The following is a 72,089-nucleotide window of genomic DNA, read 5'->3' on the forward strand; positions in this document are numbered from 1 at the left end:
GTATATGATTTAGTCATAGTTTTAGTCATCATATGTTAGTGTTCATTTAGTTTCCATGTAGTTTCCATCAGTGGAAAAAGGTAGTCGACGGCATTTTTTGTCTTAGTTTTAGTCAATGAAAACAACACTGGTGTGGTGGGGGAGAGGAGAGTGGGCCTAGTGTCCCATTTGGCCGTGGGAAACAAACAAACACTGAATGAACAAGAATGTTGCATTCATTAGAAAATAAGGTGCGACTCCGAAGATGTCAAAATTGGTATAATCGGCCGTTCAGTGCAGTTTGTAAATGTTGAATGTTAAGCACACAACACAACACAGTAACAAAATGGCAGCAAAATAATAAGTACAAGAAAGAAAACGTATTATAACCACCTCCAATATATTGTAAAATTCTCTCACCACATCCAGAGACTCCATCGCAGCGTGGAGATGAGAGGGGCTGATGAGAGGCAGACGGATGTGCTCCAGCACCTTCAACGACAGACACACAGCACTCATTATAGTTCAACTGAAGAGCTCATTATTCACTCATTATTTTACTAGTTCAAATGGACACTAAGAAGTAACTGACCTCGCCAAAAGGTCAGCCTGCGGTCAGTACATGTGTGTAACCACAAGATGGCAGCATCAGACACCATGTCCTCCTCTGGGTCACTGAGATGGTCACTGGAGAGGATCTCGGTCAGCTCATCCACAGAGACAGAGAGGAACTCCTATTGGTGGAAAAATAATACATGACATGATCTGTCACATTACCCTTTTACATAACCCCTTTTGGTCTTTAGCTATTGAAAAATAGCAGATCTAAGAGCTTGCAGGTCTAATACACTTTAGTAGATTTAGGTTACACTGACTGTAAAGTACATCTTATTACAATAATTTCATTTTAACGTCCTCTGTCTACTCACAAGTACAGTCCAGCGTGGGAGAGCTGCAGAGAGGCCAGAAGCAACACCTGTCCTCCTGACCCTACCTGGACCAATGGGGAGCTGGAACCAGGAGGCCCAGTCCTCTGGTACCATGAGTGTAGTTGTGGTTGTGTAGTTGTGTACTGGTGGGTTAGCGTCACTGCTGCAGGTCAACGTCACACTGCTGCCCTCTGCTGGCTGCACCGTCCGGTGCACTGACCTCCACCAATACATTCACTGGTGCATCTGGATATCAGTGTTGTTTTTGGAAGCAACATTTGATTTTAGTTTTAGTCATAGTCTTTTGAATCACATTTTAGTCACCTGGAATGTCAGTGTTAGTCTAATTTTAGTTGACTAAATGTCAGGCGGTTTTAGTTGACTAAATCTACGATTGATTTAGTTGACTAAAATGTATTTTGGCGGGCCTTGATGCCACTATAGTCCCTTCCTAACATTTTAGTCTAGTTTTTATTTGTTGACGAAATTGTCAGTATATTTAGTCTTAGTATAGCTTAGTTTTAATTTAGTTTCCATTTAGTTTTTGTCAGTGAAAAAAGGCAGTCAACGAACATTTTTCGTCTTAGTTTTAGTCGACGAAAACAACATTGCTGGATATAAACGTCAAGAAGAGTAAAGACAAATAACTTTTGACCACAGTAGATATTGTTATATAAATAAATATTGACATTGGACTGTGACATTTTCTCTTCTTTCTTTCTTTGCTTACAGAGAACATGAATGGAATGAGGTGATGACATCTGGGATCCATGTTTGTTTGTTTGTCCCCCGACAGGTGTACTGTCCAGACTAGTCTGCAGGAGACACATGTCCTTCACCAGCTGAGGACCAGTGGAGGAAACTCTGCTTCCTCCGTCTCTGCTCGCAGGTGTAGATGTCTACTGGAGGGTTGCTTCCTCCGTATCAGGTGTCTACTGGAGGGTTGCCCCTCTTGGAACCCTACATAAAGCTTTTCTGACATTTTGGCGGAAGTAAACATGCTCTCTAAGATCCTATCTGCGGCGTGTGACGGCCTTTTTTTGCTTGAGTTATTCTGAATTCGGGAACTTTAAGTACCTATACATCCCGCTGCGAATATCTCCTGTGGCGCGGAAGCCGTTAAGTATTTTTACTTTGTTTGACCGATTTGGTCGCTTTATTTCTTCTTGTTTGTTTACCGTTTATTGTACCGCCTCCCGGTGTGCGGTTGGCTTGTGCGGCTACGTCCCTGCCTCTGATCTGCTCTGTCATAGCTATAGCGCCACTAGCTAGCCAGAAAGGCGGTACAATGAGGTGTCAATAAACAAGGAAGGAAGAGATTAATCAAAGCGACCAAATCGGTCAAACAAAGATTAAAAATACTTAACGGCTTCCGTGCCACAGGAGATATTCGCAGCGGCATGTATGGGTACTTATACTTCACATATTCAGAAACCCTCACACGAAAAAATGTCGTCAAAGAGCGCAGACAGGCCATAAACACGTTGTTTATGTTTTAGTATGGCTGCGTACCAGGTGGCAGGATACTGATGCAACAGGACCCAATGCACTGGGTCTAACAAATGTCAGAAACTTCAGTAGCATTGGGTTCTGCTTGGAGGGCTAACTGGAGGGTTGCCTCCTTTTTACCATGCAGGTGTATGTGTCTACTGGAGGGTTGTACCAGGTAGACACCTACACCTGGCAGGTGTAGGTGTCTACTGGAGGGTTGCTTCCTCTGCATGAGACGGACGTACATAGCCAAAATTCTCATGTTTGTGTGTTTTTATATCAAAAGTCAATACAAATGTAATTACTTCTTACGAAAACGTGCTGAGTGATACTGTAGAAGCAGTAGAAGGCTATGGACCAGAGCTAGGTGTGTTGCAGCTGTGACGACTAGTGATTTCAGCTGCTGTTACCTTATGTTGGAATCTTGTTTTGGTTCCATACGATGATCAACACACAGTGAGTGAAGGCAGCCTCCTTTTGAGCAGCAGCACGTTGAGTCTTGCAATGGCTTCACTCACGGATAAATACTTTCCCAGTCCTTGTTTTTTGTAACTGCATGCATTCCCTTTTCTTTGCCGTGGTCTGCAGTTTCTCCTCCATGTTTCTCCACAATTTTCGCTAACGCTAAACTTGTGCTGTGTTTGTTGTGTTGTTTTGGTGGGCGTTCACTAAACTAGCGTGCCCGGCTGTTTGATTGACAGCCAAATGAGCCAATCCTATTCCTACGGTATTACGCTGCCTACCCGCACACACACACACACACACACACACACACACACACACACACACACACACACACACACACACACACACACACACACACACACACACACTAATCAGGCCCAGGTGGACCAGGTGTGCATACGCCCCTGGACTGGCAGGCCTTCTACTGGTGTCAGCGCCTCAGAGGTACATTATACTTTACTTTGCCTTTGTATAGGCACAGAAAATATATGCAATGCAGTGCATATTCTTTAGATATGCCCAACCCCAGACCATAAAGAATACAGACTTTGTTACTAAAAATACTGTTTAATTATACTCATAATAAAACGGTGTACATGCACTTTCACTGGGAAGAAAATGGCATACAGTTAGCTTACATTATTTCAACAGCAAACATTATTCAAACACAAATAATGCAAAACTGCAAATGTCAATCGGTGCTCAAAAAAAAAAATCAGTACTCAAAAGTACTTGTGCATAGCCTACTGTGCTCAAAAAAAAATCAGTACTCAAAAGTACTTGTGCATAACCTACTGTACATATCAGTCAAATGTGTAAAAAGGTACAACATGCAATATACCATTTAAAGTGCAAACATCACCCAAATGTATATAAATGTTTATCAACTCTATTCTTGCGTGGGGTTTCCTGGCACAAAATACTTTCAGGTGGAGTCTGTATCCAAAATACAGTACATTGCAACCACTGCTCTGTAGGTCAGAGTTTATGTGACTAGGCTACTCCTTCCTTCTTTCCTTTTTACATGCCCCTCTCTGGTATTATATAATTTACTGGGATAGACTAGTTAAATAACAAAAATAATAGACAAATATGACAAAAAATAGTCGATAAAACTTATTGGGATTTTCATTTTTGATGAGAATCGTGAGAATCAAATATTGCCTTAATCACCATCATCCAATTTCTCTATTCTGCATTTTATCTAACCTTTATATTATTTTCTTCTTATTGAAATTTTAAAAAATGGTTTCTCAGAACAATGTGTTTTCATCTAACATTTATATTATCTTCTTCTTCTTGAAATAAAAACAAAAGGTTTCTCAGAACAATGTGTTGCGGTTGCCGTTGACTTCATGGGCAGACAGAAAGTCCATGAGGAGCTCAGCAGTCTTCCGGGGTCTCTCAATGACGACAGAGTGACCGCAGTCGTCCAAAAGTGTCACCTGACAGTCAGGATGGACCTTCTGCATCACAGACGCTCCCGAGACATCGACCACCTGTGGATGTGGGGCGGATAAAACCGTTCTGCTGTCAGACTATTTTATAAACGGTAATGTACTTTTGTCTTGTTGACTACTGTGTAGCTACTGTCTCTGCAAACGCATTCCTTGTACAGTATGAACTAGGGTTTTATATATTTCCTAAATATTTGCCCTAAATATTATTACAAATACTGCCAGGTTCTGTTTGGCTCATTGCTGGATATAATTTGACTGTTTACTAGTAGTAAACAGTTCAATGACTGGAAGTACTACCTTTAGTGGTACTTTTAGTTTCAGTTTTACAGGGAGCCCAACATATGGTGGATGGATAGTTCAAGGGACTGTCAGTAGACTTACAGTATATGCCTTCCAAGTAGTGGAAGCATACCGTTCGGAATATAGGCCTATTATAGTAGACCCTAGTAGAATGTCGTCCATCTACAGTAGGTCCGTGCAGAAGTACCTTTGTTGACATTCACCCTCATAGCTTATTGGTGATTATGAAATGGGATTAAGAACTGGGTTTAACTGAGAAACACTTTATAGAATTGTTTCCTCCTGAGATCATTTTATATCATCTGCATTTGGTGGTCTGTTTGAGCTGCTGTACTTTCGCTGATGATAACTCTGCACCTCCCGCACATCGGTTTGATAATAACACTTCATGAGAAGTGTGGAATACCAAAAGTTGTCATCGTCATTGTGTGCTTTTCAATTCTGATGAATTGAAAATGGTGGACCGTATTGTAAACAAGTGATATGCTTTACCAGTGTGTCGTTCCAGTTCAGCTTCCCGTAGCTTTGTTTAGTTGGCTCGACAGCAGATTTAAACCGTAAAGATTATGACATTTTGTGATTGTACAAGTCTGCTGCAGACAGTGCTGAGCCAATCTATCAACGCTATGGGAAACAGAACCTGAACAGGAAACTCAGGACTGTCTACAGTTATGCACATACAGAGACTACAGTATATGGACGGGGATTTAACAATGTGCTTTGTTACCTTGTCGTGTTTGCCCCAGATCACCTGGAGGGGAGCTGTGATCAGGTGCAGGTTGTCCTGGAGAGAATGACGAGATCTTTCTCCTACAATCTCCAGAAACGCTAACATGGACACAAAAACACAGAAGTATGCACACAAAGGCGCACACACACACACACACACACACACACACACACACGCGCGCACACACACACAAATTGTAGAATCCCAAGAAAACATAGTATCAGCAGTAGTACAGCATTTAGTATGTAGTAGGCCTAGTAGCAGTAGTAAGTAGCACTCACCTTCTCTGTAGAAGTCATTTAGTATGTAGTGGGCCTAGTAGCAGTAGTAAGTAGCACTCACCTTCTCTGTAGAAGTCATTGTTGGGGATCCGTTCATCAATGAGTCCCTGTAGAATCTGCAAACAGCAACATAATGTAATCCCGCTGCTCTTTAAACAAACAAATAATGTAAACGCAATGCTGTAAATAGGCCTGTCACAATTATTACATTATCAACTAATCACAATTTCCTGAGATAATGCATTTGAGAGTGCATGGTCATTTTGCTAAACATAGAAAAAAAACATTGTAGATCGGCTATATTACGCATTTTTAAACTAGAGGTGCGGGCCGCTATGCAGCCCTCACATCTATAGAGTTCTACGTCTCAATCATGGTGTCGAGGGCTTTGTCAGAGTCTCCGTGTTCCTGTCAGCCATTGCTCAGGGGTATTCTTGAAGGGCGCTATAGCCCCTCCTATAGAGGCTACAGCTGTTGTCCCCACACGTCTCAATATTTGCCATTGACAATGAACGGAGAAATTACGTCAGAAATCCGCTAAATATGACGGAAATTACACATTAAACGCCATTGACATTGAAGGGAAAACGTACGTCATATGTAAATGAGCAAATCGGCTAACCAATCACATGTTGGTGGGGAGCCCTTGGCCAATAAGGGACCACCTTATGTATCTCATGTAGCAATGGCAAATGTCCGCTAACATAAATTGATGTACGATGACAAGAGCGCCCCTCATTTCACACGGGTGTGATTTTTAAAATAGCAGATATTATGCAAGCTCACAGCACGACATCACACCGCAATACCACTGCTATAAGAGACCACCTTAAAGCTTACCAAAAGATAAATAAGTTATTTTAGAGGCGCTATAAAGCGTCGCAGTCCCACTCCCTTTCATGACGACGACAGGCCCAGGAAATAATCCCCTGTTCATTTTCCCCATGGACATTTCAAAAATAATTCATTTAAAGATCTGTGAGCCTCGAACAAAGCCAACTCGGATCGTGACAAGACATGACAACAAGCACAATATTTTGGGACCAAACAAATAATTTACAAAGAAGAAAAACAACAAAAAATATGTAACCTGGCTTTTGTTTGTCGTCATGATTTGTCACGATCCGAGTTGGCTTTGCTGGGCCTGTCGTCGTCTTGAAAGTAGAGTATAGTTGTAGTAACAGCAGTAATATAAATAGAAATAACAGTAATAGAACACAGTAATACCTTCTAGTAATTGAGTTTCATTAGGTGGGATGTATTGTAGTACTAGTAGCGCCAGTGTAAGGTAGTAGTAGTAGTCAAACTCCTTCTCACCAAGTAGTAGTAGTACTAGGAGTACCAGTGAGGTGGTGATACTTATAGTAATAGTGGTAGTACTTGTAGTAATACTGTAGCCTACCTTCCTGTAGAAGGCTTTGTTGGGGATCGGTACGTCAATGATTCCCTGGATAATCTGTAGAAGAAAACGGCAAAATAATGTAATCACACTGCTCACGTAAATACGCTTGCGTTGTCACACCGCGACTTCTCAGAGCAAAAACGCAGGTCTCATTGAAAATGAACTATAAGGCGCGTTGTATCGCTCCCCGTTTGCAAGGCCCATTAAGGTTCAAGGTTGTACTCCCATTCTGACCTGAGATCAGATTCATACGAGGTTTCCACTGGACACACACTGGTCCTGATGAACCCATTCTGACCTGAGATCAGATTCTAGAAATGTCAGTCGCTCTTCGATTTTTCAAAAATAGCAGACCTACAAGCTCGTATCGCGCCACTCGGTGGTGTGATACGAGCTTGTAGATCTGCTATTTTTCAATAGCTAAAGCATAACATGATGCTGACACCAAAATGGGTGCCCGTTCAGAATGGGTTAATTTGTGTACAGGTATATATAAGAGTAAAACGTATTCTTTGCAATGCAGCAGCATAGATAGCGATATTAAAGTATTAAGTGTACCAGTGAGTAGATATAGTACTAGTGGTAGTAGTACTGTATAGTAACACTGTACCTGTCGAGGTATTTTGAAGCGTACGTCACAGCAGAGCGTCAGCATGTCTTCCATCTCTTGTGGTGTGGACGGGATCAGAGGAATATCTTGGACGTCCTGACTGTTCTCTATCTCCTTCATTCTCTTTATGAACACGCTCTCTGTGGGGGCATCCAACCCTGGGACGAAATGCAAGAATCAACATTTGCCTGATGAAGACCCAGCAGGTCGAAAAACATTGCAAATTGTTGCCTCTAAATAAAGTACGTCTCATGGAGCTCTAGAAACTAGTGTGCGGATGTTCTGTCTCTACATATTGGACACTTTGAGGTGTAGTGGAGTAGAAGTAAAAGTATTGGAAATTGGAAATACCTCAAAGTTGCGCTTAACCCAATTTGGGGGCGGGAATCCCTTTTGGTTATACATTATGGTTACGTCATAATTTAGCTATTGAAAAATAGCAGATCTACAAGCTCATAGCGCGCCACTCGGTGGCGCGCTATGAGCTTGTAGATCTGCTATTTTTTTTAAATCGTGAAAATGTGGCACAAATTTGGAATATATAAATGCAGGGCGCTATATAAATGCACCATTTACCATTTTGATTGGATGACACAGGTTGAGTGAATACAGGTGAGCTGTCTGGGGTGTTAAGGCTCATACATAGTCTGGATTTTCGGTGGTGGGGTGACCACCGAACATGACGTCACTGAGCCGCGGTGAAGAGCAAACCACCGCCACCGCTCCAGCCCTTCTCTCTGTTTTTTACTCACCACGGTGGTCAGCTCACCACCGGAGCGGTGGTCACCTCACCACCGAAAATCCAGACTATGAATAGGCCTTTAGTGTAGTACCTGCCGGGCAGATGAGGGTGACTCCTGACAGGTGAGCTGTCTGGGGTGTTAAGTGTGTAGTACCTGCAGGGCAGATGAGGGTGACTCCTGACAGGTGAGCGGGGAAGCGGGCAGCGTAAACCCCCGCTACGTTCCCTCCCATGGACGTACCGACCAGGTGGAATGGACGTCTGTCTAGACTGACGCTCTGTACAAACTACACACAGACAAACACGCGTCTTAACTTCATTCTATTACATTCTATGACCATGAGTGCTATTAAAAAAAACCCCGAAAAGGACCATAACAATATTAGTTATTATTACCTGATGTATACGTTTGACTTGTCCCTCTATGCAGTAATCTTCAGCATTTGTCCTGCTGGTCCCTTCATGTCCAGGCATGTCCAAACACACAACATGCTGGCTCTTTGGTAGGCACTGTACACAAAAACACACCGGTGTTATTAGTATTCCAACTAATCTAGGTTTCGATGTTTACCCGATAACCTAGTTTTCTTTGAAGCACAATTATCTTTGCGCAGAATTTCATGTTATTTCTTTCTATGTTGCCCTTCTGTAACATACTTTGGAGATTATTGCACTTCTGACCATTTAACAAGTCTGCTAAAACAGGGCTGGGCAACTTTGACGATGGAGAGGGCCACTATAGTTCCACTATCAACAAAAACACCCTGAAGACCTTAACAGGAGCCCTCGTACAAGGTTTCTTTGACTATGCATGCACCTCTTGGTACCACAGCACCTCAAAGGCCCTTAAAACAAGGCTCCAGACCTCCCAAAACAAACTGGTCAGGCTCCTACTTGGCCTCACCCCCCGAACCCACCTCACCCCTGCCCACTTTGACAGGCTGGGATGGCTTAGGGTCGACGACAGAGTACAGCATCTTGCAATGGGTCTGGTCCACAAGATTCGATACACCACCAAGATACCCATGTACCTGTCTAAATACTTCCTTAATGTAAACGAAATCCACACCCACAACACCAGAGGGAGTGCAACAAACCATGTACAACACAGATTCGGCACAAACAAGGGACTAAATTATTTTCGCTCCTATGCCACCAAAATGTGGAACGCCCTACCAACAGTCATTAAGACATGTGAATCCCTTGACTCCTTCAAAACCGCTCTCAAAGGGCACCTACGGATGGCTGCAATTCGAAACTGGCCCCCGTAAAATCTGAATCCCCCACACCCCCCCCCCCCCCACCCCTTTTCCCCTCACTGTATATGTATCTTTTCCCTTTTTGCTTCCTATATGATGAATTCCTGTTCTGTTAGAAGTGTCTATTTGTATGTCTCTAAATGTTTTGATGAATTGAACAATGTGGACCCTGTTGTAAACAAGTGTAATGCTTAATTGGGTCGTCCACTCACAGTTAACAGTCTTTGTATTGAGTTTGTGCTTGAAATGTACTGTAATTCTGCAAACTGTTAATAAATATTTCAATCAATCAAAAAGAACAAACACACTCACTCCAGAGGGTCACATACTGTCATACAAAAATAGCAGATCTACAAGCTCAAAACGTGTCGCACTGCGACACGTTTAGATTTTGTAGATCAGCTATTTTTGCTATATTCTAATTGAAATCCTGAATTATTATTTGTTCTATTGAATTGGAATCCTGAAAACATTTAGTTATGTTATCTTTATGAACTAAACACAAATACATTGGACAAAAAAAGACAATAACATTTTAATACTATAGTCATTAAGTTACATTATATATATATACAAAATTGTTGCGATACCTTGACCATATAGAGCCACATGTCTTTGTTCAGTGAGAAGCCATGCAGTAGCAGGACCGAAGGTGTGGCGCCCCCTGGCGTCCCACGGTGGGAATAACAGAACCTGTACTCCCCGCAAGAAAGATAGTCTACTTTCAGACCCAGCCTGTGCCTCGAAAGCCTACGACAGAGGAGAGGAGAGGAGACAAGAAGGTGCTTTTACGATACGATACAACTTTATTGTCAGCTTGCACTGAAATTTGTTTTGCGTCCATGACTTCACCGTAAGAAGATACAGACAAAGACCTACACAATACATTACAAAAGATACATTACGGGACACAAATCACAGAAGCAGACAGGAACAAGAAAAATAGAACATATCCTTACCGATTTGTTTGCATAAATTGTGCATTACATTCACACATATTCATGCAGAAGAAACCATGCAAGGCACGAACCTGCGCATCGGGAGCAATTAGGGTTCAGAGTCTTGCTCAAGGACACTTTGACACTGCCCGGGTTAGAACTGGGAACTTTGCTGTTCCCATCCGGCCGCTCTACCGGCCGCTGACTCTATACCCCTGATTCGCATTCAGTTGTACCCATTCTGACCTGAGATCAGATTCATACGAGTTTTCCACTGGACACACACTGGTCTGATTAAACCCATTCTGACCTGAGATCAGATTCTAAAAAATGTCAGTCGTTCTTCGATTTTTCAAAAATAGCAGACCCTTAAGCTCATATCGCGCCACTCGGTGGCGCGATATGAGCTTGTAGATCTGCTATTTTTCAATAGCTAAAGCATAACATGATGCCAACACCAAAATGGGTGCCCGGTCAGAATGGGTAAAGGGGATATTTCACTTTCAAGAAAACCTTTGGTCATTAAATCGTCTACTCAGTCTTATGTGAACACCCCAGACAGTTTCCAAGTTGCTTCAGTCAGTATTTAGATATTTGATATTCATTTTAGCTGCCCCGCCCCCTTCCTATATACAAACCCATTATAACTATCATACTATAATAAGTACAGTACTTAAGTAAAAGTACTTAATTGCCACCACTGTAACTGGTAATAAACACAGTAGGCTACCTACCAGTTATAAAGCTTGATGACGGCAGCAGGCCAGAACACAAAGGAAATGATGAAAACCAGGATGGGGAGCGCAAGGGTACTTCCTGATAGCATTAACATTGTAGCCAAATCCAAGTCCATCATTCCAGGCTCCTTTAAGGAAAACACAGTGGATATTAAAACAATAATAATTATAGTCACGGGGCAGCCTGTGCCCTAGCCCCTCTCGGGACCTTAACGGCTTCCGCGCCACAGGAGATATTCGCAGCGGCATGTATGGGTACTTATACTTTACATATTCAGAAAGCCTCACAAGGAAAAACGTCGTCACAGAGCGTGGCTAGGGGTTAAACATGTTGTTTATGTTTAAGAATGGCTGTGTACCAGGTGGCATGGTAGTAGTGCAACAGGACCCCATGGACTGGGTCGAACAAAATGTCAGAAACTTCAGTACCATTGGGTTCTGCTTGGAGGGCTACCTGTGCCCCATACACACACGCTTTGATTAAGGACATTGCATGCACACAAACACAACACACAGCTGCATCCAACTATTAATTTAGACCACCAGGCCGTTTGGAAAGCAACTGAAGTGGGTATAGTGGGGCAGACAGGGCCTAACATGATCTAATGCATCTAATGCCATGAATGCATTCACAATTTATTCACAAATGATTCAAATGATTCACAATGATTCACAATGATACAAATGTTTCATAATGGTGTACGTGTACAAATGAAATGATACACAGACTTGCATGGTAAAACATTCAGTTTATTGTAACCCGTGTCTGTTTAGCTCTTTGTTTGTCACCTGTATTTTATGGCCTCTCCAGTGCTGGCACTCTTCTGAATGAATCTGAACTGCTGAACCAGAGCAGGACTCAACCACTCAGTTTAAGAAGGGAAGGGGAAGGTGCCAAGTACTGTTGAGGAGTAGGGGTGTTTCACAATGTGGATGAGCAAAGTATGTCTACTATCTTTTGAAATGAATGAAAATCCAAATTATGTATAGTCTAAAATAGAACATCTATTTGATCGGTTAGTTATTCATATTCATCTGATATCTGTGAGCTTGTAGATGAGCTAATGGGAGTTAATTGGTTCTCTGTTTATGGTAGGATCCTCTCCTATAAAAGGGAAACTGCAGGCATGCAGATCTGACCCACTCATCAGTTGTGCTCGGGCGCCCAGTGAGAGAGAGCTGCCAGGGCCCTTTTAAAATGTCATGGGCATAGCTAGCTAGTTAGCTAGCTAGTTAGCTAGCTAGCTAGTGCAGTTTCTGTTCACAACAATGAGCCAAACACGGGTTACAATAAACGGAATGTTTTTACCCTGCAAGTCTGTGTATCATTGAATAGTTCTCCTGGTGGAACCACTTCCCCTGCTGGACAACATTTGCATTCAGGGCCCGCCGCCGTACCAAAGTGATACTTCAACTGAATTGTCACCCAGCCTATTAGAGCCACACAGTATTTAACAGGAAAGTGTCTGTTAGAGCATACAGTAGTATAGGCCTATCACCAATATCCCTATGTAATAAGGTTGCAACTTTTAAGTAGCTCTGGATAAAAAAAAAAGTCTGCTAAATGCCAAAATAACAAGTCACACTCCCTCAGTACACGTTTTTTATTTTATTTAATAATCTCTCAAGACACATTGAATCTCCGCAAATTCATTCAAAGGAGGGAAAAAAAACGTTTTATTTTTTTGCCGGTGCAATCTGGGCCTGGGGTTCCCCCAGATTGCACCTTTGGTAACACAGAATCTGCCGAAGAGATTTACTTTAGGTAAACATGTATACCTTTGGCAAGACAACAAATCCAGCATGGCCATTCAGAAAAGGTTAACCCATTCTGACCTGAGATCAGATTCATACGAGGTTTCCACTGGACACACACTGGTCTGATTAACCCATTCTGACCTGAGATCAGATTAAAAAAATGTCAGTCGTTCTTCGATTTTTCAAAAATAGCTAAAGCATAACATGATGCTAACACCAAAATGGGTCCCCGTTCAGAATGGGTTAACCCTTCCTCGTCTGGTTCTGACAGACAGGTAGTGTGTGCAGGCTGGGTGGTGTGTGATGATAATCCGGTTGAATTATTGGCTACTGCGGTGGCGGGCCCGGGAGAACAATAACACGACACGAGACAGTATCACGCTAAAGGTTCACAAAGTTTATTACACACAACAGGAACATACAGTATATAGTGCTGGATCATAATGACGTGACAACAAGATATGAGATAGAAACGTGCCATGATAATGACTAATGCAGCAGGGCTGACCTTGCTAGCGCTGAGATATGTCTCTTAATTGTAGCCTATCCATAAAGTAGGCTACAGTACAGGCAGTACACAATGCATATCAAGTTCCAGTACACAGACTAAGATGGACTGATTATAACACCTTCACTGGCCCATTCAGCAAACTTAACCCATTTAGGACTGACACCAGATTCTTCAAATGTCTTCAAAATCCTGACAGTTTTCTGAAAAACCTATGTTTCTGTGTCAGTCGTTCTCAAACATTTCCATGTCAAGGACCCCCAGAATAAAGGATGGTTGCATTAACAATTTGTAATTGGTAAATTGGTAATACATTACAGATGATATAATCACTATTGTCAACAGCATATTGTGGAGGGGTGTTGTCCTTTTTCTTTTTGACTGCTAGTTGTGTATTGTGTTGTGTTTGTTTTTTTTTCCTTTTGTGTAAGTCATGTGTATTTTGTATGCTTTATTGTAAAAGTCATTAAAAAACTTTGATGACAAAAAAAGGACCCCCAGAATTATCTGTATTTGGCCACCGACCCCATCTGAAAATATGTTGTTCCAGGGACACCCCCCCCCCCCCCCCCCCCCAGAAGCAAGGATCTTAGTTAAAAACGTTCGCTCTGAAAGAAATATTCAAAGATTTGCAACACATTTTCACGATTTTTCAAAAACAGCAGACCTACAAGCTCATAGCGTGGCACTCGGTGCCGCGCTATGAGCTTGTAGATCTGCTATCTTTCAATAGCTAAAGCATAACAATGTTTAAAACACCAAAAAAGGTTCCCGTCCAGGCTCTTATCAGACTGATAATAAACTACCGGTATCAGTACACCTCATGGGCAAAACTGAATCCATTCTTACAGGGTCCAGAATTAACCTCTGCAAGGCCAAAGACTTCATGGCCAAAGTGAGTGACAATGTTATCACAAGGAAAGGAAATTGATTACCTACCCGGGTTGTATTTTAGAGGAAAATGTTTCCAGTGGGGAAAAATATATGTCAACAAGTAATCAGGAAAGTCAAAGAACAAGATTTTTTTAGCAGGATCTCCTTGGTGGTCAGTAGAAATACAGTGAGGACACTAGCTGGAGCCAGGGATGTGCTGGGCCCATAATTCAGCCCGGGAAGTGGAGGCTCTCTAGGCGAAACGAAACACAGACGAATCAAGGGCGTGTGAGCGCATTTTAGGTAACTTTAGGCCCTACAGTGACCTAGAATCATTGTCCATGGATGTCATGTTTATACCTGCCACAGAAGACAGTGCTGCATTGTTTTACACAAAAGGTTTTTTTTTTAGTAGCTCAGACAATGTAATACTTCCTAAGGATAATATGAGCATCAAAACAATATTTTAAATACTTTTCATTAGCACATGCATTCCATATTATTCCATAGGGCTGGACCACACATGGACATATATCATCAACGTGCAACAGAAGCAGTAGTTCCTATTGAGTGAAAGATTCTTTATTTATGAAAGAAATACAATATAAATAAATAAATATAATGTTTTAAGGCATATTTGTCTTATTAGCCAGGGATCCTTTTAAAATATTTTTAAAAAAAGCTACAAGGAATTAGCAATAAAGATTTTAAAAATGCATTAATCATTAATAAAATAGGGTCAACAAAACCCATCTTAACAATACAATGACATTAGTTTTGTGAATCTTCACTAGTCTAGTGTAGATTCTGTAACAAACATTAAATGCCATTGAATGGAGAATTTGTGTCGCGAATCGGCTTTCGGTATGTCGGTGGAAACCCTCGGCCAATAACTAAGGTATGTTTCAGGGTCGGTATGAGGTCAATAATTGATTAGAGCTTCACACAGGTGTGACTTTCCTACAAGGAGGGAGGAAAGCTCACACCTCCCAGTTGTCCTGAATGTAGGAAGACAGATGAACCCATTCTGACCTGAGATCAGATTCATACGAGGTTTCCACTGGACAGACACACACTGGTCTGATCAACCCATTCTGACCTGAGATCAGATTCTAAAAATGTCAAGTCGTTCTTCGATTTTTCAAAAATAGCAGACCTACAAGCTCGTAGCGCGCCACTCGGTGGCGCGCTATGAGCTTGTAGATCTGCTATTTTTCAATAGCTAAAGCACGACACGATGCCAACACCAAAATGGGTTCAGTTCAGAATGGGTTAATACCATGACCGAGTGTGACCCTCGTTGTAACCAAGTTGAACGTTTCAACCCGTAGAGGGCACTGCAACACTAGTTTGTGTGGTTCCTCGATAGTCTAGTATTTAAACGCATCACCTCAGATTGAATAGATAGAAATGGTATCTTATGATCATTAGCGAGTACTAATTATATTAAAAGTTTGAATGCTACTTTAATAAACACATTTGGTACATCATATTGCCTGAAACCTTTTTTTTAGTGATACCCCTTACCCTAGACGATGAGGATTAACATTAAAAAAATAAGTCTGATAGTCTGATGAAGAGCAGAGGCTCGAAATCTCACATCCATGGTATAAACTTTAAAGGAATCATTAAATAATTTTGGACCATCATCCAGTGTGCGGACCTTATCTTTCTTCTTTATTATTCTAACCTCGGCACGGCACATGGTTTTCATGCTTTATTGAGCTTTTCTGTAACATAAAAAAAAAAGGCCTTGACATTTCTGGAGAAAACTGGTCGCAAGAAGACAGCTTGAAATAATTGACATGAACTTGATTTTGAGTTTATTTAAAAAGGATATACAAAAAAAACAGATGGAGTAGAAATCTACATCAATGACAAAAGACAAGCAAGCAGAGATTGACAGCCAACATTTTAGCATCCCTCTCACACGGATGATAACAGCTCATTTATGCTTTGTTGAAACCAGTGCTGCTCGCTGAAGCATAAGTTGGTCAGTGGTTCATCGCGGGCGGGCCTTCGAGGACCCCCCCCTGGTACTGCTAGATAGAAAACTAGCAGCACTATAGTTCCCACAGGACTGCGTTAGGTGAATAACACTGAGGGTGAATGGTCAAGTTCAGCTGAGTGCATTTCTAAGCATTCCTATTTACACCTGTACAACAGCTCACAGGTCAGTAGCAGGCGAACAGCTAGGCTACACATACGTTTGTTCTGTCACACTAGGTCAGATTATCGTCGCTTGTAGTCGAAGCAGCAGCATGACGATAAGACACATAGACACATATTGAATGTTGCACCCGGTGGAGATGAAGTCCACTTAAATTGGAGGATTTAAAAAGGACCCTTTATCTGTGGTTAGTTCGTAGCATGTTCTACCACGGAGCTGTGACGCACCATAAACGGGATTGGCATTTCCTTTATGGCGAGTCTAGCTTCATTTGCACTATTTAGGAGAAAGGAATACGGCAACATAAATGGGAGCGTAATGTTTCCGTGGTGCATGGAGGCAGACGTCTGTATTGCCTTGCTACTTGTTCTAAAACACAAACGTCTACATAGGAACAGCTCTACACTCTTTGCTCGTACTGTATTGCTCAGGTCAGAATATAGCTCAGTATTAGTGGAAGTACCCTGGTTGGATATGGGAGGCCCATGACAAAAACCAAGACGGCACCCCCAGGAGAAGACCAAAGTAAAACAAAATAATTGAGAATTTAAAGCATCAAACACATAAATATATACCGCATTATGCATAAAATCAAACATAACTGTAATTGCATGTTAGAGGAACCTTCAAAAAGAATAAAGTGCAACTTTGAGGAATACTGTGATTGGAAAGTCTACCTTGTTTTTTTTGGTGTGGGGCGGGGGCGGGGGGGCATTAGAAAGAAAAGGTAGTTTGGTTTGATTACCTTCATTATTTAAATTGCAGAAACACAAACAAAGAAATGTTAAAAATAAAAAAAGAGAAAACGAACAAAAACTAAAAAAAACTCCCCACAAAAACAATTAATCGTTATTAGAGATGGAGGGCAGCTTGACCCAACAGCCTGGAGGGCAGCCAGTGTGGGTCATCTTGGGCAGAGAGGAGTGCTTTCTTGAGTCCACTTTGCCGCCAATGGTCAGCTCACCATCAGGAGTCAGGACGTGGACGGGGCAGTTTAATAATCACCCAATGATACAATGACTCATCTGTTAGTGGAGGAGAGAGAGAGAGCAAAAACAAAAAAAACCCACTGTAGCAGAGAGAGTATAGGAGATCTGCTCTATATAGAAAGTTCACAGCAGACTCTCCCCTTGAACACCAAACACTCCGTTACCCTCAGTCATTTTGCTGCCCCTTGCCTGCCAATCAAAGGGTTTTTACGTTTCCCCCGGGCGCGTCCTGCCAGGCATCATGTCCAAAGTGCTAAAGGTAGTGGATCAGTGTGCTGGCCCGACACACCCCACAGGCGCACAGATCTATCGCCGGGCCATTGTCCCATAGTGTGTTCTGGACGGCTCTGTGGTGGTGGTGGTGGTGGTGGGGGGGGGGGGGGGGGGCCTCTGGCGGTGGGGGGCCCTCAGGCGGTGAGTTTCAATCGTCCTGCAACAAAGCAGAGTCAGAGGCAGGTCAGCTGTGTGCGCTGTGTGTGCAGGTGGCGACAGCGTTCCACAGCATTAGCCAAGTCCACACACACACACACACACACACACACGCAACCCCAACCCAGCCACAAAAGCAGCAAAGATGACAAACAGAGGCCCATGCACGTTATCACAGCGAGAACAAGGCTCCTGCACTGTGTATGCTGCTCACTCACTCACTCACTCACTCATCGCTGCTGCTGGTCACAAAATATATTCTTATGCCAAGTCAGCACCTTGTATCTGTTGTGGTACAAATGAAGTCCAATGTTGGGCCAATGTCGCAAATGAGAATAATGGATTAATAAGCAAAAAAAAAACAAGATTCGTTGATCCGTTGATGATGCACAAGAATCCACCAATCGGATTCAACTATGTAGGTTCTTGGTCAGGGACACGTGATTTGGAAAGGTACGGGAGCAGTTGCCAAACTCCGCCCCCCTGGGGAACCACACCGGAATCCAAACCGCACTCATTTATGTTACTATACTTAGTTGTTACTTTTTAAACATTAATTGTTACTGACTGTCATGGGTGCAAACGGTGGGTGCGGTTTTGGATGCCAGGGGGGCGGGGTTTGCCAACAGCTGCCGTACCTTTCCCAAATCACACGTGAGGCGTACCGTACCATACAGCACGCTGTGGTCTGTGCACCACTGGGAAAGGCAGGGAATGGGTCTCAATTGAACTGAGCCGCAGAGGCACATGCAAATACATTCTTTGTGTGATGTGAATGAGCCTTCTGGAAGATATAAGAATACTTGAACGCGCGCGCGCGCACACACACACACACACACACACACACACACACACACACACTCTTACGTCTTAGGCCAGATACAAATAAGCATACAAATAAGCATTCAACCACATACTGTATACTCCAAAGTCAACACAAGACACAAACATGTACAGTACACACAAACATGTACAGTACACACAAACGCGCACACACACACACACACATTCTTAGGTCTTAGGCCAGATACAAATAAGCGTTCAACCACATACATCCAAAGTCAACACAAGATAAGACAAACATGTACGGTACACACAAACGCTCGCGCGCACACACACACACACACACACACGTCTCTGTCCGACCATGTGCCATACATGGCGATTTTGCAGATAGACAAACAAAGCTGGGGGCGGGTCCATCTGGGTTAGGAGGTGGGAGGTGTTAAGACAGGTGGGTGACGTCGTGGGCACCGGGCCACCATGCCATGCTGAGCGCTTCCATGCCAAAGCTAACCAAATGTTTAAAACCCCAACCTACCTGCCCACCATCCACAACCAATGGGCTGGCTCTGTCTACCTGTCTGTCTGGAAACCAATCAAGTGAAGACCACAGAGTTACCTCACAGGAACTCAATGGGTGTAAGCACACCTGGGATTCCATGCGCTGCCAACAGCCGCTGTCCGCCTTCCGGGTTTTTAAGACAGCTGGTGGATGGAAATGAAGCTCCACCCACGTCGGCCAGATTCCCAGGAAAAGCTTGCCCACGTGGGTGGAGCTTAATTTCCAGCCACCAGCTGTCTAAAAACCAGGAAGCGACGCCGGGCGGACGGCGGCTTTTGGCCGCGCATGGAAGCTTAGGTGTGCCTGCGCTGAATGAGTGGATGGATGTTTGCTCGTACATATAATCAAGTCTCACGTTTGCGTTACAGTGCAGTGTATGTACAGTAGGTGTGTACAGTATGCGAGTGGTGGGGTAGTAGGGATGCACAATATATTGACAAGAAATGAAATTCACTAAATTTGATAGCCGTTACGTTTGCAGTGTTAAAGGGTCTTTGTATGCGTGTCTTTCCAGGTGCTACTCCCTTCCCTCCTCATTAACCAATGCAGTGAGTAGAGGAATTACTGAATGGTTTGTTAGTGTTAGAACAATGGCAGTGATTTGGTGGATAATTATTAATATCAAATATTAGGCTCATGAGTCTTTTGCATGTTAAATGGTGCATTTATATAGCGCCTTTCTAAAAAAAATAAAAAATAAAACATTCAAAAACATTCACACACGAACTATGCGAGGCACCAACCTGCTTATGGGGAGCAGTTAGAGGTTAAGTGTCTTTGCTCAAGGACGCTTCCAACAGGTCCAACAGCCAGGAGGAGCTTGGGGATCGAACCGGGACCCTTCAGATTCCAAGACAACCACTCTGCCTCCTAAGCCATTGCCGCCCCCGATTGTACATTACAAAAACAGTAACACACAGCTGTTTTTGACCATAATGCCATGGGGATTTTTGCACACAGACAAACACGGCTGTTAATGGAAGTATTTGCATCTCTGTTCCCATCTATCCTCCATATACAGAGCTGCCAACCTGCACACATTTTGTGTACCAACCACGCAATTCTAGGTGTCTATACACCTATAATTGCGTGGTTGGTACACAAAATGTGTGCAGGTTGGCAGCTCTGCATATATACTGTACACTACAGTCCAACATGTTCTACCCTGCTCCTGAACTGCTGCCTGTGACCCCTACCATAAGCCCTCAATGGGGGTTGGGTTTTTGTGCCAATTCCCTTATTTCCATCGAAATAAGTAGTAAAGTGTGCCGCTTGGGGTTCAATTTTTGAACGATGGAAATAAGCGAATTGGCACAACACCCCAATGCCCCATTCAGTTCAATCCAATTCAATTCATTGAGGGCTTATGGTAGGGGAAATGGCCAATAATGCACTTTTGCACAAAATAACACCTCTTTGGTGGGGACGTAACGACTACAAATAAAGGTAAGAAAGCCTTCTAGCATGGAATTCTCCTTTAAAGCTCATTGGACTTGAGTGCCTGCTTGGTGAAATTTAACTTTCAGATATTATTGCCTAGATCATGTCACTGTGAAAATGAATATTGTACCATCAGGTCATCATGATATATTGTGCAGCCCTAATGAGCTCCGATATGACTGCCTAGTCTCTCGCATACGGCCAATCAGGTGAAGAAATCAGTGTTTTTGGCAGAACATTTCTATTTTAGTCGTAGTCTCTTCGATGGTTCATTTAGTTTTAGTCACATTTTAGTCACCTGGAATGTTTTAGTGTTAGTCTAGTTTTAGTCGACTAAATATCATACGATTTTAGTCGACTAAATCTAGTTGATTTAGTCGACTAAAATGTATCTTGGCGGGCCTTGCCCTTGATGCCGTTTCGACTGTTCCGACTGTTTTTTTTTCCACTTGCATGCAACTAATTGTAAAATGACTTATACTGGATCTCTTGTCCACTAGTCCCTTCCTAACATTTTAGTCTAGTCTAGTCATCATAGATTTGTTTTATTTAGTTTCCATTTAGTTTTCGTCAGTGGAAAAAGGTAGTCAAACATTTTTCGTCTTAGTTTTAGTCGACGAAAGGGTTTTATGGAAGATGTTTTTGCACACAATGCTAGTAGTTTCACAACTAAACAACATTCATGCCTGCCCCTCAGCTTCTGTTGAGACATTTCATGAAAATATCATGAAAAGAAAGAAGTGGTCTAATGTTAACATAAGCCAAAGTGGTCTATTCTACAAGCTCTCAATGTGTCACAGACTCATTGAGAGCTTATAGAATAGACTACAGTCACAGACTCATTGAGAGCTTATAGAATAGACTACAGTCACAGACTCATTGAGAGTTTATAGAATAGACTACAGTCACAGACTCATTGAGAGCTTATAGAATAGACTACAGTCACAGACTCATTGAGAGTTTATAGAATAGACTACAGTCACAGACTCATTGAGAGCTTATAGAATAGACTACAGTCACAGACTCATTGAGAGCTTATAGAATAGACTACTGTCAGAGACTCATTGAGAGCTTATAGAATAGACTACAGTCACAGACTCATTGAGAGCTTATAGAATAGACTACAGTCACAGACTCATTGAGAGCTTATAGAATAGACTACAGTCACAGACTCATTGAGAGCTTATAGAATAGACTACAGTCACAGACTCATTGAGAGCTTACAGAATAGACTACTGTCACAGACTCATTGAGAGCTTATAGAATAGATTACTGTCACAGACTCATTGAGAGCTTATAGAATAGATTACTTTGGCTTATTCACTTATGCTTAGATAGAAGAAATGCCTGACATCTCCAGAATCCAAATGACTGAAATCAGTCTTTAACTGTAATCCATATGTGTACCTGTAGAAAGCTGTGACTGAGACCTGTCATAATGTGTGTACCTGTAGAAAGCTGTGACTGAGACCTGTCATAATGTGTGTACCTGTAGAAAGCTGTGACTGAGACCTGTCATAATGTGTGTACCTGTAGAAAGCTGTGACTGTGACCTGTAATAATGTGTGTACCTGTAGAAAGCTGTGACTGAGACCTGTCATAATGTGTGTACCTGTAGAAAGCTGTGACTGTGACCTGTCATAATGTGTGTACCTGTAGAAAGCTGTGACTGTGACCTGTCATAATGTGTGTACCTGTAGAAAGCTGTGACTGAGACCTGTCATAATGTGTGTACCTGTAGAAAGCTGTGACTGAGACCTGTCATAATGTGTGTACCTGTAGAAAGCTGTGACTGTGACCTGTCATAATGTGTGTACCTGTAGAAAGCTGTGACTGAGACCTGTCATAATGTGTGTACCTGTAGAAAGCTGTGACTGAGACCTGTAATAATGTGTGTACCTGTAGAAAGCTGTGACTGTGACCTGTAATAATGTGTGTACCTGTAGAAAGCTGTGACTGTGACCTGTCATAATGTGTGTACCTGTAGAAAGCTGTGACTGTGACCTGTCATAATGTGTGTACCTGTAGAAAGCTGTGACTGAGACCTGTAATAATGTGTGTACCTGTAGAAAGCTGTGACTGAGACCTGTAATAATGTGTGTACCTGTAGAAAGCTGTGACTGAGACCTGTCATAATGTGTGTACCTGTAGAAAGCTGTGACTGTGACCTGTCATAATGTGTGTACCTGTAGAAAGCTGTGACTGTGACCTGTCATAATGTGTGTACCTGTAGAAAGCTGTGACTGAGACCTGTAATAATGTGTGTACCTGTAGAAAGCTGTGACTGAGACCTGTCATAATGTGTGTACCTGTAGAAAGCTGTGACTGAGACCTGTAATAATGTGTGTACCTGTAGAAAGCTGTGACTGAGACCTGTCATAATGTGTGTACCTGTAGAAAGCTGTGACTGTGACCTGTCATAATGTGTGTACCTGTAGAAAGCTGTGACTGTGACCTGTCATAATGTGTGTACCTGTAGAAAGCTGTGACTGAGACCTGTAATAATGTGTGTACCTGTAGAAAGCTGTGACTGAGACCTGTCATAATGTGTGTACCTGTAGAAAGCTGTGACTGAGACCTGTCATAATGTGTGTACCTGTAGAAAGCTGTGACTGAGACCTGTAATAATGTGTGTACCTGTAGAAAGCTGTGACTGAGACCTGTCATAATGTGTGTACCTGTAGAAAGCTGTGACTGAGACCTGTCATAATGTGTGTACCTGTAGAAAGCTGTGACTGAGACCTCCTGCGGGTGCTGGGGGTCCTGGAGGTGGAGGACAGGGTGGAGCCGGCGCTGCTGGCGCGGGAGATGGGCAAGGGCACGGGGGTCACCGGGGGGCTGTCCAGCTGAAAGAGGTTAGAGGTAAATGGTGCATTTATATATAGCGCCTTTCTCCAAGGCGCTTTGCATTCACACACACACACACACACATGCCAATGGCGGCGGAAACCATGCTAGGCACCAAACAGCACATCAGGAGCAATTAGGGGTTCAGTGTCTTGCTCAAGGACACTTCGACACCAACTCTGGGGGAGCCCACAGGGATCGAACTGGCAACCTTGCGAGCCACTCTACCCCTGAGCCACCACCGCCCCATATAGGTAAGCAACATGTTCCACTCGCAGTATGTTCCCCCCCCCCCCACCACACACACACACACACACATATACGGTGATTACTTACTTGAAAAGGGGCAAAGCAAACAAATACAGCTAATTGCTATAAACACATAACCGTTTCAACTGACAATGTCGTGTCAACGAATCACTAAAAAGACATGTCTATATTTGACATTATAAAAATGTTAAAATGAAATTAACCTTTCACGATGGTCGACACAGCTCTGCATGGTCTGATTTCATCATTTGATGTTTGTACGTGCGTGCGTGCGCGTGCAAGCTGCTAGGAAGCTTATCTATGGTCATGCAGAAAGACTCCCCACCACCTACCCACCATGGTCCAGCAATGATTCATTTCTGCATGGAATTGCTGCTATACAGGTGTCTGTATACAAGCTGTGTGTGTGTGTGTGTGTGTGTGTGTGTGTGTGTGTGTGTGTGTGTGTGTGTGTGTGTGTGTGTGTGTGTGTGTGTGCGTTACCTCCACGCTGTCGTGTGTCGGAGAGGAGGAGGTGGAGGAGTTCTCCTGTCTCCTGTAGGATACGTTGGAGGTGGAGGAGCCCAGCTCGATGGTGCGTACGCGCTGGGCGAACTTCAGCGAGCACACCGACTCACTCATGTTACTGACCAGAGGAGATACCTACAGCACAGGAGAGGCGGAGCGAGAACAATCATCCATTTGTGGGGCTAAATGTTTTATCTTCTATATATAGTCTAGCTGTGTAATATACTCTGTATTTACTGTATACTGCTGCTCGGTTTCTCTGCTTATACCAAAATATATTATATACATTTCATGACATCTTTTTATCAGTCAAACGTTTCATGACCATGTGCATATAGACCAGTACTGTGAGACTTTGGAGACCCAATTTACAGCCATTTGACAAACGCAATGTGGAAATTGCATGTCTTGACAGGTGCATAGTGCTGGCATGCACTCTACCACTAGTTTCAGATTTGAGCGAAATCCGTCACCTCAACCAGCCTCATTGGCAGAAGGACATGACTGAGAGATCCCATTCTCTTTCAAATGTGTGCAATACCAGTGAGCTAATGTATCCATCAACAACTAATGTTGATTCCCCCTGTCTGATGAAGAGCCGAGAGGCTCGCAACGTCACTTCCATGGAGTAAAGGAAACATTAACCCCTTTTGGTGTTTTAAGCATTATGTTATGCTTTAGCCGTTGAAAAATAGCAGCTCATAGTGCGGCACTCAGTGCCACACTATGAGCTTGTAGGTCTGCTATTTTTGAAAAATCGTGACAATGTGGCGCAAATTCTTTGAATATATTCTCTTTCAGAGCAAACGTTTTTAACTCAAATCTTTGCTTCTGGGAGGTCGCTGGAACAACATATTTTCAGATGGGTGTCGGCGGGCCAAATACATATATTTTTTCAGGGTCCTTGACATGAAATAGTTTGAAAACCACCGATATAGAAACATGGGTTTTTTTTCAGAAAACGGCCATGATTCAGAAGACATTTTATAGAATCGTCCTCAGGTCTAAATGGGTTAAATAAACGTATAACGCATTTTAGGTGGGAACCCCTTTTGGTGTTAGCATTACGTTACGCTTTAGCCATTTAAAAAATAGCAGATCTACAAGCTCATAGCGCGCCACTCGGTGGCGCGCTATGAGCTTGTAGATCTGCTATTTTTTTTTTAAGTCGAAGAACGACTGACATAAAAACACAGCTTTTTCAGAAAACTGTCATTTTCAAACAGACATTTTTATAGAATCTGATCTCAGGTCAGAATGGGTTAAAGTTTTGGACCATCATCCAGTGTGCGGACCTTATCTTCCTCGTCTTATTAATCAAACCTCTGGTTTTCCCAGTGAGTATATGGAACGTCCCAGTGCTTTACAACATCGTGCTGCTGTTTCTTTGACCTTTGACCCCTCCTCACCTGCACCATCATCAGCGTCTTGCTGTCTCCGCTCAGCGAGTCCTGCAGCAGGTAGGTGAGCCGGGAGTTCCTGAAGGGCACGTGGGAGTGTCTGCTGCGCAGCGCGTGGATCACGTCCCCCAGCGCCGACAGGGACTTGTTGATGCACTGGGCCTCGCGCAGGCGGCTGCCCTCCGCCCCCGACTTGGCGATCCGCTCCGAGCCGGCCAGGTCCACCAGGTTCAGCTTTCCTGCAAAAAAGCGAGCGACACACAAAAAAAACGCACACGTCGGGGGACAATTTTTAGTCTAACCCCCGTTTAACCCCATTTCTGACCTGAGATCAGATTCTAAATCCTCTTCGAAGTCCTGACAGTTTTCTGAAAAAGCTATGTTTCTGTGTCGGCGGTTCTTCGATTTTTCAAAAAATAGCAGACCTACAAGCTCGTAGCGCGCCACTCGGTGGCGCGCTATGAGCTTGTAGATCTGCTGTTTTTCGATAGCTAAAGCACGACGTGATGCTAAAACCAAAATGGGTTCCCGCCGCCAAATGGGTTAACCCATTTAGGCATGAGGTCAAAAAAAAAAAGAAAAAAGTTCGCTCTGAAAGAATATATATTTAAAGATGTGTTGCCGCATTTTTACGATTTTTCTAAAATAGCAGACCTACAAGTTCGTAGCGCGCCACTCGGTGGCGCGCTATGAGCTTGTAGATCTGCTATTTTTCAACAGCTAAAGTATAACATAATGCTTAGTTAAAACACCAAAAAGGGTTCCGGCCAAAATGGGTTAAGGCACCGACGTCGAAATTAAAATGAATACTGAATAATAATACTAATGTTGTTTAAAATATGTTAGAGAAAAATGACAATGTACAAAGGATAGGCATTAATAAGCTTTGAGCTTCGGCCTATGCCTTTTCCATCACCTATAAGAGAGTGTGAATATTTAATGTAATGATTTATGTTACACTGTTGAATTGATCGAAATAAACTAAACTAAAACTAAACTAAACTATCATTAATTCTTCCGCCACCACCAGTGTATTTCGGTGAAAACCCTTATTTTGAAGTCCAAACGGGACCCGAGATCGTCTTTTCTTTCACCCGGAAAATACATTTTGTAACCGCGATCATCGGTTCTTTAGTTATGGGCCGTTTAATAAAGCTTGTTTGGACCAAAAAACGCAATCTGGGAAGATAAATGTCTTTTTGTAAATCTCTTTACATTGAGGTGAAGCAGGCTGTGTTTTCACTTCCGGTTTCTATCTGTCGCCTAGCAACCTAGAGACATTCATAATGAATGAACGAATGAATGCAATCAACAGTATTGTGTTGTCCAGTGGCGTGCACAGATAGACACTAGGGGGTGCTAGAGCACCCCCTGCCCTTTCCCCTCTGGACAGCAATGTGACCTTTTGAAGAAAAAAAAAAGGGCACATTGCACATTTCTTGTACAGTGTACACTGTACAGTACATGGACCATGGTGACATTGATCAATTATTGATAAAAAGCTTCTAATATATTATTTATGCCCCAACATCTATAAATCTCACATATACCTTGGTATGTCTGTCCAGTGGATGAGCTGTACATATACCTTGTGTGCGGTGTCTGTCCAGTGGATGAGCTGTACATATACCTTGTGTCTGTCCAGTGGATGAGCTGTACATATACCTTGTGTCTGTCCAGTGGATGAGCTGTACATATACCTTGTGTCTGTCCAGTGGATGAGTTGTACATATACCTTGTGTCTGTCCAGTGGATGAGCTGTACATATACCTTGTGTCTGTCCAGTGGATGAGTTGTACATATACCTTGTGTCTGTCCAGTGGATGAGTTGTACATATACCTTGTGTGCGGTGTCTGTCCAGTGGATGAGCTGTACATATACCTTGTGTGCCTGTCTGTCCAGTGGATGAGTTGTACATATACCTTGTGTGCCTGTCTGTCCAGTGGATGAGCTGTACATATACCTTGTGTCTGTCCAGTGGATGAGTTGTACATATACCTTGTGTGCAGTGTCTGTCCAGTGGATGAGCTGTACATATACAGTGTGTGCCTGTCTGTCCAGTGGATGAGTTGCACATATACCTTGTGTGCGGTGTCTGTCCAGTGGATGAGCTGTACATATACCTTGTGTGCCTGTCTGTCCAGTGGATGAGCTGTACATATACCTTGTGTGCCTGTCTGTCCAGTGGATGAGCTGTACATATACCTTGTGTGCCTGTCTGTCCAGTGGATGAGTTGTACATATACCTTGTGTCTGTCCAGTGGATGAGCTGTACATATACCTTGTGTGCCTGTCTGTCCAGTGGATGAGCTGTACATATACCTTGTGTGCCTGTCTGTCCAGTGGATGAGCTGTACATATACCTTGTGTGCCTGTCTGTCCAGTGGATGAGTTGTACATATACCTTGTGTCTGTCCAGTGGATGAGCTGTACATATACCTTGTGTGCGGTGTCCAGTGGATGAGTTGAAGCCAGCCACGGTGATGATGAGGAGAGCGTGTGAGCGAGAGCTGTGTTCATTGAGGTTGGTGCAGGCCGTGGCCCTGTTCATGTGACCCAGTTCGAACACCTGCAACAAGAGGTCAGGGCCAAAAGGGCAGGCTTTTGTTCAATGGCTGACCGTTAATGCTCAATTCATCATTACACAAAACAAAAACAGAAACGCGCATTACAAATGCAAACCTATGCAGGCATAAACCTACTTGAGAACAATGAGCCTCATTGGTGGACAATTGGTAATCGGACGCATAGAAACAAATCCCTGCTTGGGCGCATTCCAGCGTTGCGTTGGAACGCAACAGCACTGCTTGGGCACATTCCTCCTTCCCGCTGGTACACGCAGCACTTTTAGCCATTTGTGCTTGTATTAAATGTATTATGGTTCATGTCATTTTACTTTTAGAATTAATTAATTGTACATGAATGTGTCTATTATTTATTATACAGTCTCTTACTATTTCAATTTGACTATTATTTAAGAATTATAGAAAGTCTGACTAATGTAAAAAGAAACAAATTAGCAGTAAGTAATGGTACAAAAATAATAGGATAATAGTAAAAAATCTTTCTGAGGGACAGCACATGAGATGGAAGTATTTACACAAACTACGATAATTCAATACAGCCATGCTCACAATAGATAAACACCATTTGAATAATCTTTCTGTTAAAATGACCTGTAGATGTCAGCTAGAGAGACCGTCCAAGCTGCTACCAACACCGCTTTCCCAGGCAAAGCAAGAAGGCTCTGCACATTTACATTTACTTATATATATTTCGCAGACGCCCTTATATCCATTCTGACCTGAGATCAGATTCATACGAGGTTTCCGCCGGACACACACTGGTCTGATGAACCCATTCTGACCTGAGATCAGATTCTAAAAATGTCAGTCGCTCTTCGATTTTTCAAAAATAGCAGACCTACAAGCTCGTATCGCGCCACTCGGTGGCGCGATATGAGCTTGTAGATCTGCTATTTTTCAATAGCTAAAGCATAACATGATGCTGACACCAAAATGGGTGCCCGGTCAGAATGGGTTATATCCAGAGCGACGTGAAAGTCGAGTTGAAACGTTAAGTGCCTCAAAGAACCTAGGAGGATGTCAGGCAAACATGCGAGCTAACTAAGTAGAATTCTCAGTGAGATATACAGAATAATGCCTAATTTATACTTTGTCATACAAATGTGTTGCTCTGATCTGAACTGAAAAATGTGTTGTTGTTTTTTCAGTCAACACCACAACAAAGTATAATTTGGGCTTGACGTGTTACGACGTGTCGGCACGTCATAAGCAATCCAACCCGACGGGGTGCTTAGCGCATTTTACATTATCAAACGAGAGAAGAATATTCAGAATTTCTTTCTTTTTGAGTTGGCCTCCAAGGCCACCATACTCTTCGCTCCGCGGTCCCGGGGCGGTCACTTCCCTGTTTACCGCTGCAGAAAGAATCCCTCGTATCTCCTATAATCTAGGGCGCTCTACGTGGTTTTGATCAGATGGATATACTTTTTTTTTTTTTACAGAGTAAAAGCGACCATATCTTCCTGGCACCCCCGAGCTTCTATTTTGAAAGAATCCCGGCGCCGATTGTGTTTAATAGTATACCCATGCTTAAGAATCCTGCAGCCCATATCTAAAATGGATTTGCGATTGGCATTTATTATTTTAATTTAAATCGGAAGTCTGTTATTTCATTAATCAGAGTGTGTACTGTTGAGTGAGTAGGACACGGTCATGCTCATTCATTTCCATGCTTAACAAATGGCTCAGTGACCTCTCACATCCTGCAGATGGAGCCCTTTTCATTCTGGCAGAGACAAAATCCAGATGCAAAAAAAAGGACTCATTTTTACGATGTGACTGAAGGCTCAGAATGGTTTCCCCATTTCCTGACATCTTTTCCAAGAGACTGTTCAGTGGAACTTCAGCTCAATTATGATGTCAAACTTGTCTTTAGTCGACGTGGCGAACATCATAACATGTGAACGTACCCTGTTGATGTCCTCTGGACTCTGAACAATGAACTGGCTCAGTCCCGGGACGTAGAGCTGACCGCTGCCGTCTGGGTTCATCTTGATGTCCAGCTTGTCACTGGGGTTGTCCCCCAACAGGTTCCTGTTGGACACACAACAAAACGCACATTAGGAAGAACATCATTAAGAAAGACTGGTGAGTCAGGTGCTCGTCCAAAGTTCAAAACAGCCCATCAGTAAAGGTTTGATGTTTGACCAGGGGTGTCATTTGGGGGATGGCAACTGCCCACCCCATAGTATTCTCATTTAACCTTGAATTCAGTCATTTTATATCCATCCACATTGTCCCCAAGTCTGACTCAGTGTTGTTTTTGGCAGCAAGTTTTGATTTTAGTTTTAGTCACATTTTAGTCACAAATGTTTTAATGTTTTAGTGTTAGTTTAGTTTTAGTCGACTAAATATCATAAGACTTAAGACGACTAAAATCTACAGTTGATTTAGTCGACAGAAATGTTGGCAGGCCTTGATGGCGTCGTAATGACTGTTTTTACACTTTACACTTTTTACACAAATCTACAAGTTCACAACGCGTCGCGCTGTTTGTTTAGTTTCCATTTAGTTTTCGTCGGTGGAAAAAGGTAGTTGACGAACATTTTTAGTCGACAAAATAAACACTGGTCTGACTCGCAGAATTTATATCAGGACTGTTATACTGTCAAATCCATCAACAGAACATGCCGACACACGTGTTGGACTGTTAAATCCGGAGAGTTAATTTAACCCTGAGATCATAATAATGGACCCATAAGGTCCCCTCTCAGATCGTTCTGTCGCAAACCTCCTTGGCTGGAACTAAAGCTTACGCAGATGTTCAGAGGTTATGCAACATGACAGAGGGAAAAGATATACTTTGTACTCAACAGATGACCGTGGATGTTTAGTATAATCCGTCTGTTCACAGGAAAATCCCCCCCCCCCCCCCCCAACACACGCAATGCGTTTCCTTGCCAATTTCATAATGTTTCAACTATGAGCGCAGCAGGATGACCTTGACGCACATCAGACGGTCATTTCACATTATTAACAGACCATGAATGGATGCCAGAAACAGCAGGCGTTCTCTCTCTCTCTCTCTCTCACCGCAAGGTCTCGTTGTATATTTCCACCATGCTGACTGTGATCTTGTAGTCCCAGTCGGGCGTTTTCTCAGTCACCTCGGAGAAGAGCAGGCGGAGAGCCCTCTGGTTGATGCCAGGGTCCGCGGCCACGCCCTGGAGGAATGGGGGGAGGGGGGGGTGTTAACATGGCACGTGTCCTCAGACATGAGTCAGACAGCAGGCGTCGCCGCTCATGCGTTTCATTTTCTAATTGCATTTCCCCAGTAGGCCTGTCACCAGTGGCGTGCACAGACACCATGGTGACATTGATCAAATTTTGATAAAAAAAACACTTCTACTATATTATTTAGGCCCCCCACAATCTAAAGCTATGTTTCTATGTCAGTGGTTCTTCGATTAAAAAGAAAATAGCAGACCTACAAGCTCGTAGCGCGCCACTCGGTGGCGCGCTATGAGCTTGTAGATCTGCTATTTTTCAATAGCTAAAGCACCAAAATGGGTTCCCGCACCAAAATGCGCTGCACAAGGTGCCCTTTTTTTTAGTGCCTGTCGTAGACATGCGGAGAGCAAGTTCAGTCAGGAAACCTCAGCGCCGTCGCTGCCGGCCCGTTATTGGGCCACCTCAGCATCACGCTCTCATCCACATGATTCACTCAGCCAATCACAGACTCACTCCATCTTCATAGCGGCTACTTAAACTAGAAGGGTTTGCACTCCTCCTCCTGCTTCCGTGCTTGCTGCTGCTGTATCAGTGCGCTGCCGTATGCAAACCTTGCTGCGCACCCTCCTCCACCCCAGCTACCACCTGTCGTTTTGGATCTAATGTTTAGGTACGGAGTCCCTATGGACGGGACTGATGCGCTTGATCTGAGTACCTAAAAAGCAGATCCAATACATCGCCAAACCATAAAAAACATATTGCTCATCTTATATTCAATAAATATATATTCCATCCATTCTTGAGTTGTCCTGACTGAACTGGAACGCGAGCGTACAGCTTACCTCCATGGTGTTTAAACTACAATGTGAGCGTACAGCTTACCTCAATGGTGTTTAAACTACAATGTGAGCGTACAGCTTACCTCCATGGTGTTTAAACTACAATGTGAGCGTACAGCTTACCTCCATGGTGTTTAAACTACAATGTGAGCGTACAGCTTACCTCCATGGTGTTTAAACTACAATGTGAGCGTACAGCTTACCTCCATGGTGTTTAAACTACAATGTGAGCGTACAGCTTACCTCCATGGTGTTTAAACTACAATGTGAGCGTACAGCTTACCTCCATGGTGTTTAAACTACAATGTGAGCGTACAGCTTACCTCCATGGTGTTTAAACTACAATGTGAGCGTACAGCTTACCTCCATGGTGTTTAAACTACAATGTGAGCGTACAGCTTACCTCCATGGTGTAGGTCTTTCCTGAGCCGGTCTGACCATAGGCAAAGATGCACACATTAAAGCCATCGATGCAGGAAGTCACCAACGATTGCACCTCCTGGAACACCTGGTGGAACATGGACACGTGGAACAAACCGAGCGGAAACATTGTTATCTCCATATTTCAACTTTCTATGTTTTTCCGTACATTAAGTGTTACGAAGTCACGAAATTACTTTCCACACTCGCGACACGTTTCTAGCTTGTACATCACTTATTGTAGCCTCTTTTTTTTTAATACTTTGAATGTTCCAACTTCCTTTTAAGGTTTTGTGCCATTTTCATGCATTCTCTAATCTCTATGTGAAGCACTGTGATCTCTGTTCTGTGGATGAAGGATGCTACAAAAGATGTATTATATTCAACGAGTATCTACAGTATAAACCATTATTACATTTTACACTCACTTAACACGAAGCCCGCCAGAAACACAGTAACCGTAGATAGTCTAGCAGCCCCGCCAAAACCGTAAGCCTACGTTTTCTAATTGACAGGGCGGAGAACTCTGAACTGTGCGCTCAGGGTGAACATGACCCAGATCATGATGAGTATGTCAGGAAGGTGTTACACGTGACTGACCTCTTCCTGTGTAGCCTGAGGTGAGAAGACTTTGTCGAGATCAAAGGTCATTAGTTTGCCCTTGTTTGAGAGGTAGAGCACAGCGTCGTCCTCGGAGTCAAAGCTGACCATGTTTTTGGCATCGGCGGATTCCTGGTCCTGTGGGCACACGGGCCGCACGCGACAGAACACCCTGATGTTACCTGGGAAATGGAGCACAGGAGTTCACCACGTGTCGTCAAACAGAAAAGCCTCCCGTTGTCAGAGAGGTACAGTAAACCAGTGGTTCCCAAACCTTTTCATGTCAAGGACCCCCAAAATGATACTCATTAGCCCCCATTTGAAAATGTATGCAGGGACCCCCATAAGAGAAGACTTTTACGGCTCCAGCAGTGATTTTCAACCATTTTCATTTCAAGGGCCCCCGGTTTGACCTGAATTAGACTACGGTGCCCTATATATATTGTTTTATATATATTTTATCCCACAATTTTGTAACCCATTTTTCACCCCTGTGTCAATTATCTAATGTGATCCTGGGCTCTACACACCCTTCGCCAACCTAGTCCCCATATATGGGGGACATGGGGAGAGCAACGGACATGAACTCATGCTTCCTTCATGCCTGAGTGTCCAAGTTGCTCCTTTACACCTGACAGGGGGGAGTTTCCCTGGTTGGACGTAGTGCGTGGAAGGAACACGTTATTCCAACCAGTTCCTTTCCCCTCCATCAGGCACCCCGGCTGGCCAGTGCCCTATTTAATGGCATTTATATCTCTGGGACCCCCAATTTATATTGTAAAATCAATGTTAATTTAACTCTGAGAGTGTACAAATGTGTTCAATTTTTACACTCCGAGTTACAGACCCATAAGGGTCCATTTGGTAGCTATAACTATCATTTGGCTGGGGACCCCCTGGAACTCCCTCGAGGACCCCTAGGGGTCCCGGGGACCCCAGTAAAGCTGCCATAAAGCTGCCATGTCTCTTACCTTTGAGGCGTACCAGCTCGTTGTGGCATTTCTTCCTCAGGTTCATCTCCCTCTTGTATTTACACAGCAGCTCCTGGTTGGTGCTGCTCACCTCGCTGATCACCTGACAGATCTGAGAAGATGCAGAACATCAGTACACACACACACACACACACACACACACACACACACACACACACATGTATATATACAGCCAGATGGCAGGACTTTTGTTTTGTTTTGTTCGTTTTCTGATTGTCACAGTGGAGAGAGATGGGAAACAAAGAGCAGCGGAGTGACCAGCTGTAAATGGTCCGTCTAGCCTAGAGTCCTAGAAGGTAGCTCTACTGTACTGTGTCATCTACACAGTAAAATGAGTTAAATGAACACTAAGGATTTTACCGTGTACAGTATATTAACCCGTTTCGACTTGACGACGATTCTACAAATGTCAGTTGTTCTCAAACATTTTCATGTCAAGGACCCCCAAAAATATATTTGTAATATATACGAATATGCACAAATTAGACGTTGGCCCCACCTGGTGATCAGAGGTGGGGCCAGGAAATGTAAAACAGCTGAACACACTGTTTTAGAGGGCTCTCCGTTTTCTTTTACGTTTGTTTTTTGTATTATTATTATTTCTTCTGTTGTTGGTGTTGTCATTGCTGCCAGTTCCCACCTGAGGTTGTGTGGGAGTCCTGACTGCTCCAGACCGTATTGAAGAACTGCCAACTTGCATAATGTCTTCATACTAGGATTCAGGTCCAAGATCTGTAAGATGGGTCGAGTGTTGGTCGTGTCATATCCTCCGAAGACGAATACACGATCTCCCTTCAAGGCAACACCACAATAACCCATCGGGAACTTTCCCCTTGGGCTGAACCTTCGTCCAGGAGAATGTCTTGCAGTTTAATTTCCACAGATCGCTGAAGTAGCTTCTCAGACCAAAGCTGTAACCACCCAATATGTACAGCTCTCCGTCATAAGCAAAGGCTGAATGAAGACAGCGTCTCTCTGGAAGCTGTGAGGAAGAAGGCGTGCTCAGCCAGTGGTCGGTCTCCATGTCAAGCACACTGATGTTGTCGTGGTCCTCATCCCCTCCGTAGCCCCCGAATACAAACATCTTTGTCCCGATGATGGTGGCAGAGTGGAATATCGAAACGGGAGGTGGTGGAGTTCCTCTGGTGTTAATTAAAGACCAGACCATTGTGACGGTGACCAGCTTGTAGATGCCATTTAGTGTATGATCCGGTGAGCACGTTCCATCCTCCATAGATAAACATGACCTTCCCAGATACACAGGCCGAGTGGCTGAACCTTGCCCCCGGAACAGTCCCAGAAATGTTGTGCTTCGACCATCTGTGGCCGTCGACGTCAAATGCATAAAGAACGTCATTGTAACAGAAGTCCCCCGTGTAGGTCCCCCGTGTATAGGCATCCTATATTATCTTGTAGTTCACCGCACCTCCCCAGACATAGACGCTATGTTCAATCAGAACGGCTGTGTGGCGCCAGGACGCAGGGGGGACCCCAAGGGGACGTCCTTCCCCCTTTCCACTCGTCACCGGAGGCAACTTCGTCCAGCGCGAGGACACAGAGTCGAAGACGTGCACATGGATCTGATCCACGTCGTGGCTCTTCCCGTCATAGAGCCCACCAAAGAGGTACACCTTGTCCCCTGCTGGCACGGCGGCAAAAGCAATTTTTGAGGATTTGAGATCAGATTCATACGAGGTTTCCGCCGGACACACACTGGTCTGATGAACCCATTCTGTCTTGAGATCAGATTCTAGAAATGTCAGTCGCTCTTCGATTTTTCAAAAATAGCAGACCTACAAGCTCGTATCGCGCCACTCGGTGGCGCGATATGAGCTTGTAGATCTGCTATTTTTCAATAGCTAAAGCATAACATGATGCCAACACCAAAATGGGTGCCCGGTCAGAATGGGTTAAAATACTCTAGGCCTATATAAAAATAGCTCGCACTAGTGCTGGCTGCCTAGGTTAGAACCCGCTGCTGTGCTGTCCCGATTAGAACTTAACCAGGATGCTTTAACCGACTCTATACATCCTACCCTTGAGCAGACAACCTGATATTATACGTTGCTTTGTCGTGATGACTAGGCCAATTGTATGACTCATATAACAAATTTGAAGTTTTATTTGTATATTACCCACGTAAAAACCCCAGGAAAGTGTTTCTTGTCCGCCAAACATCATTAAAATAAGATCTGGTGGCAAAAGGGGCGAAGTGGCCCTTTAAAGAGAGTCAGAACCCAGCTCTTCAATGTATCGGTTGGATCCGTATCTGAGAAAACAATGCATCAGGACTGTTGTGTGACTCACCTCTTGTTTGGCCTCGGTTATAGCTTTGTCCAGCATGAAAGGGAAGTCCTGCACTTGTCTCTTCAGACAGTTGTAGTCACAGGTCAGCGTGCGGAGGGCAGGCTGCAAAGTCAGCAGGTTCATGCGAACGCCTGCAAAGGCACACAGAGGTTGTTGCCGCAGCACTGCATAGGGCTCAGATACAAATCAGTGTCACGTACAGTACCAAAAATAACATTTACAGGCTCACGACACGTCGCTCTGAAACGTGTTGTGAGCTTGTTATGTTCGGTGAGCGACAACCACGGGGAAAAAAAAATATCACACTGCCACTGATTAGTGATCAGCGTGAAAGTGCACTTTCATTCTAGTGTTGATTTTGGCTGCACATTTCTATTTTAGTTTTAGTCATAAGTCTCTTGAATAGTTTTCACTTGGTTTTAGCCACATTTTAGTTTTGTATTAGGATTTAGCCTTCCCTCCCCAAATTATTAAGTCCTTGTGACATCAGAAATGTCATACAATGTAGCTTTAATAATGCCATTGCTCAGTGCTGTACCATTTCACAGAACACCATGCACTGTGACAAGCTTGTCACATAGAAAACATACACCCATAGAAAACACAAATACATGAACACACTAGTGTTGTTTCCGTCGACTAAAACTAATACATGAACACACTAGTGTTGTTTCCGTCGACTAAAACTAATACATGAACACACTAGTGTTGTTTCCGTCGACTAAAACTAATACATGAACACACTAGTGTTGTTTCCGTCGACTAAAACTAATACATGAACACACTAGTGTTGTTTCCGTCGACTAAAACTAATACATGAACACACTAGTGTTGTTTCCGTCGACTAAAACTAATACATGAACACACTAGTGTTGTTTCCGTCGACTAAAACTAATACATGAACACACTAGTGTTGTTTCCGTCGACTAAAACTAATACATGAACACACTAGTGTTGTTTCCGTCGACTAAAACTAAGATGAAAAATGTGCGTCGACTGCCTTTTTTCACTGACGAAAACTACATGAAAACTAAATGAAAACTAAGCCATGATGACTAAAACTAAGACTAAATATACTGACAATTTCGTCAACAGCTAAAAACTAGACTAAAATGTTAGTGGACTAGTGGACACGAGATCCAGTATAAGTCATTTTACAATTAGTTGCATGCTGAAAATAGCAGATCTACAAGCTCACAACACGTCGCAGTGTGGGCTTGTACGTAGATCAGCTATTTTCAGCAAGTCATTACTACGGCATCAAGGCCCGCCTAAATACATTTTGTACGACTAAATCAATTTAGTCGACTAAAATCTTATGTTTAGTCGACTAAAACTAGACAAACACTAAGACATTCCTAAAACTAAATGAAAACTAGAAAAAGTGCCCTTCCGGGCACAGGTCTCCACCAGGTTATCCACAGATCCGTGCAGTTAGAGGTAAAAACACTTTTTGGCCAGTTATAGCGCCACCTTGAGGCTGAGTTGAAATTGTTCATGTGGCATTTCGTCCTCGGCCTAGTGGGAATGTGGGTGCACAATTTGACGGAAATCACGCGATGTGTTCATGATTTGCAGCATTTCGTTTGAAACTGAGCACTCCTGTGAACTTTGGAAGGCAATCTTAACCAATCAGGATGGAGTCTGATAAATCTGAAAGACACGTTTCGTTGAATGGCTCTAGAGAGACTGTGTACCAATTTGCGTGATGTTTGGACAAAATCTGTAGGTGTACTGTGCAAAAACTTGTTTTGCACAAAGCGGCCTCCTGGTGGCGCTATAACAGGCCGTTCTGGAAAGTTTGGGGCAGAGGTTCATCGTTGGCATCCAGGGAGTGTGTGTGCAAAATATGGCATCGACCGGGTTAACGGTGGCCGAGATTAGCTGTTCACGGACACACACACGGACACACACACACACGGACACACACACGGACGGACGGAGTGCAAAACATACTCTCCCCACATGCCTTCGGCCTGGTGGAGACAACTATTCAAGAGACTACGACTAAAACTAATATTTGCTGCCAAAAACACTGGAACACACACACACACACACACACACACACACACACACACACACACACACACACCTGCCAGGTTCTCGTGCACGGCTTTCATCTCGCTCTCGGCTCTAATGAACGCCTCCTCGATGACGCGGTTCTTCTCCTCCTCCAGGTTCTGCATCTCTGCCTCCAGCTGGCCCTGGGCTCTCTCCATCTCCCCTTCATACACCAGGATCTGAGCACAGGGGGAAGGGCTGTTGGTAAGCAGCTACAGTGGGAGGACAACACCAATACCAGGCTCACATGTGGGCCTTGTTCGAGGCCCACACAGTGGTAGCACATACTTCTCAACCCTGGCCCATGGCCCACTGTCCACGCACCTGCCTTGTTGCCAACATCCGGCACATACGCCAGATGTTGAGTGAACCAAAACAAATGTTGTGGTAATCACTTACATGCACATAGGACGCCATGTGAATGCAATTAACCACTTGCAACCTGGTGTCCCTATTTTGGACATTATCCAAATTCAAATAATTTCAACATTCAGAAATAGCCCAAAATGGCCCTTCTGTAATCTTGACATGTTTTTAGCTTGCAGAGCATCTATTTTCACTATTGCTCTGTGTGTGTAAGTATAGGGCATAACTTACACAAGATAACATGTACTCATCCCTGAGGGCAAATTCAGGTATGAGAGCAGAAGGGCATTTAAGAGTAAAACGGTCAAGAAATCAAAATAAATAAATGTAGTTTCAGTTTGACTTCTGCATGGGGTCTGGCTCAGAGTCAAAAGTAAAACTGTGAATATGAGACTGAATTCCATGTATTTAATTGTACACGGTATTCAAACCAAACTGCAGTACGGAGAGTTTTGCAAAGATCAGGGTTGAAATACCAGAGATGGACTTTAGAAATAGCTAAGGAGTTGAACCAAGTCAAGAAATCCACTGCTCCCAAGCAGTGTTGATTTTGTCGACTAAAACTAAGACGAAAACTAAATGGAAACTAAATGAAAACTAAGCTATGATGACTAAAACTAAGACTAAATATACTGATAACTTCGCCAACAAATAAAAACTAGACTAAAATGTTAAGGGGGGACTAGTGGACAAGAGATCCAGTATAAGTCATTTTACACTTTCTGAAATAGCAGATCGGCAAGTGTAAAATCAGCCATTATGATGGCATCAAGGCCTGCCAAAATAAAAAATAAAATGGCAGATTACTAAAATCAACACTAAAACATGACTAAAATGTGACTGAAACCAAATTAAAACTATTTAAGGGCCTGACTAAAACAAAAATCAAAATGTGCTGCCAAAAACAACACTGCTCTCAAGTTCTAGCTGCTACAGTATAATATCTGAAGATGAGATTCTGGGCAGGGGAGACAAGGGGAGGTACTCCACGTCACCATAAACCACACAGGACAAGCAGACGCCACACAGGGAAGCAGGGGGCCTGTGAGTGGTGCTGGAGAAAGTACTCGCGTTGTTTTTACTGTGCAGAATTCAACATTTACTTTGAGTTAAAGCACAACGTTTGGAAGTAATTGTGGTGGAGTAAAAAGTACAATATTTGCCTCTGAGATGTAGTAGTGCAGTGGTATAAAAGTATTGAACATTGTAGAAGTAAAAAAATCCTGAAAAGTGTACAGTACTTGAGTAGAGTAGTAGTTGAGTAGTTACTTTACACCGCACAGGAGAGTAGATACAGGGAACTGTTCACATCACATATACAGGAGATCTCACAGGTTTCAAAGGTCCCATGGTCCGAGGGGACAAAGGTCCCATGGTCCGAGGGGACAAAGGTCCCATGGTGGGGGATTTTTTATTTATTCCTCACTCATGGACATTTAAAGGTATAACTGGGTACGATGGGACTTTCTTCATTACCCATGGACATTAAAGGTGGTGCAAGTGATATGTTGTTACATTTTGTTCAAATGTTAAAGCTCTGATTCTGATGTATTCTCCAGCTCTTTAGAGAAAACACTAAACATATTTTATATTGGAAGTTTATTCACTTCCAATGTTTATCCTGTGCCATGTACCGTACGTATGAGATCTTTCATGATTGGATGAAATTAGCATTCCGACTCAACCGTTTACTAAAGAGCAGGAGACACTGGGACCAACCTGGGACAACCTGGAGGGGTTAGGGGGATTGGGGGCCCAACCTGGGACAACCTGGAGGGGTTAGGGGGATTGGGGGCCCAACCTGGGACAACCTGGAGGGGTTAGGGGGATTGGGGGCCCAAGGAGGGGTTAGGGGGCCCAACCTGGGACAACCTGGAGGGGTTAGGGGGATTGGGGGCCCAACCTGGGACAACCTGCGAATGACCCCGGCGTTAGCCCTGCCGACAGCCTTAGAAAGAAGGCTGCAGAGACGGCCTTGGTCCGTCAGCAGCTGTAACCAAATGCATGCAGAGAAAGAGGGGTTAAACTACAGAGCCACGCATGGGGCCCACAGGGCAGGAGCACATCTTCCCATTCTGTAGCGCGAGGCGGCTTGATGTACTGTACTGTACTGTACTGTACACCCCCTGGACATGAGGCTAGTACTGTACAGTATGTCGCAGGGATGAGCGGTCAACCTAAACTCTGGGTCGGGGTCGCTTTCCGTGAGACTTCAAGAACCGTTGGACCAGTACAGAGAGAAACAGCACATCATTTTCTTATTTTTTTAAAAATTAATAAATGTTTTATCCCACGATTTTGCAACCCATTTTTTCACCCAGTGTCAATTATCTAATGTAATCCTGGGCACTATACACTTCCTCTGCCAACCTGGGGGGGGGGCAGCGGACTGACATCATGCTTCCTCCTATGCATGAGGCGTCCAAGCTGCTTCTTTTCAGACTGGCAGGGGGGAGTTTCCCTGGCTAGACGTAGCGCGTGGAAGGAACACGTTATTCCGACCAGTTCCTTTCCCCTCCATCAGGCGCCCCGGCTAGCCAGGGGGAGGCAGTTTATAGAGACCAGGATTACTGTATGTTTTTTGTGAGGGTATCTACCCTAGGGGACACGGGGAGAACATGCAAACTCCACACAGAAAGGCCCTTTCGCCAACCCCCGCCTTCGGGTATGGGCACTGATGACGCGGAGGAGGGAACACGCCCCCCCAGCGGGAATCAAACCCAGGAGCTTCTAGCTGTGAGGGCGACAGCACTACTACCGACTGTGCCACCGTGCCCCAGCACATCAGAAGTGATGGTATGGTATAGCCGTACCTGCGTACGTAGCTGAGTGCAGGTCCTTTGGGACTCGTGCAGCTGGGTTTCCAGCTCTCTCAGCAGCTGTCTCTGGAGAGCCAGCTGCTCGTGCAGAGCAGCATTCTTGGCCTGGGCTTCAGTCAACGCCTTCTGGGTCTCAGGATCTTTGACCTCTACTGTCTGGGTAACGTACTGAGAGACGCACACACACACACACACACACACACACACACACACACACACAACAGGAAAGAGAAGAAACCCTGTTAATTTCACGATAATACTTTTGCTCGTTTCGCTTCACCAACAGGAATTACAATTTAGCAGACCGTAATCCAGAGCGATTTACAATAAGCAAGGTAAATAATCACATACCGGTACTTCGAATGCACTTTGTAAATGGCTCAAGGAACTATAATACCAGGTGAAACATGAACCTAGCATTTGTCTACTCTAAAACAATATGCCATCTAAATCTGTATCGAAACTAGTATAGGATACCATGCGGGTAAACAATGAACCTAGTCTAAATAACGTGCCGACATGAGAATGACTGACCAAGATGTCTCTGCAAGTAGCCATATATTATATTATTATATTATAGCCATATATTGCATCAACCGAGAGAGAAGTTGGAGAAGACTTTTTTTTTTGCTCTTCATTGTATCGTTTTAACCCATTTTAGGTGGGAACCCGTTTTGATGTTAGCATTATGGTATGCTTTAGCTATTGAAAAATAGCAGACCTACAAGCTCATAGCGCGCCACCGAGTGGCGCGCTACGAGCTTGTAGGTCTGCTATTTTTGAAAAATTGAAGAACGACTGACGTAGAAGAAATTTTTTAGAATCTGATCTCGGGTCAGAATGGAAAACCGTCAGGATGTAGGAGATATTTTTAGAATCCGATCTCAGGTCAGAATGGGGTTATAATTTGTCATTCGTCACCTTGACCAGTGAGGGCATGGCGGCCTGCCGCGCCAGCTCCTCCTCGCACTCCCGGAGCTGCAGTCCGAGGGACAGCTCCGCCTCGTCCTGCTGCCGCCTCGACTCCTCCAGCTGCTGCCGGCTGTCCGTCAGCTGACGCGTGGAGTCCTCCAGCTGCCTCTGGAGGCCGTCCACCTTGGACGCCTTTTCCAGGAGCTCACGCTCGAGGTCGGCCAGCCGCCGCTCCCGCTGCCGGGCCTGGCTCTCCCAGCGGGACACCTCCCCGCGCAACGCGTCCACATCCTGAGCCAGAGTTTTTTACCCATGGGGAGATTTAGATTTTGATATCGCACACTGAAAAACAGCCGATCTATCTGCAAGCTCACAATGCGTCGCAGCTTGTAGATCTGCATGCGACCAAGTACACTGTAAATCTGGGAAAAGTATGCTACTGTCAAAAACAAATCCTGTAACACGTTTTTTCACCCAGTGTCAATTAACTATTATACAACAGGTCGTTTCAAGGAAGCAATCTGATTGTTTGAAACGGCCTTCTAGCCGTGGTTCAAACGAGCACCACTCCACGCCTAATCAAAACTCGGCTTTCAAAATTCAGCTGCTCTGTTCTCCCAGAGCGCAGCAAAACTCGGTGGCTAGGCTAGCTAGTTTCTTGAGACATTTGTGGTCGTAGTGACTACATCCGTCATTAAGAAATATATATGTTTTTTTTCAGCGATTTTCTTAGTGTAAAGGGTAACTGTATAATTGCAATATTGCCATTTTGCTTAAATGTAATCCTGGGCGCTACACTTCCTCTGCCAACCGGGCAGCGGACTGACCTCATGCTTCCTTCTATGCATGAGGAGTCCAAGCTGCTTCTTTTCACCTGACACAGGGGATAGTTTCCACGGCCGGAAGTAGCGCGTGGAAGGAACACGTTATTCCGACCAGTTCCTTTCCCCTCCATCAGGCGCCCCCGGCTGGCCAGAGGGAGGCAGTTTTGGAGAGCAGGATTACTGCATGCTTTTTAGGGGACACGGGGAGAACATGTGAGGGTACCTAGTCCCTACCCTAGGGGACACGGGGAGAACATGTGAGGGTACCTAGTCCCTACCCTAGGGGACACGGGGAGAACATGCAAACTCCACACAGAAAGGCCCCAACCTAGGGTACGGGCACTGTCGACGCGGAGGAGGGAACACGCGTCCCCAGCGGGAATCGAACCCAGGACCTTCTAGCTGTGAGGCGACAGCACTACAGACTGTGCTACAGTGCCACCGTGGCCCTACATCACAGTTTGGTGACGTTTTGTAATTTACGTTTCATTCAATAGGGGGATTTAGGCCAGGTGTGACACTGAAGTTAAACTTTCTGTACATTCACATAGTCACGTTCACAGCACACTGACCCGGCTGTGGGGGCAGTTGCTGCAGGTGGAGGCGGAGGCGACGGCGGCAGCGTCTTGGTGGAGAAGCAGGGAGCTCTTGCATGACTTCAGCTCCTGCTTCAGCTGCTCGTTCTCGACCACCAGCAGCTCCAGGTGTTTCTCCAGGTCCGTCGCCCCCTGCAAGCCATGGAGGACAAAAGGTATCAAAGAGGCGTCTTTTTCTTCTTTTCCCCACAATGTCTTTGTTGATTCTATGCTCTCGTTTTCATTGGGGACGCACCGAAAGGGAAACCGAATACCGAATATAGGAAACAGTTGGCCGAAAACCGAATATTATTAATATTATTATTATTATTTTTCCTACCATTGCTGTCATGGCCTCACCTTAAAGCTACCTGATTTATGACAAAATAAATGGTTATGGCAAACGAATAATAATCACTATTATGGGTCCATAAAACATTTATTCAGCACTTTTGAATGCATTAATTACATACACTATTCAGTGATATAATTTTCTACCTATTCAGGCCGAAACCGAATAGGCCGAAAATGCGGAAACCCATTTTGGTGTCGGCATAGCTTTAGCTATTTAAAAATAGCAGATCTACAAGCTCATATCGCGCCACCGAGTGGCACGATACGAGCTTGTAGGTCTGCTATTTTTTTTTTAATCGACTGACATTTTTTAGAATCTGATCTCAGGTCAGAATGGGTTCATCAGACCAGTGTGTGTGTGTCCAGTGGAAACCTCGTATGAATCTGATCTCAGGTCAGAATGGGTTAAATAATAAGATAATCATTCACAATAAGAAACTGTCCCATTTCCACCAGCCTGCATTGGCGGGCGCAGCCCTCTGGGTTGTCGTTTCAGAACTAAGTATGTCACGGTGCAACCAGACACCTGTAGGGAGAGGTGTGTGTCTGTGCCGAGCCTCCAGACCGCAACCAAGGAGCCGTTTGACTCAGTCTGGAGGTGGATTAATGCCACCCAAGCCCACTAAGCCCAGCGAGGAATGTGGTCCCCTAGTGTTCCCTGTCTTTCTGTCCTCATTATTTTAACCCACTTAGACCTTGGGAACGATTCTACAAGTGTCTTCTGTGTCAAGTGTCTTCTGACCTACAAGCTCGTAGCGCGGCACTCGGTGCCTTGCTATGAGCTTGTAGATCTGCTATTTTCCAATAGCTAAAGTATAACATAATGCTTAAAACACCTGTAACCCCCCTCCCTCGCCCTCTCCACTTCCCATCTCACCAGCTCTGAGCGCAGTCTCTCTGCCTCCTGGGTCTGGTCCAACAGCTTCTCCTCCAGCTCCTCCACCTGACGAGTTCAGAGTGGAAAAATGCTCAAAAAATGACAAAACACAGTGCTGATTTAGGCCATGCTATCTACATGGTGTTGGTCCACTGACAGTGAAAACGTAACAATGGTTATCAACACAGCCATCTTTTTAGAGTACATTGTGCTTCAGTATGTTGACAAGCTTCATGGCTTTGGCACCTGCCCACAGTGCCAAAACTACTAGCAACTGGTGTACTGACCATGGTATTACTGTGCTTCACTGACCAGCCAACTGGCCTGACCTGAACCCCACAGGGAATCTAGGTTGTATTGTCAAGAGGAAGGTGTGAGACATAAGACTGAACAATACAAATTAATTTACGGCCGTTATCAAAGCAAACCTGGGCTTCCATAACACCTCAACATCACCACCATGCCACACCCCATTGATGAAATAATTATGTTCAAAAGTAGCCCAGACCAAGTATTAACTGCATACATTAATATACTTTTCAGATGGTCGACATTTCTTGTTTAAAAAAAAAATTGGTCTCGTAAAATATTCTAATTCATTGAGATATTGAGATAGACATAGTTGGAGACATTATTATAGGCTGGATTGAGGGTTATAGTTAGTTAGTACAGTTAGTACAGTTAGTACCTCCAGACAGTATCGTAGACTGGTTTTAGGTGGGTGTTTCTACAGGCTACAGACAGTATCGTAGACTGGTTTTAGGTGGGTGTTTCTACAGGCTACAGACAGTATCGTAGGCTGGTTTTAGGTGGGTGTTTCTACAGGCTACAGACAGTATCGTAGGCTGGTTTTAGGTGGGTGTTTCTACAGGCTACAGACAGTATCGTAGACTGGTTTTAGGTGGGTGTTTCTACAGGCTACAGACAGTATCGTAGGCTGGTTTTAGGTGGGTGTTTCTACAGGCTACAGACAGTATCGTAGGCTGGTTTTAGGTGGGTGTTTCTACAGGCTACAGACAGTATCGTAGGCTGGTTTTAGGTGGGTGTTTCTACAGGCTACAGACAGTATCGTAGGCTGGTTTTAGGTGGGTGTTTCTACAGGCTACTGACAGTATCGTAGGCTGGTTTTAGGTGGGTGTTTCTACAGGCTACAGACAGTATCGTAGGCTGGTTTTAGGTGGGTGTTTCTACAGGCTACAGACAGTATCGTAGGCTGGTTTTAGGTGGGTGTTTCTACAGGCTACAGACAGTATCGTAGGCTGGTTTTAGGTGGGTGTACAGTACACTTACAGAGAGTATTGTAGGCTGGTTTTAGGTGGGTGTTTCTACAGGCTACAGACAGTATCGTAGGCTGGTTTTAGGTGGGTGTACAGTACACTTACAGAGAGTATTGTAGGCTGGTTTTAGGTGGGTGTACAGTCTACAGTACACTTACAGACAGTACTGTAGGCTGGTGTCTAGCTAGAGGTACCTGTGTGCGCAGCTGAACAATGAGCTGCTCTTCCTCTGGACTGTTGAGGCTTTCAACGTGTTGCTTCTGCCCCCGTGGCTCAGCCAGGCTCTGCACGGCCTTTACGCCTACCAAACACACAGCGTTCAGCTTGAGACAACGACTACTACTAGTTTCACACTTTTCTTCCCGATAAATTGCTTTTCCTTTCACTCCACACATGATGTACAAAGAATCACAATTTAATTTCCTATTTTGTGTGTCTTTACCCGGGACTCCCATCATCAACATCAATGTTTAATGATTTATCAAACTGAATTATGTCAACCCAGCTGCAAATTACGTGATGACAGACAGACTTATTATTATGTGCCATCTGACATCCGTCACAATTTGAAATTAAACTTTGCCGATGGCTAGTTTGCACTCACTTGATTGTCCATTTCTATGCTCTTTTTTTTAGCAAAAGGCCAATGCACACCTCAGAAGGCTAGTGACAGGTGCATAGGGCAATAGAGCATATAATGAAAAGGGTATCTTTGAAAACCAAAGAAAAGGTCCCGCAAACCGTCAGACACTTGTCCTGATGAAGGTCTAATCGACCGAAACGTTGACCTAATAAAGAGCAACATTTTGGCAATTGTCTGACATTTCTATGCTCTACCATTGTGCAGCATAATGATGCTGCATTATTCGAGACCACCTAAAAGCAAGACCAAGTCGAGACAGAGACTGAGGAGAGGCGAGACCGGGTCAAGACCAACACCAGAAAATGTGTAATCCTCATGGAGGCCATGATGAGGCTAGCGCGGCAGGCTAGTGAGCAACGCAGCTGCAGTCAATAAAACTAATAATGGGTGTGCTACATTTACATTATAGATGTGCCCAGAGCCATGGGTCTGCCAATGTGCAAGCATTGACAGGAACTGAACACACCCATTTTACACTCGATTACTAGCTACAGCTGTGTTGCTTACAATACATAATATGAGGTCAGTCTCACAAAGCCGGCCATGTTTTTTACCATGCCGTTTTGCCTTGCTCGACTATCTATGTAGCATAGGTTTGCCGGCCGTCCCTCTGAGAGCAGAAGTAGGTCGTGAGTATTTTAATTCCAATAAGAAAGGTGCCCTCGGCAACTGCAACAACTGGCGTGGCATCACCCTTTTGTCCATCGCCAGCTAAATCCTTGCCAGAATTATCGTACAAAAGACTATCAGATGCGACAGACAAAAAAGGAACAAGCAGGGTTCCGAAAAGGTAGAGGATGTGTTGACCGCAACATCAGAGAGCAGTGTACAGAGTGGCAGAGGCAATTGTAACCTTTTCGAGAAGGTTTTCTACAGTATTCACAGAGACAGCTGATGGGAGCATACTACGTTCATTTGGGACTCCAAACCAACTTGTCCTTCTCGTCAAAAGCTTCTATAACGACTTCACATGCCAAATTGTAAACCGTCAACACAGTTTCGCAGTCATAACAGGGGTGAGGCGAGGTTTATTGTGTCTGCACTACTCTTCAACCTGGCCATAGGCTGGGTGATGAGAAGAACCACCGAAGATAAACCGAGAGGCATCAGACTCTCTTCTCACAGATCAACCTGAAGAAGACAGAGCTGATGAGGCTGAACATCCCAAAGCCCTTTACCAATACACATAGATGGAATACATCTACCCACAACAGATCTGTTCACATACAGAGGCAGCTGTCAGTCATGATGGAGGTGCAGGTAGCGACATCACAAGCAGACTCGGCAAGGCCAGAAACGCAGTCGGCCCAGTATAGCAGCAACACCAAACTTAGACTGTACCAGAGCCGTGTCCTGTGTCTGCCCTGCTATACAAACTGTCAACCTTCCACACCAAGGGCACTCATTTCGTACTATTTTGAAAAACATAAAAATTGTTCAACTATAGCCCATTGGTTTTCAACCCTTTTCATTTTGCATTTGAGCCACGGACCACCATTTGATGACATTTAGCCTCTCAGACCCAAGACTAAAGAATATGTCCATGCTGTATTGATGTTGGTACCATAGGACAGATACACTGACAATGATTTAACTCTTGAGAGCATAGAATGAATGATCTATTGACCATTTGAAGACCGCGGCCATCTCGCCTTCAGTTTGGAAGCACTCGTTTTCAGTAATGCAACGTCCTGCTGCCATTGTGCAAATTCAAAACAGGTGGTACACAGGGCGGTTGAGTGATATCTAACGAGCACTTCCAAACTGCAAAACTTAGAAAAAGAATCACCTGCAAGGACACAAAGTAGCTCATAACATGTCTACGGTGGATTTTTAATGAAACAAACACTTTGAGGATAGAAAGAAGAGATAATTCAAGCTTTTTGTACAGCTGTAATGTTGGTGAGTTTGACATTATTTAATACAATTAGACAGGACTTTTCTGTTTGGATGAATGGGAAGTTGCACCTTGTTAGCACCTTGCCATTAACTTATATGGTAAGATGGCCGCGGTCTGCATAATATGGTCCATAAGGGTAACCAACTCCATCATTTAGCTGGGGACCACCTGGAACCCCCTCAAGGACCACTAGTTGAAAACCACTCAACTAGCCGATCTACATTAACCCATTCTGACCTGAGATCAGATTTAAAAAATGTCTTCTACATCCTGACAGTTTTCTGAAAAAGCTATGTTTCTGTCAGTCGTTCTTCGATTTTTCAAAAATAGCAGACCTACAAGCTCGTAGCGCGCCACTCGGTGGCGCGCTACGAGCTTGTAGGTCTGCTATTTTTCAATAGCTAAAGCATAACGTAATGCTAACACCAAAACGGGTTCCCACCCAAAATGGGTTAACACATTGTGAGCTTGTATTTGAACTATTAAAAAGAAAAATCAAAATATTAAAAGAAAGTTTAGGAGTGGACAAGTGGTCGTTTTTAAGTAATTAAGTGAATATTCAAGCATTTGATTAATTTAAAAATGAGAAGCTATGGCAGCTATGGTAGCCAACTTTGGAGAAATTAGCACAAAAAAAAAGGTCCTACGGTCTAAGGCTGTGTCAAGGACGGGTAAGACTGCAGGTGAGACCAAAACAAGACAGAGACTTGTATTGAGTGCTATACTGTAGCACTACACTGTGAAATCACCAGTGTTCATTGTATCCATGTGTAACAGAGACCGGGCACCCATTTTGGTGTCAGCATCATGTAATGCTTTAGCTATTTAAAAATAGCAGATCTACAAGCTCATATCGCGCCACCGAGTGGCGCGATACGAGCTTGTAGGTCTGCTATTTTTTGAAAAATCGAAGAACGACTGACATTTTTAGAATCTGATCTCAGGTCAGAATGGGTTCATCAGACCAGTGTGTGTCCAGTGGAAACCTCGTATGAATCTGATCTCAGGTCAGAATGGGTTAAATGAACACATAGGTATTGACAGAGCAGTAGGCTTCGTTTGTCCCCTCACCGTTAGGCTGTGCACAGAGCAGGTCCTCCTGTGGCACGTCGTGTGGTAGGCTGCTGTCCTCCTGTGCACTGTGCACGTGTGGTAGGCTGCGGTCCTCCTGTGCACTGTGCACGTGTGGTAGGCTGCTGTCCTGTGCACTGTGCACGTGTGGTAGGCTGCTGTCCTGCTCCTGTGCACTGTGCTCGAGACTACTCTGCTGCAGTGTCTGGAGCAGCAGTTGAGAGACCTCTTCGCTGTGCAGACGAGTCTGGAACTCGCACACTTTGTCCTGCAAGGCCTGCAAGCACGCACACACACACACAGGCAGCACACACAGGCAGAGCGCGCACACAGACAGACACAATCCATGCATTAAATTATGTTAAAATACAGGATATCTACATTTTCCTGTTGTAGAACACTATAGTTCCATCACTGCAAGGTTTTAACCACCACTGATTTGATCCATTAAACGATTTTGCACCACAGCACTCCCACAGGGCTCTTTCTTACACCCAACCCAGAGCCATCCAACAGAAGAGTTACAATATGGAGGGGAGCAGAGACACCCAACCCAGAGCCATCTAACAGAAGAGTTACAATATGGAGGGGGCAGAGACACCCAACCCAGAGCCATCTAACAGAAGAGTTACAATATGGAGGGGAGCAGAGACACCCAACCCAGAGCCATCTAACAGAAGAGTTACAATATGGAGGGGGCAGAGACACCCAACCCAGAGCCATCTAACAGAAGAGTTACAATATGGAGGGGGCAGAGACACCCAACCCAGAGCCATCTAACAGAAGAGTTACAATATGGAGGGGGCAGAGACACCCAACCCAGAGCCATCTAACAGAAGAGTTACAATATGGAGGGGGCAGAGACACCCAACCCAGAGCCATCTAACAGAAGAGTTACAATATGGAGGGGGCAGAAACAGAGCGCTGTTCATGCAGCCTGGACCGAGACAAGCTGGAGTTGGAAATACATTGGTTTCAACGAGGGCGGCTCAAATAAGAGCTATTTTAAGCATGTTTGCAACATGACAACTGTTTTAAAGTGTTGTACAGTAACAACTAAAGTCTCTTTAATGTTCATGTTGTACTATTACTACAAAACAATCTAAAATGAATGGATTTAAGGTCATTAAAGCTGGGCTGTTGCCCGGGTCCAATGCATTTCTGCCTACTCCCGGTCCAGGACTGGTCCCAGTTGGTTGTCCCCATTCTCAATAGAAGTCTATGTAGGAGAGCCACCATGAAGTGAACGCAGTTTGCGTAACTCCGTCTAAATCTAAGGCTCTGACCCGACCCAAGCAGACCCGGCAAGCTCTGCTACGGCAACAGGAGCCCACGAAATTCTTGTTGGCAGCACGTGTAATTTTATGATCCATTTTTATTCAGTATTGATCCGATTGTTGTGGCTGTCTGACCAGGTCTCTCTGCAGAATGAGAACCAATGGTCTAGAACATTTTAAAAGACGAAAAGATGGGAGTTTCATGGAAAGCAAAGTGGAAATGTAAGTGTAGAGAGGAAGAGACGGTGTCGCAGGGCAAGAGAGAGGCAGTGTGTGAATGTAAGCGGGCCAGTTTAAATCAATACTCTGATTTAGCAGTGTGATGGGGGCTCGTGTCCAGAAGCTGGACCAGGTCAACTTCGACTCGGAGAGAAGGACAGAGCAATGAAAGGGAAAATGGACTGAAGAATCAAGAGGAATAGAGGGAGCAAAAAATAGAAACAATAAGCAACACAGAGAAGTTGACTGAACCAATTCAGATCTAAGGAGGCATGTCGCATGATATGCAGAAGAGCACATGCCGACCGGCGTGGCTCAGTTGATGCACCAGATTAAGCAGACGGCTGTGTCGTCTTTGATAAGAAGCCAGACCAGAAGTGACTTGGGGTCTGTCATTTCAGGGTTTATTTCGGCCGAGTCAGCTAATGACTCAGCAGTGAGGCCGTCACCGCGTGTCAATCCTGAAATATCCTGAAAAGAATGTTGATTCAGCTATAATAAAAACAGGTGCCATAAAAATATTATTAGAATGAATGCCACAGCTTTTACGTCAAGTGTGATTTTAATACCAGAATGAATCACGTACTTGTCTTGATGTTCCATCCAAAGGAACTGTATTCACAACACTGGTGCGTCACTAACGGATAATACACTGAGTGAGTGAGTGCTCATATAATGATTTTGCAGTTTCTTACTTTCTTAAAATACATTTGAGATGTCATAGACCGTGACGTAGAGGAAACCGCCGTTCGGAAACCCCACTGTGCTCCCTGGTCCTCATACGCATTTAACAGAGGTTAACCTTTTTTTTTGTTTGGACTACTGAAGGATCGAGTGCTTGAAATGAACACGAGTGTTCAGATTGGACGGATTGAAACGAGCCGAGCAGGAGTTTCACGCTTTCTTCCTGCATGCCAGGAAGGGGCAACGTGCGCACTGAGTGGGTGTCCCCATTTAGATATTACAGTTGCACTGCCAAGACGGTGGCTAGTATTGGATTGACGACATTCTTATGACAATTACAGTAAGTTGGAAGTCTGTGGGGAAGATAGCTTTTGCGGCATGACTGTGCAAAACTACTACTCATTTTAAGATCAACACATCTTCACCCCGCAAAGTCGGCGCTATAGATCATTTGCTATCGAGACGAACCAGGTGCAAATTCCTGTGCATCGTGGGAAAGATATTGTAGCTCCTGGCACTAATAGAGAGTTTGCGTGTTTTGCGGAGGGCCCCCACCTCAGCGTACAAACAAATGTAACCAAGTCAACCAACCAAATCGCTCTGCTAAAATACCTACATTGTAAACTGTGAAACGACCCCTTTTGGTGTTAGCATTATGTTATGCTTTAGCTATTGAAAAATAGCAGATCTACAAGCTCATAGCGCGCCACCGAGTGGCCCTAACCCTAACCCTAACCCTAACCCTAACCCTCAGTAAAACTATACCTAAACCTAACCTCAGTAAAACTATACCTAAACCTAACCCTAACCTCAGTAAAACTATACCTAAACCTAACCCTAACCTCAGTAAAACTATACCTAAACCTAACCCTAACCTCAGTAAAACTATACCTAAACCTAACCCTAACCCTAACCTCAGTCAAACTATACCTAAACCTAACCCTAACCCTAACCTCAGTAAAACTATACCTAAACCTAACCCTAACCCTAACCTCAGTCAAACTATACCTAAACCTAACCCTAACCCTAACCTCAGTAAAACTATACCTAAACCTAACCCTAACCCTAACCTCAGTCAAACTATACCTAAACCTAACCCTAACCCTAACCTCAGTCAAACTATACCTAAACCTAACCCTAACCCTAACCTCAGTCAAACTATACCTAAACCTAACCCTAACCCTAACCTCAGTAAAACTATACCTAAACCTAACCCTAACCCTAACCCTAACCTCAGTCAAACTATACCTAAACCTAACCCTAACCTCAGTAAAACTATACCTAAACCTAACCCTAACCCTAACCTCAGTCAAACTATACCTAAACCTAACCCTAACCCTAACCTCAGTCAAACTATACCTAAACCTAACCCTAACCCTAACCCTAACCTCAGTCAAACTATACCTAAACCTAACCCTAACCCTAACCTCAGTAAAACTATACCTAAACCTAACCCTAACCCTAACCTCAGTAAAACTATACCTAAACCTAACCCTAACCTCAGTAAAACTATACCTAAACCTAACCCTAACCTCAGTAAAACTATACCTAAACCTAACCCTAACCTCAGTAAAACTATACCTAACCCTAACCCTAACCTCAGTAAAACTATACCTAAACCTAACCCTAACCTCAGTAAAACTATACCTAAACCTAACCCTAACCCTAACCCTAACCTCAGTAAAACTATACCTAAACCTAACCCTAACCTCAGTAAAACTATACCTAAACCTAACCCCAACCTCAGTAAAACTATACCTAAACCTAACCCTAACCTCAGTAAAACTATACCTAAACCTAACCCTAACCTCAGTAAAACTATACCTAAACCTAACCCTAACCTCAGTAAAACTATACCTAAACCTAACCCTAACCTTAACCTCAGTAAAACTATACCTAAACCTAACCTCAGTCAAACTAACGCAGTGGCTGGGGGGCGTTTCCAAGAACCTGAATGCGAAACGGATACCATATTAGCGTTTGTGGGACGTACGGTTGATGTAGTGTTGCTCCTCGTGGGACAGCAGGCTGGTCAGGTGGGCCCCGTGGACACGACACTCCCTCTCGGCCGCGTCCCAGCTCTTCCTGGTGGGGAAGTAGCGTAGCAGTGACCCTGGAACTTGTGCCAGCCGTAGTCGCATGTCTCCGTGTCTGGTGAGAGGGAGAGAGGAGGACACGTGGCTCATGAGTTTACCTTCTTCGATGTGTTATCCTGCATGGACTTAAGTTATTTAAACAAAGGAAAGGAAAGGAAAGGAAAATTAGTGATAGTTTGGAACCAAATGGACCCTCACGGGTTAATGTACACATGAACACATGGATATGGGTCCATCTGCACTCTTAACCCATTCTGACCGGGCACCCATTTTGGTGTTGGCATCATGTTATGCTTTAGCTATTGAAAAATAGCAGATCTACAAGCTCATATCGCGCCACCGAGTGGCGCGATACGAGCTTGTAGGTCTACTATTTTTTGAAAAATCGAAGACACTCTTAGAATCTGATCTCAGGTCAGAATGGGTTAATAATGAAACTGTCAGGATGTAATAGACATTTTTAGAATCTGATCTCATTTCAGAATGGGTTAATAATGAAACTGTCAGGATGTAATAGACATTTTTAGAATCTGATCTCATGTCAGAATGGGTTAATAATGAAACTGTCAGGATGTAATAGACATTTTTAGAATCTGATCTCAGGTCAGAATGGGTTAACCCATTCTGAACAATAGCAGAATGGGTTAACCCATTCTGAACGGGAACCCATTTTGGTGTTAGCATCATGTTATGCTTTAGCTATTTAAAAATAGCAGATCTACAAGCTCATATCGCGCCACCGAGTGGCGCGATACGAGCATGTAGGTCTGCTATTTTTTGAAAAATCAAAGACACTCTTAGAATCTGATCTCAGGTCAGAATGGGTTAATAATGAAACTGTCAGGATGTAATAGACATTTTTAGAATCTGATCTCAGGTCAGAATGGGTTAACCCATTCTGAACGGGCACCCATTTTGATGTTGGCATCATGTTATGCTTCAGCTGTTGAAAAATAGCAGAGCTACAAGCTCGTAGCGCGCCACCGAGTGGCGCGCTACGAGCTTGTAGGTCTGCTATTTTTCAACAGCTGAAGTTTGAAACACCAAAAGGGGTTCCCGCCCAATGGGGAACCCCTTTTGTTATGCTTTAGCTATTGAAAACGCACCCATTTTGGTGTTGGCATCATGTTATGCTTTAGCTATTGAAAACGCACCCATTTTGGTGTTGGCATCATGTTATGCTTTAGCTATTGAAAACGCACCCATTTTGGTGTTGGCATCATGTTATGCTTTAGCTATTGAAAACGCACCCATTTTGGTGTTGGCATGATGTTATGCTTTAGCTATTGAAAACGCACCCATTTTGGTGTTGGCATCATGTTATGCTTTAGCTATTGAAAACGCACCCATTTTGGTGTTGGCATCATGTTATGCTTTAGCTATTGAAAACGCACCCATTTTGGTGTTGGCATCATGTTATGCTTTAGCTATTGAAAACGCACCCATTTTGGTGTTGGCATCATGTTATGCTTTAGCTATTGAAAACGCACCCATTTTGGTGTTGGCATCATGTTATGCTTTAGCTATTGAAAAATAGCAGATCTACAAGCTCATATCGCCCCACCGAGTGGCGCGATACGAGCTTGTAGGTCTGCTATTTTTTTTTAAATTGAAGAGCGACTGACATTTTTAGAATCTGATCTCAGGTCAGAATGGGTTCATCAGACCAGTGTGTGTCCAGTGGAAACCTCGTATGAATCTGATCTCAGGTCAGAATGGGTTAATAGAATGCATGTATTATTTATTTTTGTCTGAAAATGTAGTAAGACATCTGAAGAGTAAAGTGTAAACATTGTCTCCAGTCTCGGTTTGTTTTAACCTCCTGACTTTACTACTAAGAACAGGCTAAACAGGATGAGGCCTCAAGACTGGAGCGCACGCACACACACACATACACACGACCAAATGTCTCTAAAACATGATGTCACCGAAAACTAAATGATCCTAGGCTACCTCGCACTTGTTTAACAACAAACCAGTTAAGAATGGGGTGAAAACATTGCAAATTATGCACACTTTCTTTTTTTTTTAAGATATTTTTTTGCGGCTTACGCCTTTTATTGGTTTTTTGAAGGGACAGACAGTAAGCTGACAGGAAACGGGAGAGAGATGGGGGAAGACATGCAGTAAAGGCCGTGTCGGGCTCGTGAGTCGAACCCGCGGCACACTGCGACTGGATTACCAGTCGGGTGCCCAGACGGTTACGCCACCGCCTGGGCCAAATTATGCACACTTGATCCTGCAAAGTTATGGGCTACTAATTTGCCCAAGTATTTTTTATTTATGTATTATTATTATTATTATTATGTACGGTAATAACATATTAATCCATTCTGGCCGGGAACCCATTTTGGTGTTATCATCGTGTTATGCTTTAGCTATTGAAAAATAGCAGATCTACAAGCTCATATCGCGCCACCAAGTGGCGCGATACGAGCTTGTAGGTCTGCTATTTTTTTTAAATCGAAGAGCGACTGACATTTTTAGAATCTGATCTCAGGTCAGAATGGGTTCATCAGACCCAGTGTTTGTCCGGCGGAAACCTCGTATGAATCTGATCTCAGGTCAGAATGGGTTAATCAAAAGTCATTAATTCACTAGTTACACAGGCCTGTGATCCTCACAATTCCACTACTGTTTATATAATTATTTATTCCCGAGATTAGGCTCTTGAGAACTCAGTTCTGTTTTACTGTCAGTATTTTTTTTCTTTCTAATGCTTAACCCATTCTGACCGGGCACCCATTTTGGTGTTAGCATCATGTTATGCTTTATCTATTGAAAAATAGCAGATCTACAAGCTCATATCGCGCCACCGAGTGGCGCGATATGAGCTTGTAGGTCTGCTATTTTTGAAAAAATCGTGAAAATGTGGCGCAAATCCTGACAGAAAACTGTCAGGATTTAGAAGACATTTTATAAATTTTGACGTCAGGCCTAACATACTATAGCATGTCTGAAATAAGTGTCAGAGCTGGAATCGACATGTAAATATGAAATAAATGCTTAACCCATTTTGGGCGGGAACCCGTTTTGGTGTTTCAAACATTATGTTATAATTTAGCTATTGAAAAATAGCAGATCTACAAGGTCATAGCGCGCCACCGAGTGGCGCGCTACGAGCTTGTAGGTCTGCTATTTTTGAAAAATCGAAGAACGACTGACATAGAAACGAGTGGCGCTCTACAGTGTTGTTTTCGTCGACTAAAACTAAGACGAAAAATTTTCGTCGACTACCTTTTTCCACTGACTAAAACTAAATAAAAACGAAATAAAAACGAATCTATGATGACTAAAACTAAGACTAAATATACTGACAATTTCGTCAACAAATAAAAACTAGACTAAAATGTTAGTAAGGGACTAGTGGACAAGAGATCCAGTTTTCTGCTGGGTTGCATGCTGAAAATAGCAGATATACAATCTCACAACGCGTCGCAGCGCAACGCGTAGTGAGATTGTATATCTGCTATTTTCAGCATGCAACCAAAGTGTAAAATATGTCATTACAACGACATCAAGGCCTGTCAAAACACATTTTAGTCGACTAAATCAACTGTAGATTTAGTCGACTAAAATCGTATGACATTTAGTCGACTAAAACTAGACTAAACTGCACTAGAACATTCCAGGTGACTAAAATGTGACTAAAACTAAGTGAAAACTATTCAAGAGACTATGACTAAAACTAAAATAGAAATTTGCTGCCAAAAACAACACTGGCGCGCTACGAGCTTGTAGGTCTGCTATTTTTGAAAAATCGAAGAACGACTGACATAGAAACATAGGTGTTTCAGAAAACTGTCAGGATGTAGAAGACATTTTTAAAATCGGTCAAAATGGATTAATTAAAAAAAGAAGAAATATGTATATAAGGTAACCTGCTATTCCAGGACTGCAGCATCTCACACAGTCCTTGTTTCTTCATCACAACGGACTCCAGGACAACCTGCAATAATGGAGAAGAGCCTTTTTATATTCTAAAAAATCGTATCTATCTAATTTATTAATTGATTATATGTTGTTACATGATGTTTATTATAATTGATTAACAAAGAGATACAAAGAGCATTTTACAGCTAATACAGATGAGTGCCGAGAGGAGAACCGTACGTCTTTCTGAGCAAACAGGTCTTCCATTTTCTCTTCTCGTGTCTTGCTGAAGGTGTCCATCTTCAGTGAGGTGAGACGGTCGTCTATGGCCAGGTACACCTGGGTTACCCTGTCGGTCAATTAATCATAGGGCAAAATCAATATTCTGGTTCCCAGGATATTTTGGAAAGCATTCAGAAATGGCACATATTAACCCATTTAGGCCTGACAAATAATTTTCTTCTAAACCATGACAATTTTCTGAAAAACCTCATGTTTCTACGTCAGCAGTTGTCAGCATTTCATGTCAAGGACGCCCCAAAAATCATATGTATTTGGCCGCTGACCCCCCCCATCTGAAAATATATTGTTCCAGGAACCCCTCAGAAGCAGAAGATTCGAGTTAAAAACGTTGGCTCTGAAACAACATACATTCAAAGACTTTTCACAGACGTTTTCAAAAATAGCAGAGCTACAAGCTCGTAGCGTGCCACCGAGTGGCGCGCTACGAGCTTGTAGGTCTGCTATTTTTCAACAGCTAAAGTTTGAAACACCAAAAGGGGTTCCCGCCCAATGGGGAACCCCTTTTGTTATGCTTTAGCTATTGAAAAATAGCAGATCTACAAGCTCATAGCGCGCCACCGAGTGGCGCGCTACGAGCTTGTAGGTCTGCTATTTTTCAACAGCTGAGGAAAACGGAGTGAAGGAAATTGTGTAAGAATGCATTACAATGTGTGTTACATTTCAAAGGCACTTTCATCACTCCGACATTGGTGGCAACCACCCTTATAAGGAGCAATTTGGGGTTCAGTGTCTTGCTCAAGGACCCTTGAACACGTGTGTATGTAATAGTACTCTGTGGTACTGAATGTAAATGGCAGACACCTACCCTCCTTCATACATGCTGGCATTGCCCTGGCTGGCAATGAAGTAAACAGAAGTGGACCTCTGCCCCTGTGGATGGGACGACGTCTGCGTGCACGCTGGCTGTCCGATCCACACCTTTCCTCAACACAAAAGTAAAAAAAAACAGATGGTTGACCCTTGAAAAATAAATTGCCTGTTCAGTCAATCTGCCAATTTATACCCCTTGAACAAATCACCTACATTACATGGAACCAAATGGACGTGTAAGGGTCTATTTGCTACACTCTCAGGGTAACAGACCATAAGGGTTCGTTTGGTTCTCCAGTTAATACTGTAATACTGTTTAAACCTTGTATTGTTTACTTTTATCAGTCTGTTCTTTACTGCATACAGAACGTTTTTTATAAATCACACAATGCACTGAATTAATCAAAACACTTGTTCTCAAACTATCACAAAACATTCAATAAACATTTGTACATTATCACACCCAACCCTATGCTAAACTGTGGTGTTGAGATACATATTATCAGTGAGGAGCTCCGTTTTTTACAGAAAATAAACAAGACCTCCATTTTAGAATCAGTCACTCATTCACTTGTACATTTCCCAAGTCTCAAACTAAACCAAAACTCATTTCTGTATCAGTCTTAGACCAAACAAGAAAGGAAAGGCTTATGAGTCCTTTGATATAAGTTATGATGCTTTTGCACACTTTACTAACCTGTGTTGTACAGGGGAAATATAGACAGGAGATTTATATGTTGAGTTCATCAAAGCAGGATGCAAATCTGTCTGAAGAACGGAAGCCTCCGTGGTCCATATACTACACAAACCATGCTCACCATAGGGCGATCTCCCCCTGCTGGCGTGACTCAGTAACTACTATTACTATAGTTTGAACAGAAAACATAACTGGAATTGGCCTCTCTCAATACAAATACATAACATTAAATAAAAACAAAACAACAATTGTGCACATACACTTGTAAGTGTCACACATACAATTGAATAAAGAATAGCCTACTATAAAACTTTCAAACACTGATCAAGACAAAAATGGGAAATGATGGATGGTTATTTCACTATATAAATAGGCCTATTCCTGAGTCAAGCAAAAGGGAATGCATCCCAAGTTCTTGTCAGGGTCCCCAGTTCAAAAGTGATTAATTTGGATGGGGTCACGCCCTGACAAGGTTGAGAAACACCAGTGAGTATTTGGGAGCATTCATGAAGGGAGAGTCCTTTGACTCTCATCTATCAGTAATCTGCAGTGTATTCATGTCAACCTTTGGAGGTACTTTCACCTCATAGAAAACCCCAAGAGACGAGTGGAGTCCAGTCCAGTGGAGCCGGTACCATACAGTGGGAAAGAGACAAAACCAGGGATTGAATTCCCACAGCCAATATCAAGGGGGAAAAGATGTCCCATTCACAGTATTATTTATAGACAAAAACAACAACCAAAAACCCCCAACAAAACTAAAAGAAAACCAGCTCCTGACAGTTGGACTTAAACTGAATAGAAGTTCCACTCTAAAACGTTAACTGGTCATTCTTTTTAAGGGCCACATTTGGAAGGTTGTAAAATAAAAGATGTTCCTGGCCTGTGTGACTGCATGGTTTAACTGGGTAACTAAACTGATAGCAACAAGGCTGTGCATATAACTGTACAATCCACTAAACATATCTTATATCTCTCAGGATTTCTTTTTTTTTATATATATATTTTTTTCTTTTTGTAAACAGAGATGTCATCTGTATAACCCATTCTGAACGGGAACCCATTTTGGTGTCAGCATCATGTCGTGCTTTAGCTATTGAAAAATAGCAGATCTACAAGCTCATACGAGCTTGTAGGTCTGCTATTTTTGAAAAATGACTGACATTTTTTTTAATCTGATCTCAGGTCAGAATGGGTTAATCAGACCAGTGTGTGTCCAGTGGAAACCTCGTGTGAATCTGATCTCAGGTCAGAATGGGTTCATCAGACCAGTGTGTGTCCAGTGGACACCTCGTGTGAATCTGATCTCAGGTCAGAATGGGCTAAACTCCACACTCCCTTGATACTTCTTTTTTTTTTTTTTTTTTTTTCATTTTTTGTTATCGTTCCAGATCCCCAAGATCAAAAACTAGACTTGGCGATTATGAAGCAACCTGATTGGTCTCCATCCATCGGGTAGCATCTTGCAAGTGATAAAAGTCCACGAAGGCGAAACCACGGCTTATACCTAGGGACAGCATTCAGATATAGACGGGAGGTGTGTTAGTCAGAGTCCATGGGCAATATTATGCAAACTGTCACAAACTGCTTCACCACCCAGGCCCTGTTTAGTAAAACGGGCCATTTAGGAGTTTTACCACAGCAACAAAGAAAAGAAAAATACATTCCTGAATGCCACAGCAAGAACCACATTCAACCAAAAAGTAAGTGTGCCTCCCGGCATTTTTTACTTTCTCCAAATAGAAATATCCCTGCTCCTCTCACTTACCACATTTAAATGTTACATTTCTTATGTTTTCTTTAAGCCATTCGTATCATGAAAAGTAATTCTCAGTTGCTATGGCAAAACGGGTCTGAAAACGGAAGCAGATTGGCCCTATGGTCAAAGACTGGGGGAAGGAATGGCCCTATGGTACACATGGTTCTCACCTGTCTTCTTCTTCATCAGCCTGACATCCACTGGCTGGGGGCCTTCAAGCTGGTCCATGGCAGCTCGAATCTAAAACACAAGACAAACATTCAAAGTTAGACCTGTAAATAAATCAAATAAAATAAACAAGTAGTTTCTCAAACCAGACAATTAATCCACAATCTTTGAATGTTACTTAAGAGTCTACAGCTCCTGAAAGCCGTGCGCACATTAAGCTTTAACATATCTTTGACCTTTCCATTATGCTAGGTTCATTGTGCAACTGGTATCACAGTTGCCTCTATTATTTACCTTGTTGTTCACGCGTAACTTTGCATATTCTGATTATCCGCAATCGTTTTAGTCGCTCTGGATAAGAGCGTCTGCTAAACGCATTAAGCCCCATTGCCCCCACCAGCAGGGGCAGCGGCTGTCCACCTCTGAACAGCGCTCAGTGGGTTAATGGAGACCCTAAACCCCTCTGGGGTTTAAGTGGTTTTAACCCATTCTGAACGGGAACCCATTTTGGTGTTAGCATCATGTTATGCTTTAGCTATTGAAAAATAGCAGATCTACAAGCTCATAGCGCGCCACCGAGTGGCGCGATACGAGCTTGTAGGGGCGGCGGTGGCTCAGGGGTACAGTGCCTGGATGGTAACCGTAAGGTTGCCAGTTCGAACCCGGGCTCCCCCAGAGTTACTGTCGAAGTGTCCTTGAGCAAGACACTGAACCCCTAATTGCTCCCGATGTGCTAGTTGGTGCCTTGCATGGTTTCCGGCCGCTGCCATCGGTGTATGAATGTGTGTGTGAATGGGTGAATGTAATGCACAATCTCTGTAAAGCGCCTTGGATAAAGGCGCTATATAAATGCACCATTTACCATTTAGGTCTGCTATTTTTGAAAAATCGACTGACATAGAAACATAGCTTTTTCAGAAAACTGTCAGGATGTAGAAGAACATTTTTAGAATCTGATCTCAGGTCAGAATGGATTAGTGATGTAGAAAGCCTTACTCTTACTTCCTCTGTGGCGTGAAGTGACAGACCCCAGAGCATGATGGTCTTGCTCTTCTTGTCGTCCCCTTGCTCTCTCCTGTAATCTTGCTCGGGGAAGTCTCCGTCAGAGTGATAACCATCTTCTGATCGATCGCTGTTCCGCCGTTTCCTCCCTCGTGGCTGTGGGCAGTGGGCACGGGTCAATTAATCAACATGTAATCAGAACAAAGATACACATGATGCCACTGGGCCTGTCACAATTACATAATGGCATATTGAAGATAATCGACTCTTTAAAACAGATCGACAAGCTCATGACGATGCTGTGAGCTTGTCTCATTATTAAGTACCATTATTAAATATCTCAGTAACTTGTTGTTATATTTCAGTTATTTGCCCCATCTCTGCACAGTTTTGTATCCATCTCTGCAAAAGTAATTTGTATTTATATGTTCAATGTCAAAAACACACCAAAAAATAATCATTAATCGTAATTACTTGGATGACAATCATCAAGTTAAATGTCATGTTGCTGACAGGCTTAACCCATTTTGGTGTTAGCATCATGTCGTGCTTTAGCTATTGAAAAATAGCAGATCTACAAGCACATATCGCGCCACCGAGTGGCGCAATACGAGCTTGTAGGTCTGCTATTTTAAAAAGATCACACACACACACACACACATACACACACAGACAGACAGACAGACAGACAGACAGACAGACAGACAGACAGACAGACAGACAGACAGACAGACAGACAGACAGACAGACAGACAGGCAGACAGACAGACAGACAAATGCAAAATATTTGACAAAACGAATCTGAAATGTTTGTAAACAAACCCAAAATGGTGTGAACAAACGTCAACTGTTTGTAAACAATCCCTAAATGTTTGTAAACACACCCTACATAGTAAGACAGCAAAGAACAACACATAATCATTTGTACAAGAAAGGAAAGCATAACTCACAAAGAAATGATCCTGTGGTGATCACAAACAAAACAAAGATCTGAACGTCTGCTCTCTGTTGTCTCATTGACAACTTGCAAACGGTCTACGGGAGCTTCAGAGGACCAATTTAAGAATAATTCACGGCGCACATACACCACCTAGTGGCTGAACAACGGAAGACATGAAAGCAAAATACAGGAGCCAGCACAATCATGTATTGGAACAATCAAATGAAATAATATGATGGGGGTATTCCCGTTGCCTGTATTAATCATGTACTTCAGAATCCCAATATAATCATGTATCTCACAGCTGCATTATGTTTATGTCTGTTCCTTGTTTACTGTGTGTACTTTCAGCTGACCTTTTCAGCTTCATCAGAGGAACAGAGATTGATCTACCAGCAAACACTGTGTGTGTGTGTGTGTGTGTGTGTGTGTGTGTGTGTGTGTGTGTGTGTGTGTGTGTGTGTGTGTGTGTGTGTGTGTGTGTGTGTGTGTGTGTGTGTGTGTGTGCGTGTGCGTGTGCGTGTGTGTGTGTGTGTGTGTGTGTTTTGTTTTGATTGATTTATGGGCACCCATTTTGGTGTCAGCATCATGTTATGCTTTAGCTATTTAAAAATAGCAGATCTACAAGCTCATATCGCGCCAACGAGTGGCGCGATACGAGCTTGTAGGTCTGCTATTTTTGAAAAATCGAAGAGCGACTGACATTTTTAGAATCTGATCTCAGGTCAGAATGGGTTCATCAGACCAGTGTGTGTCCAGTGGAAACCTCGTATGAATCTGATCTCAGGTCAGAATGGGTTAAAAGCAGAAGGCCCGAAACGAAGCCTTCCAAGGCCAACCCTTGACCCTAGACCTTAGGAGTGTCTTTGAGCGACGGGGGAGGGTTCCCCAGATTCAGCTTCATCTACTGAACAAAAATATGTCTTGTTTGAAACAAAAGGACTTTGGGAAAGTGCCTAAAGGTGGCGCTAAACCTCAAACTACAGGGATTGTTGTGTTTTTTTTTATTTTATCCGACAGGTACCTTTCTAGACTCACTTTTTTACGCTGAATCCGAATATATCAATGACGAGACTGTCTGACCTCGGGAAAGTGGTGAAAAAGGGCGCCAAAGTTTGTAAAAATGTCACCAATGCATCCAAAAACAAGATATTTCCTATTATTTTTTCTAATCAAGGGGCATGTATTCCCACTTACTTTTTTGCCCCGATTCCAACGGTGGTGGTCTCATCTCTCTACGACGTCAGGAAGTGGGTGTAAACGGCTACTTCCTGTCCCGAGCCCCCAGAAATGTTGTTGAAGAAACCGAGACCATTTTCGGACTCAGCACGATGAGCTGAACACGCTGATATGTGTTTCCCAGCACACGGACATACGGTTCTCTTAATTGGCTAACCCTAGGGTTAGTTTTCAACGCGCGATAGCTCGAGAACGATAGGTCCGTCAGCCAAGTAATTGACATGGGCGCGTTCAGCTGTCCGAGATCTACGCTCCGATAGGTCCACCATTGTCGTGCGACACCCGTAGCAAAAGTTTTCCAACTATCATCTGTAAAGCGGAAGCCTCATAGACATGATGAAGCTCACAGTGTATTGAATGCGGAAATGAAAATCTTACATTTGAGAACCACACATCCGTGCGCGGGGAGACACATATCGGCACATTCGTCTCATCCATAGCTATGCGTGGATGCAAGGCACGCCCATTTTCGACGTTTGTGGGAGGAGCTATCGCGCCTCAAAGTGTAACCCTAGGGTTAGGAATTACACAACCGTGTGTGGAGAACCACATATGAACCACATATCAGATTGTTCGTCTTGACAAGCTATATAACATACTAAAAGATGGGCCCTTAATATCCAATGGTGTTTGACTTAGAAGCCTTAAAGAGGTTAGACAAATAACGAAACATTTTCTTTCAACGGGAACAATTCCATTAAATCCAGCTGGAAAAAGTGAGTCAGAAAAAGTGGTGTTTGAAAAATAAATAAATTATTTGAGCTTTTGGGGCTGAAAAAACGTGTCTCTTTTGATTTGGTGGATAGTTAGAAGTGCCGTAGAGCTTAGAGACCCCTTCCATTGGATTCGGCATGCTTCAAACATTCAGAAACAGTCTTGTTTGTGAAGACAGGATTTTTTCTGAATATCTTATTGATTTTAACGCTGGGAGGCCGCATTTGAAGCCTGTCAGGTCACACCTTGACCCTAGACCTTAGGAGTGTCTTTGAGCGACGGGAGTGGGTTCCCCAGATTCAGCTTCACCTTCTGAACAAAAGTATGTCTTGTTTGAAAAAAAACGACTTTGGGAAAGGGCCTAAAGGTGGCGCTAACAGTTAAACTACAGGGAGTGTTGTGCAATTTTTTTTTAAATCCGACACGTACCTTTCTAGACTCACTTTTTCCCGCTGAATCCGAATATATCAACGACGAGACTGTCTGACGTTGGGAAAGTAGTGAAAAAGGGCGCCAAAGTTTGTAAAAATGTCACCAATGCATCCAAAAACAAGATATTTCCTATTATTTTTTCTAATCAAGGGGCATGTATTCCCACTTACTTTTTTGCCCCGATTCCAACGGTGGTGGTCTCATCTCTCTAGGACGTCAGGAAGTGGGTGTAAATGGCTACTTCCTGTCCCAAGCCTCCAGAAATGTTGTGGAAGAAACCGAGACCAGTTTCAGACTCAGCACGACGAGCTGAACGCGCTGATATGTGTTTCCCCGCACACGGACTTACCGTTCACTTAATTGGCTAACCCTAGGGTTACAATAGGGTTAGATTCTACGCGCGATAGCTCGAGAACGATAAGTCCGTCAGCCATGTAACCAATTCCATTACATCCAGCTTGAAAAAGTGAGTCGGAAAAAGTGGTGTTTGAAAAATTAATTAATTAATTGAGCTTAGGGAGCTGAAAAAACGTGTCTCTTTTGATTTGGCGTAGAGTTAGCAATGTCGTAGGGCTACGAAACCCATTCCATTGGATTCGGCATGCTTCAAACATTCAGAAACAGTCTTGTTTGTGAAGACAGGATTTTTTATGAATATCTTATTGATTTTAACGCTGGGAGGCCGCATTTGAAGCCTGTCTAAGGTCACACCTTGACCCTAGACCTTAGGAGTGTCTTTGAGCGACGGGAGTGGGTTCCCCAGATTCAGCTTCACCTTCTGAACAAAAGTATGTCTTGTTTGAAACAAAACGACTTTGGGAAAGGGCCTAAAGGTGGCGCTAACAGTTAAACTACAGGGAGTGTTGTGCAATAATTTTTTTAATCCGACAGGTACCTTTCTAGACTCACTTTTTCCCGCTGAATCCGAATATATCAACGACGAGACTGTCTGACATTGGGAAAGTGTTGAAAAAGGGCGCCAAAGTTTGTAAAAATGTCACCAATGCATCCAAAAACAAGATATTTCCTGTGATTTTTTCTAATCAAGGGGCATGTATTCCCACTTACTTTTTTGCCCCGATTCCAACGGTGGTGGTCTCATCTCTCTACGACGTCAGGAAGTGGGTGTAAACGCCTACTTCCTGTCCCCAGCCCCCAGAAATGTTGTTGAAGAAACCGAGACCATTTTCGGACTCAGCACGACGAGCTGAACACGCTGATATGTGTTTCCCAGCACAGGGACTTACGGTTATCTTAATTGGCTAGTTAATTGGTTAGTTTTCAACGTGCGATAGCTCGAGAATGATAAGTCCGTCAGCCAAGTAATTGACATGGGCGTGTTCAGTTTTTCGAGATCTACGCTCTGATATGTCCGCCATTGTCGTGCGACACCCGTAGCAAAAGTTTTCCAACTATCATCTGTAAAGCGGAAGCCTTATAGACATGATGAAGCTCACAGTGTATTGAATGGGGAAATGAAATCCTAAATTTGAGAACCACACATCCGTGCGCGGGGAGACACATATCATTGTGTTCGTCTAATCGATAGCTACGCGTGGATGCAGATAACTTCAATTTTCGACATTTGTGGGAGGAGCTATCGCACGTCAAAGTGTAACCCTAAGCTCCTAAACGACGCGACCGTGTGTGGCGAACCACATATCAGATTGTTCGTCCTGACAAGCTATATAACATACTAAAAGATGGGCCCGTAATATATAAGGGTTTTTGACTTATAAGCGTTAAAGTGGTTAGACAAATAACAAAATATTTTTTTTCAACGGGACCAATTCCATTAGATCCAGCTTGAAAAAGTGAGTCGGAAAAAGTGGTGTTTGAAAAATTAATTAATTAATTGAGCTTTTGGGGCTGAAAAAACGTGTCTCTTTTGATTTGGCGGAGAGTTAGCAATGTCGTAGGGCTACGAGACCCATTCCATTGGATTCGGCATGCTTCAAACATTCAGAAACAGTCTTGTTTGTAAAGACAGGATTTTTTCTGAATATTTTATAGATTTTTAAAAGCAGAAGGCCCGAAACGAAGCCTTTCAAAGGTCAACCCTTGACCCTAGACCCTAGGAGTGTCTTTGAGCAACGGGAGTGGGTTCCCCAGACTCACTTTTTTGCCCCGATTGCAACGGTGGTGGTCCCGTCTCTCTAGGACGTCAGGAAGTGGGTGTAATAGCTTACTTCCTGTCCCCAGCCCCCCGAAACCTTCTGGAAAAAACCGAGACCATTTTCGGACTCAGCACGACGAGCTGAACACGCTGATATGTGTTTCTTGGCACACAGACTTATGGTTCTCTTAATTGGCTAGTTAATTGGTTAGTTTTCAACGCGCGATAGCTCGGCAACGATAGGTCCGTCAGCCAAGTAATTTACATGTGCGCGTACAGCTCGACAATATCTACAATCTGATATGTCCGCCATTTCTGTGCGACCACCGTAGCAAGTTTCCAAATCTGACCCGTCATCCCGAAGCCTTATAGAGGTACTATACCCAACAGATTGTGGGTGTGGCTTGTTTGTGGGCGTGGCTTGTTTGCTTGTGGGCGTGGCTTGTTTGTGGGTGTGGCTTTATTGTTCATGGGCGTGGCTTGATTGTTTGTGGGTGTGGCTTGATTGTTTGTGGGTGTGGCTTTGTTTGTGGGTGTGGCTTGTTTAAAAATGCTTAATTGCTTAATTGCTTAATTGCTTAATAAAAAATAAAAAAAACCTTAATTGCTCAATTGCTTAATTGATTAATTGCTTAATTGCTTAATTGCCTGGCCCCTCCCCCTCCCCCTGCCTGTCCCCTCCCCCTGCCTGTCCCCTCCCCCTTCCCTGCCTTGCCCCTCCCCCTTCCCTGCCTGGCCCCTCCCCTTCCCTGCCTGGCCCCTCCCCTTCCCATTGCCTGGCCCCTCCCCTTCCTACTCTCCCCCTGCCTGGCCCCTCCCCTTCCTCTTGCCTGGCCCCTCCCCTCCCCCTCCCCCTGCCTGGCCCCTCCCCCTCCCCCTTCCTACTCTCCCCCTGCCTGGCCCCTCCCCCTGCCTGGCCCCTCCCCCTCCCCTTGCCTGGCCCCTCCCCTTCCTACTCTCCCCCTGCCTGGCCCCTCCCCCTCCCCCTGCCTGGCCCCTCCCCCTGCCTGTCCCCTCCCCCTTCCCTGCCTGGCCCCTCCCCCTTCCCTGCCTGGCCCCTCCCCTTCCCCTTACCTGGCCCCTCCCCTTCCTACTCTCCCCCTGCCTGGCCCCTCCCCTTCCCCTTGCCTGGCCCTCCCCCTCCCCCTTCCTGGCCCCTCCCCCTCCCCCTGCCTGGCCCCTCCCCTTCCCCTTGCCTGGCCCCTCCCCTTCCTACTCTCCCCTGCCTGGCCCCTCCCCCTCCCCCTGCCTGGCCCCTCCCCCTGCCTGGCCCCTCCCCCTCCCCCTGCCTGGCCCCTTCCCTTGCATGGCCCTTCCCCTTCCTGGCCCCTCCCCTTCCCTGCCTGGCCCCTCCCCTTCCCCTTGCCTGGCCCCTCCCCTCCCCCTCCCCCTGCCTGGCCCCTCCCCCTTCCTACTCTCCCCCTGCCTGGCCCCTCCCCTTCCCCTTGCCTGGCCCCTCCCCTTCCTACTCTCCCCCTGCCTGGCCCCTCCCCCTTCCCTGCCTGGCCCCTCCCCTTCCTACCCTCCCCCTGCCTGTCCCCTCCCCCTGCCTGTCCCCTCCCCCTTCCCTGCCTGGCCCCTCCCCCTGCCTGGCCCCTCCCCCTGCCTGTCCCCTCCCCCTTCCCTGCCTGGCCCCTCCCCTTCCCCTTGCCTGGCCCCTCCCCTTCCTACTCTCCCCCTGCCTGGCCCCTCCCCTTCCCCTTGCCTGGCCCCTCCCCTCCCCCTCCCCCTGCCTGGCCCCTCCCCCTCCCCCTTCCTACTCTCCCCCTGCCTGGCCCCTCCCCCTGCCTGGCCCCGCCCCCTGCCTGGCCCCTCCCCTTCCTACTCTCCCCCTGCCTGGCCCCTCCCCCTGCCTGTCCCCTCCCCTTCCCTGCCTCGCCCCTCCCCTTCCCCTTGCCTGGCCCCTCCCCTTCCTACTCTCCCCCAGCCTGGCCCCTCCCCCCCCCCCCTGGCTGGCCCCTCCCCTTCCTACTCTCCCCCTTCCTGGCCCCTCCCCCTCCCCCTGCCTGGCCCCTCCCCCTGCCTGGCGCCCCCCCCCCCCTGCCTGGCCCCTCCCCCTGCCTGGCCCCTCCCCCCCCTGCCTGGCCCCTCCCCTTCCTACTCTCTCCCTGCCTGGCCCCTCCCCTTCCTACTCTCCCCCTGCCTGGCCCCTCCCCGTGTCTCTTTAATGTCTGGGGGCGTGTCTCTAATGTCTGGGGGCGTGTCTCTAATGTCTGGGGGCGTGTCTCTAATGTCTGGGGCGTGTCTCTAATGTCTGGGGCGTGTCTCTAATGTCTGGGGGCGTGTCTCTAATGTCTGGGGGCGTGTCTCTAATGTCTGGGGGCGTGTCACTAATGTCTGGGGGCGTGTCTCTAATGTCTGGGGGCGTGTCTCTAATGTCTGGGGGCGTGTCACTAATGTCTGGGGGCGTGTCTATAATGTCTGGGGCGTGTCTCTAATGTCTGGGGGCGTGTCTCTCTAATGTCTGGGGGCGTGTCTCTTTAATGTCTGGGGGCGTGTCTCTAATGTCTGGGGGCGTGTCTCTAATGTCTGGGGGCGTGTCTCTAATGTCTGGGGGCGTGTCACTAATGTCTGGGGGCATGTCTATAATGTCTGGGGCGTGTCTCTAATGTCTGGGGGCGTGTCTCTAATGTCTGGGGGCGTGTCTATAATGTCTGGGGGCGTGTCTCAAATGTCTGGGGGCGTGTCTATAATGTCTGGGGCGTGTCTCTAATGTCTGGGGGCGTGTCTCTAATGTCTGGGGGCGTGTCTCTAATGTCTGGGGGCGTGTCTCTGATGTCTGGGGTTGTGTCTCTGATGTCTGGGGGGCGTGTCTCTAATGTCTGGGGGCGTGTCTATAATGTCTAGGGGCGTGTCTCTAATGTCTGGGGGCGTGTCTATAATGTCTGGGGCGTGTCTCTAATGTCTGGGGGCGTGTCTCTAATGTCTGGGGGCGTGTCTCTAATGTCTGGGGGCGTGTCTCTGATGTCTGGGGTTGTGTCTCTGATGTCTGGGGGGCGTGTCTCTAATGTCTGGGGGCGTGTCTCTAATGTCTGGGGGGCGTGTCTCTAATGTCTGGGGGCGTGTCTCTAATGTCTGGGGGCGTGTCACTAATGTCTGGGGGCGTGTCTATAATGTCTGGGGCGTGTCTCTAATGTATGGGGGCGTGTCTCTAATGTCTGGGGGCGTGTCTCTAATGTCTGGGGGCGTGTCTCTAATGTCTGGGGGCGTGTCTCTAATGTCTGGGGGCGTGTCTCTAATGTATCGGGGCGTGTCTCTCTAATGTATGGGGGCGTGTCTCTAATGTCTGGGGGCGTGTCTCTAATGT

The 72,089-nt window shown here is 44.4% G+C and overlaps 2 protein-coding genes across 2 annotated transcripts; both read right to left on the bottom strand.

Annotated features, from left to right (window-relative positions):
• Nucleotides 1–4,186: 4,186 nt before the first annotated feature.
• On the bottom strand, nt 4,187–10,686 carry LOC310854702 (monoacylglycerol lipase abhd6-B-like; the record flags this gene model as incomplete). Its single annotated transcript, XM_083759375.1, has 8 exons — nt 4,187–4,363; nt 5,352–5,452; nt 5,697–5,751; nt 7,648–7,805; nt 8,544–8,676; nt 8,786–8,899; nt 10,239–10,398; nt 10,679–10,686. The coding sequence occupies 8 exons, from the start codon at nt 10,684–10,686 to the stop codon at nt 4,187–4,189; spliced, it is 906 nt and encodes a 301-aa protein (XP_083615501.1).
• An 8,393-nt stretch (nt 10,687–19,079) lies between these two features.
• Nucleotides 19,080–59,724, bottom strand: LOC310877017 (kinesin-like protein KIFC3; the record flags this gene model as incomplete). The annotated part of the gene is made up of 23 exons (XM_083790663.1): nt 19,080–19,418; nt 23,555–23,681; nt 24,436–24,594; nt 25,869–26,098; nt 28,300–28,429; nt 30,356–30,479; nt 31,479–31,609; nt 32,859–32,963; nt 33,476–33,657; nt 34,447–34,558; nt 36,775–36,905; nt 38,867–39,014; nt 42,015–42,188; nt 42,942–43,223; nt 44,329–44,484; nt 45,563–45,628; nt 47,034–47,140; nt 50,454–50,730; nt 50,946–51,016; nt 54,627–54,784; nt 58,611–58,678; nt 58,843–58,951; nt 59,711–59,724. 23 exons carry the CDS (start codon nt 59,722–59,724, stop codon nt 19,276–19,278), a joined length of 3,204 nt encoding a protein of 1,067 aa, XP_083646789.1. The 3' UTR covers nt 19,080–19,275.
• Between the last annotated feature and the right edge of the window lie 12,365 nt (nt 59,725–72,089).

The sequence above is a fragment of the Protomyctophum parallelum genome (assembly GCF_964188405.1).
Source record: "Protomyctophum parallelum genome assembly, chromosome: 2".
NCBI classification, from domain to species: domain Eukaryota; kingdom Metazoa; phylum Chordata; class Actinopteri; order Myctophiformes; family Myctophidae; genus Protomyctophum; species Protomyctophum parallelum.